Genomic DNA, 72089 nt, shown 5'->3' on the forward strand with positions numbered 1-72089 from the left:
ATGGGGTCTCACAGAGTCGGACACGACTGAAGCGACTTAGCAGCAGCAGCAGCTCTATGATGATCTTCATCAGGAGGAAAGATGAATAAATCAAAATGTAAATATGGGCACCTCAATAGGATACAACAATTCTAGCTGTAAGCCTATCATTTTTCCACAAAAATAATCAATAACATAGAAACATATTGCACTGTGCAAACATTGTGCAAAAGGTAATCTGTTGCCTACTTTAAAGCTGGAATTTTCTTCAGTGCTGGAAATGGTTGTTGTTGCTGAAACTCAAGGAATGAGAGGAAGCAGAGCCAAGCTGAGATGTGTTTCTGAAGGCATAAGAAAGGTAGACTGTTAAAAGATTCCAGAAACGTGGGATGAGGGGGTTGACTTTCTTTTTCCCCCCAAAATGGCAGTCTCTGATGTCAGGGGAACTATTTACTCACATGAAGGAACGAACTTTCAATTTTGAAGGGTACAATGAACTGGCCAATTAAATATATACCAAGTCATGATACCCTTCAAAATTGAAAGTTCATTCCTTCACTCAGCAAACAGCTGTACCTTACTTCCTCCACGCTAGCATCTGGGCTATGTTCTGAGGATGGTACACAGGTCTTTGGGTTTAAAGTGTACAAAGTTAGGGGCAGAGTTTTCTGAACATAGAGAAAATACTCCAAACTAGAAATCCTCTGAGCTGACTTGTGAAGAGCAATACAACTTACGCAGCCCAAGAGGCGTGCACAAAATCACCTTTGAGTAACTGTGTGCAAATGTGTGAGGATGAAAGGCTTCTGTGAAAGGGAGAACTAGAGAGGAATGAGGCTGGAGAGAGACGCAAGGGATATTAAAAGATCCTAATTCTTGCAGGTTTGTACTTTATCCTGAGGGCAAGTGTACCTGAGCAGGACCCTGTGGAGCCCTCCTGGGACAGACCTTTCCCGCTACCCATCCACCGATGTCCCCTACCTCCTCTTGTTTGTAGAAAACCTTTAGCTTCCTAGGCCTTCTCCAAGTTCCAAAGAATAAATTTAATCAGAGAAGTGAGATAATGTAGGAAAAAAAGGAGGTCAAACCAGACAAAATAATGATAGTTTAACCATTAAACAAAGTCAAGGACCTTTAGTTCTTTTTTTTAAATTAATTTAATTTAATATTGTGATGGTTTTTTGCCATACATTGACATGAATCAGCCACGGGTGCACATATGTTATCCCATCCTGAAACCCCCCTTCCACCTCTCTCCCTACCCCATCCATCTGGGTTGTCTCAGAGCACCAGCTTTGAGTGCCCTGCTTCATGCATTGAACTTGCGCTGGTCATCTATTTTATATATGATAATGTACATGTTTCAATGCTATTCTCTCAAATCATCCCACCCTCGCCTTCTCCCACGGAGTCCAAAAGTCTGTTCTTTACATCTGTGTCTCTTTTGGATCATACAGGATCATTGTTACCATCTTCCTAAATTCCATACATATGCATTAATACACAGTATTTGTGTTTCTCTTTCTGACTTACTTCACTTTGTATAATAGGCTCCATACACATCATTAGAACTGACACAAAGGACTATAGATAATATTCTGAGCCACAACTTTTGAGGTGTTTTGCAGATATTGAAACCCCCATCAGTGGAAGAAGTTACCTGTATGCTGCTCATAAGCACATAGACCCCAGACTGGCTGGAACCAGAAGACTGATGAAGCTGACTCCTGATTACCTCACCAGCCAATCAGAAGGATGTCCACAAGCTAATAATTCACACTACAGCCCTTTCCCTCACCCTGTCTTTAGAAACCTTTTCCTAAAAGTCGCTGGAGAGTTCAGGCCTTTTGAGCATTAGCCATTCACATTCCTTGTTTGGCATCCTATAGTAAATGCTGCACTTTCCTTCATTAAACCCAGTGTCACAGATGGGTTTTACTGCGCTCAGGTGAATGGACCCAAGTTAGCTTTAGTAACGCACTGTCAAGGTACAGAAAGGTTACAGTGCCAGAAACCAATGAGCTCCTACTTGTTCTTTAGAAAGAGCATTCTGATGAGACTGAAAAGAATAGTTTTGGCAAGATTGGAGAGGGAGAAGCGAGTTAGGAGGCTGATGCAGAAATGGGAAGATAGTGGGATAGAGTGGCTGATTTGGGTGGAGAGAAAAGTGATGGGTGCAAAACACATGAATAGGAGGGACTTAGGATAACTAGAATTTACAGATTGATGGCATATTAAGACAGAGGGAGAAGAGAAAAGTTGACTATTCTGAGTTTTCTACCTTGAGTAGCAAACAAATGGGGTCTCATTCACTGGGCATCTAAAAGAAGAGCATCTTGGAGAGAGAAAATGATTAGTCAGTTTGGTTTGGACCACGATAATACAGAGGTCCAAGTAAGCTATTGGATAGAAGGATAAGGATCTGAGCAGAAATACCTGATCAGCTTACTAGATTATTATTGACTAGAAACTCAGCATCTTATTGATAGTTACTGAAGCCATGGGCAGGAATGAACTCACCCAGAGAAAAGAGTTTCCATAGAGAAGTAAAGACGTTTAGTCAGTAAATGTGCTAAAGTGATGCTGAAAATGCAATTTCTGCAGAGTATAGTGAGAACAGAAAGGGTGTGGTCAACTCTACTTGGAAAGCTTAATCTGAGTGTGGTAAATCTAGCAATCTCTCACACATGGACAAGGAAAGAAAGATCACAGCAAGCAGAGGGCATAACTAAAGAATGGCATGGAAATGTGGAACAGCACAAGGTGTTTGGGAAACCATGGATAGTTTGGAACTGCTGGGGAGTAGAGCTTCCCTGGTGGCTCAGAGGTTAAAGCGTCTGCCTCCAATACGGGAGACCCGGGTTCGATCCCTGGGTCGGGAAGATCCCCTGGAGAAGGAAATGGCAACCCATTCCAGTATTCTTGCCTGGAGAATCCCATGGATGGAGGAGCCTGGTGGGCTACAGTCCATGGGGTCGCAAAGAGTCGGACACGACTGAGCGACTTCACCTTCACCTTAGGATGCACAGAGGGGTAAGGAAAAAAAATTGTCAAGAAAAGAAGCTAATAGAAGTGAAGCAGACTAAGTCTTAAAGGGTCTGTCCTACTGCTCAGGAGTCGGGGTATCATCACCTGTGGAACTCTTTGATGGCAAGTGGGTATAACTGTGTGCGTGTGAGAAGTATACGTGTAATGTGCATCAGGTCTCTGGCACAGTGCCTGGGACAGAGGCATGAAGTAAATGCTAGCTTTGCTTTGATAGAACTCTTACTCTGGCTGTATTCTGGAAGATAGAAGTCATGAGAATAGGGGTACAATACTGAAAACAGGCAGGAAAATTGAGAAGCCAGTGTAACACTGTAGGTAAGCAACAAGAGTCTAGCTCAAAGTGGGAGCAAAGTGAAGAAGGACGAGCTGAGAGATATCAGATGTAAAAGCAACCACCTGGGGGCTGGAGATGGGGGTATGGGATCAGAGAAGTCAAGAAGCACAGGTTCACCTCCCTGGGTGGCACTGTTTGTGAAACTGGGGACCATTTTGGGGAGAAACGGCAGTGAGTACAGTTCAGGATTCTGAGTTGGGGAAGCCTGTGGCGTACAGTTAGGCAGCTGGATATACAGGTATAGAGTTTAGGAGAAGGTTTAGAGTCTTTTCTAGAAGAGAAAGGGGTTGTTTTGGAGCATTTATAAAATGAGAGGAGCAGTGGGGCCAAAAGAAGTCCTAAATAGTGCCAGTATTTAAGGAATGATAGAGAAAGAGGAGCTGGATTTTAAAATACAATTGACTCTCACTATTCAAGGTAGTTAAACTCTTTCTCCCCCAAGTTTATTGAGATGTAATTGATATAAGATATGTAAGTTTAAGGTATACACATGATCATTTGATACATACATGTATATACTGAGAAATGATTACTAAAATAAGGTTAATTGACACTTTTATCACTTTACATAACGACTACTTTTTGTGTGTGGTGATAAGACTTAAGATCTACTCTCTTAACAACTTCCAACTATATAACCCAGTATTATTAACTATAGTCGCCATGCTGTAATTAGATCTTCAAAATTTATTCATCTTATAATTGGAAGCTTGTCCCCTTTGACCAAATTTACCACATGCCCCACTCACACCCCAGCCCCTAGCAACCACCATTCTCCTCTTGGTTTCTAGGAGTTCACCTTTTTTTTTAGATTAGATACAAATGGGACCCATATGATATTTCCTTTTCTCTTATTTCACTTAGCATAATGCCCCTCAGGTCCATTCATGTGGTCACAAAAGACAGGATTTCATGCTCTTTGTAGCTGAATAATATCCAATGGCGTATATTTCTATGCATGTGTAACACATGTGCTTTTGTGTTTATCTGTTGAGGATTACTTAGGTTGTTGCCATGTCTTGACTGTTGTGGATAATGCTGCGGTGAACACAGGGGTACAGATGTCTCTTCAAGAGAGTGATTTCATTTCCTTCAGATATACCCAGAAGTGAGATTGCTGGATGATGTGGTAGTTCCATTTTTAATCTTCTGAGGAACCTCCATGCTTTTTCCATAATGGTTGGTGGTTATGGTCCATAAAGTCTCCGTGAACACTGAATTGGCAAATGTGGAGCAATTGCTCTCAGGGAAAATACAGGGTTAGGTTCCTGCAAGTCTCTGGTCACAGCATTTTAATCAACATATCAATTATAGCCATTTTTTAAACCTGTGTTTCTGTTGAAAAACACCTTTTTTCATATATATATATAGTTGATTCATTAGCATTGAACTTGGAACCAATAACACTATAACTCATGCTTGAATGAAACTTATCTAACACACATATTTCACACCACATGTGTTTTCTCCATAAGGCACGTCACATCAACCTTCATCTGTAAGGTCTGTGAGGTGTCTTGCCCTTAGGATCCCTAGACAGGACTTTAGCACTAAGCTGGGGGAGTGAGGGGCGTGTGGCAGGCAGGCATTTTAAACTACAAAGTTGTTAGTGTAAAGCATAAAAAAATTTTTTTTAAGTGGTACTAAATAGGAAAAGGAAACAAGTATATACCACAAGAGCTTAAACAAGAAAGCAGAGCATCACCTTGTTCTACATTGGCTGAGAAGAAGCAAGTGGGGCAACTCATATTTTTCACTGTTCTGTGCATGTTTGCAAATGACTTCAAAAGCACCATGTATTTTGGTTTAGGCATTACAAATAAATTTTAGAGTAGGTGAATTCATAAGTATGGAATCTTCAAATTATGAGGATTGACTATATATTCAGAAGAAGTAGTCATTTTCAAAAGAAAGTGTGCTGTGGAAGACTGTTGATAAAAGAAGAAAATCATAAAGGTGTTACCTTCCACATAGAGCTCAGGTAAAATGAAGACCCAAGAAAAATCTGTTGGATGTTGCGAACATAAGGTAATTGCTGGCATTTGTTAGAATTCTTTCTTGGGAGTGGTTGAAGCAAGAACATGGTTGGCAAGAGTTGGAGAATAATTGGAGGGTGAAGAAATGGAGAGAGTGGAGAGAGAATTGTTTGAGGAAGCTTGGGTGTGCTCTTCAGAGGCAGGGGCGGGGGGCAACATTCAACACTGAAATGGAAGCTTTCTGAAGGTAGGGGTTTTCTTGTGTTCATGGCTGCTCCCTCAGCACCTGGGACAGAGTCTGGGGCATGGATAGGTGCTCACTGCATCTCTGCTCCCAAGAGGGCTGGTCTGATAGAGCTGAGATCATGTGCCCACCCCCCTAACTTTACAAAGAAGAAAACTGAGACCAAAGAGGCCTAATAATTTTTCAGTAGTCCCCCAGCAAGCTAGCGGAAGAACTGTGACTAGAAACCCAAGACTCCTCACTCTTCTTTTTTCCCACAGCATGCAGCCCCAGATAAGAGAAGGAGTGGGGTGAGTATTCTGTATCATCACCACAACAGAGATTTCAGCAAATGAAGAGGCTGGGAGGACTTCCTAAGTGAAGAAAGCAAACTGTGAAACAGTGTGCAAAACATGACCCTACTGTTTTAGATTAATAAAATAAAAACAATCTAGCCAGCATACCTTTGAAAAAAATTGGTTTCCTCTCTAAAGTGGCATTACAAAGGACTTCCACTTCTCACAGTATGTATTTCTGCAGTGTTTGGATATTTCTAAGAGTACATATTAGTTAAGAGAAAACTAAAACCAAAAAAAAAAAAAGTTTAATGCCTGTAGAGAAAAGTCCACCACCGTTCACAATGGTTAAATGTTGTCTAAGTAGATGAGTGGATCTTTAGTCAAAACACGGAGCAAGTTTGGGGAAGATACCAACCACAGCCTGGAACAACCATTGAAGTTTTCTTTAAACACCAGAGGGATCTAGGAGAATGAGAGATGACAAAATTATTACTGCAAAGCGGGAGAAAGAGAAGGTGTGGGGAGAAATAGGGAGGCATTCCCACTACGGGGTGTGGTGAAGTTACCCTGAAACAAACCACAGATAATCTAGGGATTGATAACATGGGCATCTACTGAGAAAATGACTCAGAAGTTGGCAGCATTCAGAGCAGAGGTTTCCTGCCCACTCCCACTCCCACCGCCTCAGGCAGCTCACATTCATCCACGCACGCACAACAACTCTGCCAGGCTCCTGCTTGAGCACAGTTCATAAGTTACTAAACCACTCAAAACTAACTTCATCTGAGCTATTGGAGGACCCGGTGCAGTGATACATGCAAAGAGAAAAGCACAGCCGCAGACCCATAATAAGCTATTTTCACAGTGGCTGAATGAGAAGCGACCCTCATATTGCATATACCTTGGGGAAACTCACAGGATTTGTGTTATGCTACAGGTATACTTTCTCTTAAGAAAATACTGTTCTACAGCATTGTATGGAAGTGGGAAGCACTGGGTGTACACAGGTCTTACATAAAGATGGTGCTGGAGACTCTCTCATATGGTGGTTCTGCTTTTTTTTTTTTTTTTAAGAACATAGTGGACAAGAAATGGTTTAGGAGTCATCTTAGCTGAAGTTCAAGGGGGCATTCCCTTTTCTTTTCCAGGCTCTGAAGTAACAGGATACTTTTGAAAGTCAATGAGCAAAAGATTTAGAACTCTGAGAGACATCCTTCAAGCTTAACACTTTCAACCTAGATTCTGTCTGGTAGTAATTAGATTTTTCCTGTCTTGGTTTCTCAGAACTCGTCCACTGAAGTTCCATAGTTGGAATTGTTTCAAACATCCGAATAGAACAAGAGACCACCACCCCTCTTACCCCTAACCCCCTCACACTTCTCATGTCCCTCTGCAAATTAGGAGCATCATCTTTATCCAGCTCATACATAACTGCCCACTGTTGCTTCCCTTGCTAGGAGGCTAGTGATGGAAGCACCTCTGGTGCTAAGGTATATTGACCTGTAAAAAGGTGGGACTTTCAGACTCAATATAATTAACAGGAGTGACTTTCTCATTTAAAGCACTAAGAGAAGGTCTTTCTCTCACCTCCAAAAGAAATATTATAAATTAATATTTACATTAATTAATGTAATAGAAATATTATAAATTAATAAAATGTTGTATATATGCATAGTGGAATACTGGTCAGCCATAAAAAAGAATAATGCCATTTGAAACAATGTGGATGGATCTAAAGATTATCATACTAAGTGAAAAAAGTCAGAAAGAAAAAGACAAATATCATGATACCACTTATCAGTGGACTCTAAAATATGATGCAAATGAATTTACTTATAAAACAGAAACAGATTCACAGACAGAGAAAAAACTTACTGTTATCAAAAGGGGATGGGGGAGATAAATTAGGATTTGGGATTAGCATATACACACTGATATATATAAAACAGGCAAACAACAAGGACCAACTATATAGCACAGGGAACTATACTCAATAATTTGTAATAATTTATGGTAATATTATACCAAGAGCAAAGCCAAAAGATAAGTGAAACAGGGAAAGATACTTGTAACTCATTTCAGGCAATGTAATCCCTCACTCCCTTTTCGAAGAAAAGGAATATAAATGTCTTTAAACATATGAAAAGATTCTCAATTTCAGTCATAAAAATATAACGGTAAATCAAAACTGTAGTAGGAAACCATTTCTTGCTTTTCAGATTGGCAAAAATCCAAGAGTGTGACAACGCATTCTATTGTCAGGGCAGAGGGGAGAGAGGCTCTTATCTAATGCTGGTGGGAGAATCCTTTGAAGGGTAATTTGACAATAACCATCAAAAGCATATTTACCCATCAACCTAGTAATCCTACTTCTGGAAATTTATCCTACAGACATAGATGTGTAAGAGAAAAGGTCATTCATGCAGGTTTATTCACTGCAAGGCTGTTTATAATTACAAGATTTCAAACAATCTGAATGTCCATTAAGTTTATCTTAATGCCCTACACGCAAATTAATGGGGACTAGTTATATAAACTATGGTATAGCCACACAGTATAACACTGTGCTGTGCTCTGCTTAGTTACTCAGTCATGTCCAACTCTTTGCGACCCTATGGGCTGTAGCCCACCAGGCTCCTCTGTCCATGGAATTCTCCAGGCAACAATACTGGAATGGGAGCCGTTCCCTCTTCCGGAGGATCTCTCCGATCAACCCAAGTCTCCCACACTGCAGGCGGATTCTTCACCATCTGAGCCACCAGGGAAGCTATACAGATGTAAATAGTAAAAAGTGAATGACTTCTACGTGTTAATATGGAAAGATCGCCAATTCTGATACTGTTACATAAAAAGAAATATGTTTGGTTCCTGCTTCCTGGTACAGAGCTCCTAAAACCCTTATAATTTCCTGGGTAGTAAGGGTGACAGGAAAATCTTTTGTTATATATACATATTTTCTGTCCCAGGTTCTTAATACAAGGGCTTTTAAGATCCTTGAGATCTCAGACTGACGAGTTATTTTTATAAGCTGATGAAGTACTTCTTGGCTTCCCTGGTAGCACAGTGGTAAAGAATCCACCGTTCTACCTCAGGTTCTACCTTGGGTTCAAACCTTTAAGATGGACTGGTTGGATCTCCTTGCAGTCTGAGGGACTCAAGAGTCTTCTCCAACACAGCAGTTCAAAATCATCAATTCTTTGGCGCTCAGCTTTCTTTATAGTACAACTCACACATCCATACATGACTACTGGAAAAACCGTAGCTTTGACTACATGGACCTTTGCTGGCAAAGTAAAGTCTCTGCTTTTTAATATGCTGTCTAGGTTGGCCATAACTTTCCTTCCGAGGAGTAAGTGTCTTTTAATTTCATGGCTGCAATCACCATCTGCTGTGATTTTGGAGCCCCCAAAATAAAGCCAGCCACTGTTTCCCCATCTATTTGGCATGAAGTGATAGGACCAGATGCCATGATCTTAGCTTTCTGAATGTTGAGCTTTAAGCCAACTTTTTCACTCTCCTCTTTAACTTTCATCAAAAGGCTCTTTAGTTCTTCTTTGCTTTCTGCTATAAGGGTGGTGTCATCTGCATATCTGAGGTTATTGATATTTCTCCCAGCAATCTCGATTCCAGCTTGTGCTTCCTCTAGCCCAGCGTTTTTCATGATGTACTCTGCATTTAAGTTAAATAAGCAGGGTGACAATATACAGCCTTGACGTACTCCTTTTCCTATTTGGAACCAGTCTGTTGTTCCATGTCCAGTTCTGACTGTTGCTTTCTGACCTGCATTCAGATTTCTCAAGAGGCAGGTCAGGTGGTCTGGTATTCCCATCTTTTTCAGAATTTTCTACAGTTTAACGTGATCCACACAATCAATGGCTTTGGCATAGTCAATAAAGCATAAATAGATGCTTTTCTGGAACTCTCTTGCTTTTTTGATGATCCAGCTGATGTTGGCAATTTGATCTCTGGTTCCTCTGCCCTTTCTAAAACCAGCTTGAACATCTGGAAGTTCACGGTTCACATATTGCTGAAGCCTGGCTTGGAGAATTTTGAGCTTTACTTTACTAGCGTGTGAGATGAATGTAATTGTGCAGGAGTTGGAGTATTCTCTGGCATTGCTTTTCTTTGGGATTGGAATGAAAACTGACCTTTTCCAGTCCTGTGGCCACTGCTGAGTTTTCCAAATTTGCTGGCACATTGAGTGCAGCACTTCCACAGCATCATCTTTTAGGACTTGAAAGAGCTCAACTGGAATTCCATCACCTCCACTAGCTTTGTTCGCAGTGATACTTCCCTAACCCTAACCTCCTTTCCCTCATGTAATTGCCTTTTTTGTGTGTGATGAGAACATTTAAGATCTATTCTCTTAACAGCTTTCAAATCTCCTTTCTCCATATTCCCCATGCCTCAGACCACCCTGCTGCTTTTACTCCTCATCTTATAAATACCCCTAGCTCCTCACCTCGAGAGTGTTGGGTGGAGAGCTTGTTCTCCTGTCTTCTCTCAACTCTCTCTTTGCTGCAGACCTCAGCTTCTTCTTCTTTTTTTTTTTACTCCACAAGTTGGCTTTTTATTTTTACTTTATTTTGCTTTACAATACTGTATTGGTTTTGCCATACATTGACATGAATCAGCCATGGGTGTACATGAGTTCCCAATCCTGAAACCCCCTCCCACTACCCACCCCATATCATCTCTCTGGATCATCCCGGTGCACCAGCCCCAAGCATCCTGTATCCTGCATCGGACATAGACTGGTGATTCGTTTCTTACATGATAGTATACATGTTTCAATGCCATTCTCCCAAATCATCCCACCCTCTCCCTCTCTTTCTTAGCATTACTTGCCATGCTTCAGGACAAGACAAACCTGATTTGGTATCTCGTGCTGTACGTTATATCGCCCAGATCTTATTCATCTTATAGCTAGAAGTGTGGCCCCTTCAATCAACATCTCCCCATTTCTCCTACTCCCTCCTGCCCTTGGTAACCACCACTCTACTTTCTATTTCTATAAATTCAGCTTTTTAAAAACCCACATACAATTCAGATCATATGGCATGTATTTTTCTGGTTTCACTTAACATGGATGGACCTTGAGGGCATTATGCTATCACAAAAAGCAAGATTTTGTTTTCATGGCTAAATAAGATTCAGTCAACAATGGAATCAAACTGGAATCAAGATTGCCAGGGGAAATATCAATAACCTCAGATATGCAGATGACACTACCCTCATGGCAGAAAGTGAAGAAAAACCAAAAAGCCTCTTGATGAAAGTGAAAGAGGAGAGTGAAAAACATGGCTTAAAACTCAGCATTCAGAAAACTAAGATCATGGCATCTGGTCCCATCACTTCATGCCAACTAGATGGGGAAACAATGGAAACAGTGACAGACTTTATTTCTGGGGACTCCAAAATCATTGCAGATGGTGACTGCAGCCATGAAATTAAAAAAACATTTGTTCCTTGGAAGAAAAGCTATGACCAACCTAGACAGCACATGAAAAAGCAGGGACTTCCCTTTGCCAACAAAGGTCCGTGTAGTCAAAGCTATGGTTTTTCCAGTAATCATGTATGGATGTGAGAGTATAACTATAAAGAAAGCCGAGCACCAAAGAACTGATGCTTTTGAACTGTGGTGTTAGAGTAGACTCTTGAGAGTCCCTCAGATTGCAAGGAGATCATACCAGTCAGTCCTAAAGGAAATCAGTCCTGAATATTCATTGGAAGGACCTATGCTGAAGCTAAAACTCCAATACTTTGGCCACCTAATGAGAAGAACTGACTCATTGGAAAAGTCCCTGATGCGGGGAAAGATTGAAGACAGGGAGAGAGGGGTTGACAGAGGATGAGATGGTTGGATGGTATCACCGATTCAATGGACATGAGTTTGAGTAAGCTCTGGGAGTTGGTGATGGACAGGGAAGCCTGGCGTGCCGCAGTCCATGAGGTCGCAAAGAGTCAGACACAACTGAAAGACTGAACTGAACCGAATATTCCATTGTGTGTATATACCACATTTTCTTTACGCATTATTCCTCCATGGACACTTAGCTTGCTTCCATGTCTTGGCTATTGTGAGTGATGTCACTACGAACATGGGAATGCAGCCACCTCTTCAAGACAGTGCTTTTGTTTCAATCAGATAAATACCCAGAAGTAGCATTACTAGGCTTTTTCCAGAATTTTGACAGCAATACCATAGACATGAATACTTCTTCTACAAGACTCTTAGGCAAGTAAAGCGTTTTATTAAAAGAGGTTGTACAGGAGGGAGAAGGAAGGAAAATGCCAGCTCCCTGAGTGGGAAGGGGTGAGTCACTTTTCTAACGAAAGGTGGAGTTTGTCTCAAGACCACTGATTTCCAGAAATCAAGCATCTTTGATCAGCAGCAGGTGGCTATCAGAAACAGGTAGTACTTTTGTGAAGAAAAAGGAATGCATGAAAATTCTATTCAGGAATGCACCAGAACAGATAAGGTTAAAATAATTGAGCTTGTTGTCTTGTGATAACTAGATACACTTGTTAGTGAAACCAAGTTAATCTTTTATTCCTGCAGGCTTTTTTGTTTCCCTCTCTGGGACTCAGGTCCCAAGGGCCTGTTTTGGCTTGTAAGACCTGTTTTGTCCAAGGCTGTTCCCCAGTCCTTTTCCAGGATGGCTGTACTCTTGTCTTCTGGTCTCAGTAAGACTGCTGGATCGTCCTATGTGTGTGTGCTTGGTTGTGTCTGATTCTGCAATTCTTTACTGCTGAGCCACCAGGAAGTCCTGCAGACCATATGGTAGTTCTATTTTTAACTTTTTGAGGCGCCTCCTTGCTTTTTTTCCATAACAACTGCACCAACTTGCATTCCCGCCAACAGAGCAGGAGGATTCCCTGTTCTCCACACTCTTGCCAACACTTGATAAGTGCTCTTTGACAGGTGTAAGCAGTTTGGCTCTAGCTGCTGTATAATCCTCTTGGTTGCATTCTCTCATTCCCTGTTCACAGTAACAGTAATATCTGTGCCCTAGAGGAGACACAGTAGATGCTATACTTGGTGACTAAGAACTGAGCCACTGCCCAGAGAAATCACTGCATTGGCACCTTGGGGCAGGGGCATTTATCTGTTACTCGCTGAGACATCGCAAGTTCTAAGAGGCTGGTGCTTATCTGGGAATCTCATTTAGGGAAATCCAGCCTACTTAATTCCAATGGTATTTTTATGACAATTTTGCAATTTTTCAAAGGGGAATCAAATTTAGTAAGACCTTTATTGGAATCAATGCACTTGACTGACGTACTTTCGAAAGCAGTTTGCCAATGGTGCATTTCCAAAAAAAAATCAGCATTTGCAATCAATGTGCTTACAAGGATGTTTATTGAGTCCTTAATGAGACTGAAGTATCAAAAGAGGGGGAGGCTGCTTTGATCTGGAGAGGCAGAATGGAAAAAGCAATGGAGCTGAAAGAGTAACTTCATGGTTTCACGCTGAAGCCCAGAACTGGATCAACCTCACTTTAAATTCCTCCTCTAACCCCGACTAGTTCTGAGGACCTCAGAAATCTACTGCAGTCGGTTAACTCTCAGTTGAAATGCCACTGATTTGAGGGAAGGCTGTAGGTACCCTTTTCCATTGCTCCGTGGCAGTGGAGAGGAACATACAGGGTTTAGAGTTAAGAGCTGGGTTCAGATTCCAACTTAACCTCCATTTTCTTAAAGGCAGATGAGAGCTAAAGTCATAAAATCATTCTGAATATTTAATTAAATAATATAAACAAAGAACAAGTCACATAAAGCCCATTGATTATGTTGCAAAGAAGCCAATTCTGACTCTATGTTAGAAATTGTTTCTTTGACTTTCTTTTCCTTGCTTTTGTTGCTATAATCATACATAATAACCTGCCTCAGAGGACCCAGACCCTCTGTTTTTGTTCAGCAGCTCAGTCATGTCCAACTCTTTGCGACCCCATGGACTGCAGCAGACCAGGCTTCCCTGTCCTTCACCATCGCCTGGACCTTACTCAAATTCATGTCCATTGAGTCAGTGATGTCATCCAACCATCTTATCCTGTGTCATCCCCTTCTCCTCCTGCCTTCAATCTTTCCCAACATCAGGGTCTTTTCTAATGATTCGTTTCTTCATATCAGGTGGCCAAAGTACTGGAGATTCAGCTTCAGCATCCTCTACCTGATTGTAAATGAAAGTGCTTTTGTTCCTCTTAGAGAGATAATCTGACCCTGCCTACCTGTGAATGACTACAACAAAAACAGATAAACACACCTCTTCCAAAGTCTGGCCATTCCCAGAGAGGTTTTGCAAGACTGAAGACCCTTTCACTTTCCTTCCCCACTGCCTCTCCCTCTCTATGCTGCCTTTAAACGTTAGATCCTCATTCCTCTCTGACTCTATAAAAGAATCTGGCATCCAGACCTCGCAAGATGGTTCCTCTGAGACATTAGTCTGCGTCTTCTCAGTCAACCAGCTTTCCAAATAACGTGATATTTCTTGCCTCAACACCTTGCCTCTAAGATTCACTGGCCTGTCATGTGTCAAGCAGAGCAAGCTTGAGTTGGTAACAAATTTGGCTTAGCCAGTCAGGAGCCTTGCTGCTTGTGACTAGCCGGCCCCAGGCAGAGAATATTGGAGCAAGGCCCTAGCAGCTGCTGGGACCATTTGTCCTGAGGATCTTTCCTTCAAGATTCCCAAAGCAGCACCGACTGTCCCCAGCACTTGGCAATTGAGACAAGGAACTGACAAACTTCGAGTCAATGGATTTTTTAAAATTAATTTATTTTTATTGAAGGATAATTACTTATCAGAATTTTGTTGTTTTCTGTCAAACTTCACTGTGAATCAGCCATAGGTATACATATATCCCCTCCCTTTTGAACCTGCCTCCCATCTCCCTCCTGAGTCAACAGATTTTATTTCACTTGTAGGATAAGTCCAGCCAGCTCAGCCAGTTCATTTGTTTGTGTTTTTGTGTCACCTTTTCTGTTGTGGGTTGATGGGCTCGATTTTGGATAGGAAGTTGCTCCAGTGTATACACCGGGAATATATTCCCCCTTAATTTGGGCTTTTCCTTTACAAGACAAGCCAATTTGGTTGGGGTACCCTGCTGGAGAGAGGAAGTGTTGTTGGACTCTACCTTGAGCTGGTTCATTGGGGAGTTGGTTACTGTGGGGCAAGCCTACCCTAGTTGGAATCAGTTTATTTGTTTTGTAGAGTAAACTTATTTACCTGATTTGGGAATCAGTTCATTTATGCATCCATGCTAGAATTTATGTCATTTATGTTTTGGTGTTATCAAACTTATAAAAATGGGAAATATTTCATCTATTGCAAAAGGAGAGCTCTTTGGGGCATATATTAGATATTAAGATAAGAAGAGCAATGGCCCCTGAATGGCTCACAATTAAATAAGCTGGCAGTTAGAATCACTTTGCAAAGGAGAGGAACACTCTGATAATGAAGAAGCCTGGTGACTCCCTTGAACTTGAGACATCTGATTCTAAATTTTCCTGCAAGAGCCCTGGGTAACTTTGATAGTGGGAAGCTTCAGCTCCGGTTTGGGAAGCTTCCCATAGAAGAAAAACTCCAACCTTTTGGAGAAAGGCCGCAGGTTTAATGGCACTGGGGAGTCACATCAATGTGACTTACAAGCTGGCTAGGTTTTGGTTTCTTCTGATTACTCTGGTAACAGGTGGACATCTGCTACTGTTTCCTCTAAGGCTTCCTCTATGTTTTCTTGCTTCTTTCTTCTCTGTGAACAGGCAAGAGGTTGTGGAAGCAACCGAGGAACTCTGACCAGGGTTGTTCTCTGGTAACTTCATGTCAACACCTTGTTTCTTGGATTCATTGGCCTGTCGTGTGGCGAGCACATGAGTTTGGACTTGGTGACAAATTCTGTCATTTCCCTTCTAGTAATGGCTAGCGTTTGCTGTCTGTTTGCTGTGTACACAGTGCTGTGTAGGAATCCTCTATGGATCTGAAACAGAGCAGGACCCTCTGTGGTCCTGATGCCCCTACTATGTTCTCAACCTGCCTTTTGTCTGCGGAAAACTTTAGTCAAACAGTAAGTTTAATCTGAAAAGTGGGAAAATGTAGAAACAAAGGAAAAGAATCAAAGGAGACAAAATAATAATAATGTAGTCATTAGGCATAGTCAAGGACCTTTAGTTCCTTCTCAAGGGCCATAGATAATATCCTGAGCCATACTCTGTGAGCCGTCTTACAGATATTGAAAACCCAGGTAAAGTTAACTACATGATAACCAGACTGTAGCCATGACATCAGCTGCCACAATTCTGAGAATTGGCCTCAAGAAATGAAAACAGACTGACTTTGGAACTGAAGATTAACTGTACCTAAATAATCAAGATATTGCTGGTCAGACCACCGATGACCGATTTTAAAGATAATGTCAGAGCTGACCGTGCTGTTTTTACATATAGCACTGTCCCTCTGTCTATAAAAGCTCTTACGCTCTGCTCATCAGCTGGGAAAGTTGGCCTTTGGACAGACTTCTGCCCTCTCCCTTGGTTGCCAACATCCGAAACAAAGCAACCTTTCCTTTCGGCCAACCTACTGTCATTTAAAGTCTTCTGAGCAGTGAGCAGCTAGACCCTGGTTTTGGTAACAGACCTACTCAATTAATCCTTTACTTTTAATGACTATATATTGAAATTAAGTCAAATAATCTTATATAAAAAATTGAAATTGTGTGTAACCAGTGGTTTCTTTTGTCAACAAATCCTTCAAATCTAAAACAAAAGTAAAACTTCTGGCAAAACAAGAGGAAAGAAGAACACAGCATTGCAGCAAACACTAGGCTCTCCTGTGTACCTGTCTCTCCATCTCTTTGCTGTACACCTGCTGCCTTCCAACTGCAGCATCTGCTCTCCTTGGCCTGAGGGCTTTCTTGTCCATGCAGGAGTCACAAGAATGTTGATGCTGCTGATGCTTATTCACTTTCTCTCCACCCTGCATCCTTCAGTCAGTGACTGATGGGAGCTCCCTCAACCCTCAGTGCTAAGATATGAGCTCTGAGTTTTCCCAGCTGTGCCAAGATCCAGTTATCTAGCCCAGTAACTGGTTTAGCAATACATTCATTTACTGGATGTTTCTCTGCATCTCCGGAGTGGGTGCATTGCTGTAGTGGCAGGCTTCAGTGTGAACAGCACCCTCTCTCTTCTCTTAAACTTCTCTTTCTAGTTCCATTTGAGTGAGTGGTAGAAAAAAGTCAGAGGAGAGACCATATTCAGGGTTCAGACAAAAAAGAGGCCCGTAAGTGGACTGTACCTCTTAGGATTGACCCTCATTGGTCCTTAGGCCACTGCTCTAACTTTCCGTCTCACTTGCTAATTAAAAATGTTTTAAATGCTAAATTGAAATAACTTTCATTCCACCCAACTTTCCTCATTTCCAGTAAAATTGAGCAATTTTATGAAATAAAACAGAAAATAGTTAAAAATTTTGAATTCTAACTATGTGGCAGCATTAGTGCGTCCCGTGCATGGAATTCTTTAATTCTCACAATAACCATTAAAAACAACTTATGCTTCTTATCCTACTTAATATACTCATTGACTGGAGCTCAGAAGATAGGTAACTTGCCAGGATCACACAACAAACAAGAAGCAGAACCAAAATTTAAACATCCTTTTATCTGGCCCAAGAGCATAGCTCTGCTTAAAATGAATATTCGGGGGTGTTTGTTTCTTTCCAGCTTCATTGTAGTCTTCATATTGTTAAAGAAAATCTATTGTAGGAAGACTTATGGAGATTGTACCATTCACCCAGAGAAAAATATGGTAATATACTCTAACACATCTGACCTTGAATCCTTGTCAAGTCTTGATTTGAGATGGCCTCAAAGGCCAAAGGAAATGCGAGTTCTAGAGAAACCGGCATCTTGGAGCCCAGGAAAACCAGAAGGCAGAGACAGGGCAAGTGTTTTTTAAAGCAGCTTGATTTGGTAGAGAAAAAGCATGCAAGATTTGTTTATATTTCTTACTTATTTAGTGCACATAGTAGTGCAACAGTAGTGCTCTAGTGTCATCAGTAACACACAGGCAAACATCCGTGCACACACACAACCATGCAAACCGGAACTTGTTATTAGTGACTAGGAAACAGAATTTAACAAAGGGAACCTGATGCAGAAAAAAGGACTAGCTGGCTGGCTACAATGCCCTGCAAAGAGAAGGCAATGGAAACCAGTTGTTACAGAAAATTTGAAAATCCATAAATCATGAGTGGAAAGTGATTTTTCTCCAAATATGGAACTAAGAAACAAACTAAATGAATAGCAAATTATTTTGTAATTTGCAACAGTGACTTATTTAATCCTAAAGAGACACCAGGATTAACATTGTGCATGGCAGAAAATATCTGTGGAATTTTTGCATGCTGTTTAATGAATAAATAAATGAACATAGACACTAAACTTATAAGGACTGTCAGATTTTTAGGAGCTTCTCTAATCAAAAGTGTTCTGCCTCTAAGTTTTTTTTTTTAGTGTTATTTAATAATTAAAGAACTGTACATGTTGCTATATTAGTCTTTACTAGTCTTTTAAATACTTAAACTATAAACACAAATCCAAATTTTAAAAATTACAAAATTTTTTCTTGGTCCCCACAGCTTCGTTCTGAATGATGAAAAAAACTGGTATGTTCTTAAAGCCTTGACCTGTGATGCTTTTAAAGTCTCGGCAGCTACAATTCACTATAATTAAGTGATCAAGCTGCAGTGTTTAATGCTGGGTTATACTCTCCAATTAGTACAGTACTTTGGATGTTTCATCTTTGCAAAGTTACAAGTTAAAATTATTACTGGTTCTTTACGGAACAAAAGTGTGAGCATTCTCATACAAACCTATTTTCAATTTTCTTTGTGTTTTTCCAGAACCTTAGATGTTTTGACCTGAATACAGTAATTTTTAACGGGAACCTTAACTGCTAAGGTACTCACTGTGGGCAAAATTTTCCTGGGTGATATGTTCATCCTCTGACTGCAACTGAATTTATGAGTGTGGTGCTTCTTTTCCCATAGTGTGTGGCATTTAGGTTAGTTTATATTTCTTTCTTAAAGTTAACAAAACTCTGAGTTTTTAGTTAACTCATCTCTTAAAAAAAAAAAAAAAGCCTGTAGCAAATGTAGAAAAACTTTATTGATGGTGCATTCATTCAGGGACCAAGTTCGCCTATCTTTCCTTTCATCAGTAATTATCGTGAGTCCTCTATCTCTGCATTGTCTGACTCATACCTGATAACATCTCCAATTCATAGTTCCTCTAATACAGTTTGCATGTATCAGGTAATTGATTCCACCTTCTAGAATCGCTGAGTCACAACACTGGAGTCCCAGTCTTCTTTGCTTTACCACATAACGGAAATAGACAAATCATTTCAGCACCCCTGCCCCAAACTGCCGCTGTGGGAGCTGAATGTAGGTCATGGCAGACAGTGCTGCAATAGGAGATGCCACGAAGTCAGGATACGTGGTCTCCGGCTTTTACATCTAAATGCAGCCTCTCCCTTCCCATTGCTTTATATCTATATATGTTATGCATATTAAGTATATATAGTATACATATATACACATACTGCTGCACAGGCTTTTCTCTAGCTGAGGCTAGCGGGGGTTACTCTCTAACTGTCATGGGCAGGCCTCTCACTGTGGTGGCCTCTCTTGCTGCTGAGTGCGGGCTCTGGAGTGTTTGGGCCTCAGCAGCGACCGCACATGGGCTGTCATTGTGCCTGCCAGGCGCTGTCGCACAGGCTCGGTAGTTGTGGAGCTTGGGCTTTAGTTGCTCTGAGACATGTGGGACCTTCCCCAATTAGGGATCAAACCCGCGTCTCCTGCATTGGCAAGTGGATTCCTCACCACTGAGCCACCAGAGAAGCCCCCGTTCTCCCATTGTTTTTAATAAAAATTTGCCTTCAAAATAACAGAAGTAACATTTTCAATTGAATTGTAACTGAACCCAGGTTTGGCTGCTCGGTGCTCATAAACCAATAATTCGAGAGACAAGTGTAGTAGAAAGGAAAGTCTCTTAAATCAGAAAAGCCGGCAGTCTGGGGAGAAGGTAGACTCATGTCCTGAGACCAGCTCCAAAGATTCTTTTCAGCCATGACAGTTTTTAAAGGAAAAAATGGTAGATGGGGGTTGGGGAGAGAATCTCAGGGAATCACTGAGGCAGGAGGTTGAGTTCTGCCTCCTTCTCTGTTGAGTACAGACTGATTGACTCTATCTTCAGATGTCTTGCCTGGATGATCTGCCTGCAGAATAGCTTAGGGGGCTGCTGTGGGTAGACTTTATTGTCCTAATCATTAACTGCTTGGTTCTGTACTTGGAGGGAGAGGGGCTTCTGCTTGGTTGCAGAATGACATTTGGGTAACATACATGAAATGTCCTTACAGACTTTAAGTCATTTAATTGTTAAGTCTTATAGGTGAGAAGCAGACTCAAAGGAGTTTAACCAGCTTGTTCAAGGTTGAGTTGGGACTCCACTGTAACCCCAAAACCAGTGGTTCCCAAACTACCTGAATATCAAAATCACCCAAGGAAGACATATATAGATTCCCAGGCCTCACCTCTGGGTAGTCTTATGGGTGGATCATGGATAGTGTCCCTTTACATTCTAGTATCTGCTATTTGTGGCTTATTTTTATTTTCTAGGTAGACTTCAGCCAAGAAAGGAAACTAAACCACTTTATTTTTATAAGCCAAGGAAGATGTGAATGGTTTAGTAAATCTTATAGCAGCTTATCTTGAGCTGCTCTTTTCTCCTTCCTAAAGTGGATTGTTTTCTCTATCAGGCAAATTACATGAAAAAAAAAACACACACAAAGATTTGTATAATGGCTGCTATGGTAAGTTTATAAACTGCCTTTGCGGGTAATGGGGAGGAAACCCTAGCCCATCATTTTCAAATGGTCAATTTCAAGCTACTGATGGTTTAACAACCTGCTCACAAAAGTTCTGAATATTTAGCAATTGACCCAAAAGTCAGCTTCACTATACTACTGGGTGTAAAATACATAGTGAGAAACTGAAAATTTTCCCAACATTATCGAAACTGTCCATTATGTGGCTCGAATTGGTTGTGTGGTTCGAATTCCCCAAACATCATTATGTCTGTTAGCTTCCTGCTCTGACTTCCAAAGGGACCTAGGTGGCCCCACGCAGCTCTCAGTTGCCAAGACCACACTCCGATATGGTCCTGGGGAGTAATGGGTAAGGAGCATTTAGCGGAAGAGAAGCAGATTCCATTTTTATATACAGTCATTTTAAAAAATAATTCTTATTTAGTTAATTTAGGACTGTGCTGGGTCTTCGTTGTTTGCGTGGGCTTTCCCTAGTTGCCATGAGAAGGGCCCTGTTTTGGTTGAGGTGCTCAGCTTCTCATTGCAATGGCTTCTCTTGTTCTGGAGCCCAGGCTCTGGGCACACAGGCTCAGCAGTTGCAGCTCTCGGGCTCTGAAGTGTGGGCTCAGTGGTTGTGGAGCTTAGGTGCTTCCCAGCATGTGGACCAAATCCACATCCCTGGACCAGGAATGGAAACTGTGACCCCTGCATTGACAGGCAGATTCTTACCTACTGCACCACCAGGGGACAGATGCCATGTTTAGGATGACTACTCTTTGTTCTTACCTGCGTTATAGCAGGTGTAGTATAGCAGGAGAGCCGTCCTCTGTTTGAGAGAGGCTGCTACCCTTAGAAGGACTTGTAGGGTCAGGTGGAAATGAAATATGAAACAGAGTTTAAGACAATTTGAATCTGAAAGGAACAAAAAAGGCTGGAGCTTTCTATGCCTTCATTCACCATAGGACAAAGATGCATAAGGTCAACTCAGATTGCAGGATCACCATTAGTGAAGATACCACTGGCTTGCTTTTAATTCGGTTGGCTAGACTGCAGGCTCTTTTCTCAGGCAGGGCACAACCCTAGCTCATCCAATGACAGGGACTGTTCTTTTGCCTGTGGTAGCCTTTGCACTGACTCATTTTGAAAGAGTGATGATGGCAGCTTGACAAAGACTGTGCCCTGAGCACGCCATCATGACTAATGCCACCACATGTAAAAGGTCCTAAAACATATTCCAAAACCAAATAAATGATTCTAGGATCATCCACCATTTTAGAGTATTTGTTCCCTTGGTAAACTTCTAGAAGTTGTGACAAATATTTTGGGGGTGTCTGTAACTGCAACAAGGTACATAATCCATCCTGAGCTCCCTGTGTAGCCAGCTGCAACACTGCTTATATGAGAACAAATTTGTTTTGAATGTTAACTCACTTTTATCCTGATTGACTCTACCAGTACAAGTTGTTTCCCATATACTTTTTTACCTGACTAGAAAGAAAAATGTTTATCTTCTAAGATGATGAAGTCAAAACAAAAATTAACTTCCAAATGAATCAACCAGGGAAAACGGAATCACAGTAGGACTCACAATTTTAGTATAAACACTCCAGAGTAGGTAGTGTGGATAGATCGAATAAGAAGACCTAGATCGAACCCACCAGCTATCAGGTCTTAGTCCAGTCATTTAAGAGAGTTTTCCCACCTGTAAAATGATAATATGTATATTTAAATCTCAAGGTAATATATTCCACCAGGTACTAAGCATGTTTTGCTGTTGTTGTTTATCCACTAAGTCATGTCCAACTTTTTGTGACCTCATGGACTGTAGCTCACCAGGCTCCTCTGTTCATGGGATTTCTCAGGCAAGAATACTGGAGTGGATTGCCATCTGCTCCTCCACGGGATCTTCCCAACCCAGGGACCAAACCCAGGTCTCCTGCTTGGCAGGCAGATTCTTTACCACTGAGCCACCTGGGAAGCCCCACTAAGCATGTTTATCATGTGTTTTACCCTTAATCCTCAAAAATAATCCTTGAAGAGTTCTTAACTTGGGAGTTCAGACTCCCAGGAGATTGAGATTAGATCCAACATGAATATCCATTCCCATACATGTATACAAAATTTCAATTATATGTATGTGCATTTTTATCTGAGTTCTCAACCAGGGACACATGAGCATCTCAGCATCTGGGGTGAAGATAGGGACAAAGAACAGAGGCAACTGGTGTGCTACTTCCATTGTGATCCTGATCTTTGTTCTCCTATCTAGCTTGAGATACCAATTTCAACAAAAAAACCAAATCACCAGTTTAAAATAGGGTGTACCATATACTTGAAGTTATATTAAAGATTAAAAAATTGAATTACCTAGGATTTTCCAGACAAATGAAAAATCTTGTCTTATAAAAGATTTGCACAATAGACTTTAATTATTCATTACAGTCCCAAGCTGCAAATAACCCAAAAGTCCACCATAAGTGAGTGGATTAAAAGGGAACATAGGTGCCCGACACATAGATGACTTTCAAAAACATGCTGAGTGAAAGCCAGATAAAAAAGATGGTTCACTGTATATAAAATTATTGTAAACTGACAGAAAGTAGATTAGTGATTTCCTTGAGGACTGGGGTGGGAGGGATGGATTGAACTGCAAAGTGAAACAGGGAAACTTTTGATGACAGTAATGTAGTGTATCTTGGTTGTGGTGTTGGTTTCACAGATGTATACATTCTTTCCAAACTCAATGAGCTGTAAAATTTTTATATACTTTTTGAAAAATTTTTTTATGTGGATCATTTTTAAAGTCTGTTTCGAATTTTTTACAGTATCATTTCTGTTGTATGTTTTTGGTGTTTTGGTCACAAGGCGTGTAGGATCTCAGCTCCCCAACCAAGGATCGAACCCGCACCTCCCGCATTGGTAGACAAAGTCTTAACCACTGGACCACCAGGGAAGTCCCTGAACTGTAAAATTTTTAATAACTGCAGTTTATTATACATAATTGTGCATGAGTCTTTTTGAATTCTGATTTTCTCAGGGTACATGCCCAGTAGTAAGATTGCTGGGGCTTAGTAACTTTTTAAATCAACAGTTTTAAAAGGTCTGTAGAATATAAGCAAACAGTTTGTATGCCTACAGTTCTTTAGAACCTCATGATAACATAAGATCTTTAAGGCCCTTATTGTGAACCAGTGATTTGCAAAAGCACTCTTGACCAAATTAAGCACTTTAGAACACAGACTATACACTTGTTTTCTAACCAGCAGGCATCAATATTCTGTGTATTATCTTCAGTAACTCCTGTCTATTGTAAATATTTATGTAAATATTTTATGTATTATATTTTATGAAATCCGTTTTTAGAAAATTAAGTTTATCATGATTTGCAAGATAAAGAATAAGACCACAGAACAAAAGTATAATCAAAAAGTTTGTGTCAAATTTTTAAAAAATGAGTCTGCCCTGGAAATTCTACATTTTTTCCTGTATTTGTGCAAAAATATTGTGGACTCAGTTTTGCTGCATTTGGATAAATGCAAAAGAAGTATGATGTGCTTAAGCTGTTGTGAGTAAAATGTTTTTAAAAGATAATCATTTTTTCCATGTAATAACTCTCTAGAGAAGCCAAACCCTTGAAATGCTTGAAACAAACAGAACTGAAACAGTTGATCGTTTTATTTCAAAATATCTACAAAGTTTTAATTTTCCATTATACAAATTTTTCAAAATTCAGACATTATTCAAATATAAGCCAAAGTCCTTATACAAACAGAATACACACAAAGATAAAAATATACATATTCTCTCAGCAAACTTTGTTACATAAATAAGAAAAGTATATACAAAAGCTAGTATTTTCAATATGAAGTACAATTATTTTAACACTGTAACCACAAACAGAAGGTACTAAAATAAACACCACAGCAAAATTAAAGGAACAACAAATTCATTTTATGACATCTACAATTGTAAAGATACATAAAGCCCATCTTCAGGTAATCTATACTTCATATTTAGATCTTAATTTTTACTTTATTCATATTTAAGAATATTCTCTGGATAGGGGAAATTCACAATTCTACCAGCTAGCCCTGATACTTTATATAAGTTAGAACATGTGAAGAACTATATAATCTATGTCTTTATACTTTGGGAACAGATGCAAAAAAAATCCTTCAAAAGTTAAAATTTCATGAACCTGTGTTAAAATTTTTCCAGTAGATTGAATTGAGTATTGCAAAAAAAGAAAAAAAAAAAAATTCTTTTAAGTGGGAAATGTTAGCAAAAAATCCAAATACTTGAAGTCTTAACATAGTAAAGTAATAATGAAAAAGTATGCCAATGGTTCCCCCCAGATAAAAGCAACTCAACTAGGTGTCTGCCTAGTTATGTTTTACCCCAGAAATTCTCCTTCCTTTTCTGAGCTCGTGCCAGAGTTTGAAAAGCCTGGAGACTAGAAGCTGCAGAGCGAGCAGAAATTTCAGATAATCTGTCCTCATCTGCAATGAAAGAATTATATTCAGTGCAAAAAATCTCTTATAAAAATACTATGTTTCAAAACATCAAGTGAAAATTAAAAGCATCAAGCTCTGTAATGTAAATATTGACTATCAGAAACACATAATCTATTAAAATATAAGATTAGTATTTTTAGGATGGTTCACAGTAATTTTCCAAGTTTATCATATTTAGAAATCAAACATTTCAATATTAAATGAGCATTCTGTTTTTTTCTGAAATCCCACTATGTCATTACACAAACACATGGACTGTGATTTTGGTATTACTTGGAAACAATTCATCATCATACTGTCTTGTCCTACTTTAAAAAGCACAGCTGTCTGAGCAAAAGAAACCTTCACATTTTAAAAACAAAATGTCATACCTTCACATGGTACCCATATCACATTTCTAAAGTAATTTCACTTAATATAGAAATGATGTCTGACTTCAATATGCTACCCTTCATTATTACTGAAATTCCTCATTCTGAGTAAGCAAATCAATTATCAAGTTATTTGTAAACACTGTTCTTCCATTAAAAAGAAAACAAGACAGGATTCAGTGTCCAGATATTGGCATTTCAAAACATAACTTGATTTCTAGCTCACTGAATTCTGAAAGGAGTCTCAAACTTGCTAAGAAGAAAGACCCTTCAATGTGTGTGAAGCCATAATACATAAAGTATTCAAATTTACTTTCAAATTCAAAATTTATAAACAGTAATTTTATACTTCTTAGGTTGCATTAAAATAGTAATTTCAATTGTTCAACATCAAGAATTCAAAATTCCTCCTGCCACCATTATCAGTAACCGAATTTTTCAGAATAAAAACTACACAAGAGAAAAACACTCATTTTCCCAATGATGTATTTTTTGAGAATATACAGACATTTGAAGAAAATGATGGATGTGATGCTAGGCCGAATTCCTGAGCCACCAGTCAGCCAGGGTGGAAAACAGAGTGCTGATAGTGGGTGTGATGCATCTCTTGCCATCCATTTGCTTTAAAACAGATTCTTCAAGGCTTAGTGCCTACTTTACTCATGTATAACATGGGGATAGTTTACCCCCTTCACAGAGTTTTAGGGATCTAATGAAAAGACATCTATGGAAGTACTCTGTAAACTATAAAGTGCTAACCAAATGTAAAATTATTATACTATTATAAACTACTATCTAATAAAATATACTTTTATCTTGTGTTATTTGACTGTTGAAATACCTTCATCATTAAAGGCTTCATGCTGAGGTAACTGGAAATTGTTCATCCTTGATTTTCCCACTTAAAAAAAAAAAAGCCATAAGAAATTATCCTTCAAAGCCACCCAACAATATATCTTACAATCAATTTGAAGAGAAGGTAGACTGTCAAAAAGTTTAATTTTATACCTTTAATAGAAATTCCTGCCAAAGGGCCATTCATTAATTTATAATATGCTTAGCAAATATGTAAACAAACAGGGGATAACCTCCTGGGATTCTTCTCAATGACAATACTAATCTAACTTGAAAGAAATACTATAAGCTTCTCTTTAAAGATGACAGTTGGACTATACACATGTACAAAAGCAATATAAACCCAGGACAAAGAAAATGGGAAACAAGAAAACAGAAACAAAAGTTTAAAAAGTGGAAAGCAAATGGAAGGCAGTGAGTGTGTGGTTATCACAGCCAATGGAGCTGAATCCTAAGGCAGCAGAGAAGGGAAACCAAGAAGCAATCGATTTGCTCCCCTGATGGCTGGGTGGTTGGGAGTACTGAGTACCACTGAAAGCTGAAGGGAAGGGAAAACTGAATCAGGAATCTAATTGTCTTTCTACAAAATAGTCTACCAGATCCATCTTTAATTTTGCACAGCAGGGTAACTGCTCATCTCCCAAAAGAGGAATTGAGGTCTTATTGCTAAAGAAGGTTTATCACAGCCACTTTGACTGAAAGACACCAGATTCAACTGGGGGAAAGGAGAAACCATATCCCAAATAGGGGCATTATATATATGTATCATTTATCTTCTCAACCAGGTAAAACATGCTATCCATGAAATAATAACAGAATGCTTATATAAAAGGAGTATGCAATGTTTTAAAAAAAACTTAGGAATTAAAAATGTAGCAACATATTTTAAAACTCAAGTAGAAGATAAAAATTAGTAACCCTTTCAAATTAAAACAAAAAGACAGAGATGGAAAATATGACAGTTAAGATAAGAAATAGCATCTTCGACATGTCCAACATCTGAAAAATAACAGTGCCAGAAGGGAGCAAAAGAGACTGGAGGGGAAGAAATTACTGACTAAATAATTTAAGAAAATTTCCCAGAACTGAGGAACATGACTTTTCAGATTGAAGAGCTCTACTGAGTACTAGCAAAATGAATGAAAAGGGACCCACCATAAAATTTCAGAGCACTAAGAATAAACAAGATGCTAAGAGCTGTCAGGAGGAAAAAAAGTCACACACAAAAGATCAAAAATAAAAAGTGCATCAGATTTCTCAACAATAATAATGGACATAAAAAAAAAAAAGAGCAGAGCAATAGCTAATAAAACTGAAGGAAAATATTTATGACTTGAATTCTATATCCAGGTAACTTTGGTAATGTCTGAAGACATCTTTGGTTGCCATACCTGGGGAAGAGGTGCTATGGCATCTAATGGGTTGCCTATACATTTTTGGAAAAGACACATCTCACACTTAGACCAAAGTGAACTTGGGGACAGCACAACTAAGTGTGTCAAAGATGAGATTTTTTTTCTGTTTAAAGAAATCTACTATGTTAACTAAAACTAAATAACACAGTATACTTATAGCCTCTGTATCTGTCAATATAGCACTTTCATTTTAATAGACAAAAAATTAAAACCTAAATAATTACCATTATGCTGGAATTCTGGATCTCTCAGGGAGCCCTGAATTCGACGAGAAGGATGCCAGTAGGATGTGGCGCAGGGTGGAGAAGCAGATTTCCCAGCTGTGTTAGGTGGGTATTCTGGCATTTTTGAAACTGGAAGAGCTGTCTCAACAAATTTGGGGATATTGGGTTCAGAATCTTCCCTCAAAGGCAAGGGATCAACTGTTTTAATACCAGCAGCTGGAGAAGTCAGGAGGGATAGAGCACGACTTTCTTTCTAGATGACAAAAAAAAAAAAAAGCATATATGTGGGTACACATATATAAATAAAACAGACATTTAACAAATAACCATAAATGAAATAGGGAAAAATATGGGGAAAATTTATGAAACCTTCATGTGGGGAAGATTTTATAGGACTAACAACCAATATAATGATACTTACCTAAATAACAACAATATGTAAATACTTTAAAAAAAAAAAGAAAAATGACAAACTTGGGGAAAATACACAACTTATTGGACTGACAATGAATCACCATTGATACATAAATATTTCTTTAAAAGTAGCAAGATCAATCTAATTTAAAGGTAAAATAAGGACATATATCAACAATTCCTAAACAAACTACAAATAGCAAACACATTCTACACCTCACTCATCAAATAATTTCAAAATACAAGTATTAATATAAGTACTAATTTTTTGCTTAACAAATTATAAAAATAAAGTTTAAGAAGCAAACTCTAACACCCTGAGCTGACAAAGATGTAGTGAAACTGGCACTCTCATCAATGTTACTGGCAGCACAACCTTACAGAGGAGCTGGTAAATCACAGCAAAAGCCTTAATACTGTGGGTCTCTGACCACAAAGTTAATACTTAAGGAATCTTTACATAAAAAGAGGTAACAACAATAAGAACAAAAATGTAGGTAAAGGATGGATGATTTCTTTACAGCATTTTTCAAAACAGGAAAACTAGGATATAACAATAGGCATCTAGTTTTAAGAAATGTTTCAACAATAAGCATCTAGCCTTTAAAAAAAACTATAACTACAGATATCATATTCACAATTAAAAATCAAATTATAAATTAATTACATGGAAGTACATTTACAACACATTGCTAGGTGAGGAAAAATATATTATGAAAACTTATCTACAGTATAATAAACAAATACACTTTATATCTAAGTAACTCAAACTCAACAACGGCTGTTTCTACAGTTGGTATGACTTTAACTTTTTTGGTTTGGTCAGTATTTTCTGTTTTTCCCCAATGATTATGTATCACGAGGGTCAAAATCCCTGTATAACTGTCACTTTTAGGATAATGTAAACCAGTAAAATCAAATATAGCTCCAAATTTTCCTGATTACTCCTTGTAATTGTTGCCTTTAGTTATTAACTTCAAGTTTATCAGTGCAATGTTCAAAACACTACTTTCTGATCTTAATCATCATTTTCTGCAATTAGAAGGCTTGGCTTATTGCTTCAAAGGGGAGATAGCCTGAGGTCTCACCCTAAAAAACAAATTTTAAAAAATCAAGATCTATTAATAAGATAAAAAACACAAATCTTCCACTTGCTTCCCTTTCTTTTTTTTTAATTAAATTTTTATTTTTACTTTATTTTGTAATACTGTATTGGTTTTGCCATACATTGACATGAATCCACCATGGGTGTACATGCGTTCCCAAATATGAACCCCCCTCCCACCTCCCTCCTCATAACATCTCTCTGGGTCATCCCTGTGCACCAGCCCCAAGCATCCTGTATCCTGCATCAGACATAGACTGGTGATTCGTTTCTTACATGATAGTATACATGTTTCAATGCCATTCTCCCAAATCATCCCACCCTCTCCCTCTCCCTCAGAGTCCAACGAAGATGTCTTATGAAAATTTATTTTTTTTCTTTTTGTACATAAGGGAATTTGGAATTTCTGTCAAGTTGGTTTTATTATTGTTAAAACCTGAATTAAATCTGTAAAATACTTGTAGTGCATGGGGTTCCCAGGTTTAATTTAACTGACTTCATGATCTGTTCTTGAACCTAAAAACCTCCTTACTGGCCTCACTGCTTCTACTCTCCCCCAGCATAACGTGCTCTCCACTGAGTAGCCAGTAATTTTATTTATCAAGTGTATCAGAGATTTATATTTGTTTAATAGCATGAAATCCTCCAAGGGCTTCCCACTCATATTAGAATAACATCCCCACTCCCTACCCAGCCTCCCTTCCCACCTTCATTCCCCACCTCTCCTCTGCCTCCTTCCTCCAGGCTCCACAGGCCTTTTCACTCTATCAAACTGTCACTGTTGTACACGTACCCTTGCTGTTCTTTCTATCTGGAAAACAATCTCTGGCCCACGTCTCTGCACTGGGCACCTCCCTCAATAGCCAGGTCTTGTTAAAATGTCACCTCCTCAGAGGTGCCTGTTCTGATGACTTAAAAACTGTCTCACCCACTCTTTGGAGGTTGTCTGCAGTTTTACTTAATTCACAGCACTCACTACTATCTGAAATTCTTTTTAAAAAATCATTTGTCTATTCTGCCAATGAAAATGTAAGTTTCATGATGGCAGAGATTTTATCTTGATTACCAATGAATCCCCAGATCCTAACAGTGCTTGGCACATTGTAAGAGCACAGTAAATTGTGGACTGAATGAATGAAAATGAAACTCCTGATATTCCCCTCCAAAGATGGCTGTGGTGCAGAGTTCTCTTACTCAGAGCATGGCACTCTCCATCAGTCCTGCTGGGTAAGTCAGAAACCTAGGAGCCACTATCCTACCCAGAACCAGGCCTTGATGTTGTTTCCCCTCACACAATTCTTTAATTTCACACATGTCTGTGCCCACCTTCCTAGTCCAAGCTATCATAGCTCCTACCTGGACTATTGCAATGGGCCTTCAGACATATCCATAGTCTATTCTTGCCTTCCATGGCCGCCAGAAAGATCTTGCAAAACATGGATCAATCACAACACTCCCATATTTAAAATATTTCAATGGCTTTCTATTTTAATTGAGATGAAAGAAATTCTTGGTATTGCTCTCTTTTCCAACCTCATCTTGTATCTGCTTCCTGCCACACACAGGACTGGCTTTTGTTTCTTAAAACCCTATGTCCTTTCTCTCCACAGATCCTGGCATATGCTATGCTTCTCCCCACTCTTTTTACCTAGTTAGCTCTTCTTCCTCTGTATCTCAACTCAATTATGACTTCTTCAAAGAAGCATCCTTGACTTTCAAGAAGCTTCCTAATCTCCATTACTGGGTCAATTTCTTCCAGAATAGCCGTATATACTTCTCTGAAACAATTACTAGTTTTAATTTTACTTTCTGGGGGCAGTGATTCTCACAGGACTGTAGGTTCAGTAAAATCATGGACCATGTCTGAAAGTGAAAGTCACTCAGTTGTATCGACTCTTTGCAACCCCATGAACTATACAGTCCATAAAATTCTCCAGGCCAGAACACTGGAGTGGGTAGCCTTTTCCTTCTCCAGGGGATCTTCCCACCCCAGGGATTGAACCCAGGTCTCCTGCATTGTGGGCAGATTCTTTACCAGCTGAGCCACCAGGGAAGCCCAAGAATACTGGAGTGGGTAGCCTATCCCTTCTCCAGCAGATCTTCCCAATCCAGGAATCGAACCAGGGTCTCCTGTAATGCAGGTGGATTCTTTACCAGCTGAGCTACATGGGAAGTCCAGTGTACCATGTCTACTTTCGCTTATTATCACAAGCACAGAATCTAGCATGAAGGTAAATGGATAAGAAACATCTGCTGGATAAAGTGAGCTAACAAACACTTGGGTTTTTAATATCATTTACAAAATGTACAGATGGTACTTGACAAACCAATACCATGAAAATTCTACTCTCAAGTCTTATGAGACAGTGCTGTTTAAGAGTTAAAAACGTGGGCTCTGAGAAGAGACTGCCTGGGGACAAATTCTGCTTCACTGTTTGGCAGCTGTATCACCTCAGTTTCACCTAAATGAGAATATTAACAATATTTACCTCACAGAGTCATTATGAAGACTGAACAAATTAATACATGTAAAGTACTTAGCACAGAGCCTAGAACATAGTAAGTGTTCAGTAAATGCTAGCTATTATCATCATCTCCACATAAGTTTCCCAAATTGCTGCTGCCCCATAATACTCTCACAATTCAAGGTATGTCATTAAAAGTTACCAGCAAAAAATATTTCTGGATATTATGATAGTAACTCTGTTAACTCCTATGGTAGAAAAGATAGAACGATATTAAACAATGGCAACTGAATGACAGGGATAATTTATTGCTTATGAATACATTGCTAATTCAATTGCTAAATGAATTATTGATATCAATTTATTGATAATTCAATGACTTATGGATTTAATGTTATGACAGTAGCTTTTTTAAGGAAAAAAGGGGGGAAATCATTGTGTATAACAGGTTTAATGACTCCTCGGCCTACCAGCAACCAAAGCGTAAACAATGGGGAAAAAAAACAAATCTAGTTCCTGGTACGGCTACCATTACGATCCAAATGATTGTCACCTCTTTCCCGGATACTGTAATTGACTAACTAGTTTCAATTACTTGCTCTTGCACCTCTGTTGTCCATTCCCAATACAGTAGCCAGAGTGATCTTGGAAAAACCGAAGTCAAATCATATCATTCCTCTGCTCCTCCAAAGACTTTGCATTTTATTCAGAATAAATAAATAGCTATGACCGCTAAGGCCCTACACAATTTAATCCCTCATTATGCCTCTGACCTCACTGCCCATTCTACTCTCTCTTGCTCTCATCTCCAGCCATGCTGACTCCCTGCCTGTTCCTCAAGGAATCAGGTACCGTCTCAGCTGGAGGACTTTGCACCTGCTGCTGCATGGGGTTGCTGAGGGTCAGACATGATTGAGCGACTTCACTTTCGCTTTTCACTTTCGTGCATTGGAGAAGGAAATGGCAACCCACTCCAGTGTTCTTGCCTGGAGAATCCCAGGGATGGGGGAGCCTGGTGGGCTGCCGTCTATGGGGTCGCACAGAGTCGGACATGACTGAAGTGACTTAGCAGCAGCAGCAGCTCTTTTTGTAAAATGCCCTCCTAGATATGCATATAGGTCAGTCAGTCCCTTACCTGCTTCAGATTCTGCTCAAATGCCACCCTCTCAGTGAGAACTTCCCTGGCCAATTCCCACTCACTTCCCCTGCGTTATTCTTCTCCTTAGCCCCTATCACTATCTAAAATACCATGTGTTTTACCTAACTATCCTGTTTACTGTCTCCCTCCTCCTCTAGAATGTGAATTCAGTGAGGGCCAGAATTTTTACCTGCATCTTTCGCTGCTACATCTCCAGTTAAATCAGGGCCTGGACAAAACTGTCTGAGTAGATGCATAATCAACAGTATTGTTTTTCTTCTCTCTCTCTCTGTTGTCACTACTGACAATATTTGAAAGTAAGCAGTCAAAATACAATGGCACTGCCCTCAAAAACAATTCAATGCCTTTGCCTTCTGAAAGTAAGTTAATAACATCATCTCCACATATGACAGACAGAATTTTCTAAAATCTGAACCTCTCATGTATTTATTGCATGTAACTAAAATAATCACTTCCTAAAGAGATGCTTTTCTCCAAAGTGTAAATATTTACCTTCCTAAAGTCATTCTTCAAAGTCTCTAAGCCATCCTGAGAGGATACTCTTTTCCTCTGTTCTATGACTGGAGGCTTCACTTTAGATGGAGACACTAAAACAGCACCACCTGGAAAAATACAGAAGATGCCACTGTTTCAATTTAAACTAAATTATCACGTAGAGGAAGCAGGTGAAAAAAGAACTGTACGGTGTCCACCTATTACCAACAGCTGGAGTGGTAAGATCATGATGAGTCCTCTGGATTCCACCCAGTTCTCTCAGCTTTGGAGTAGGAAGCCTGCCTCCTTTCCCTGAAGACACAGAAGACGACTCCGACCTACAAATAAGACAATTATGAAGCACGTCCTCTAGAAAATATGACCAAAAAAAAAATACTTTGCCATCATTATGCAATTAAAGCATAAACCTTTAAGAAAAGGCCATTTTGCTTCTGAAAAAATAAGAAACAAATCCACATGCAGTTAAGAGAAACTAACTACTGGAAAAGAGGGGAGATCACTGCAAGTCAGCAACACACTGGAGAATTCTTCCCCTGAATCAGAGCCTAGGTTCCATTAGCTGCAAAAATCGTGAGTGAATAATAAGGGGGTTGGACTATGAACAAAAAACACTATAACCAATGGTAGAGAACCATTCCCCAAAACAATTTGTATATAAATCAACAGAAATTAGCTATTTGCAGAAATCACTTATTTTAACATCACAAAACTTCTTTTTCGCTATAACCATCTGATAGTAAAGAATATTAGTTATTTTTCCTTAAGTCATAAGGGAAGTCATTCTTTCAGAGATATCTAGCTAATCATATCTTAAAAATCATAATTAGCAGGATATAAATAAAAAGAATACTAACTACTTCCTCCCCAAGTAATTCAGTGTTCAAGTGTTCAATTCCCAATTAGTGCAGTGGGACTAATGATTTGAGTGACTCAAATCCCTGAGTGAATCATATTATATAAACCATAAAGAAATGCCTAATTCATGACATTAAAGTAAAATCTGCTTTTTATTAGTCATGAAACCAAAACTGTAAACCACTATCATTAGGGACAAAATGAAATACTTATCTGTGTACAACAATGCGTCTACGTACTGATTAATTTTACGCACTTACTCTTCTTTGATCTTGTCTGCTTTACACGTTTCCTGCACCTCCAGCTTCTCCGGCTCTTCCATGTTGACCTGCCTGTCCCCCTCCTGCTCCTCCCGCTCCTCCTCCGTTGGTTGTTTCTGTATGTCTTCAGTGGTGTCCTCAGCATCCCACGCCAGACGCCTTCTAACAGGGATGGGAGCATTTGACACACCCAGTTTCTCTGTGGTAGTTTTCTGGGGCTGTTCTTCCAAGATAGTCTTTTTTTCTTCTAGCTGTGTAGAAGGACATTTCTGCAAAGTCTTATGGCTTGTAGGATCTCTGCGTAACAAAACAAGTTTTATTTTAAAATTTAGTAGTTTGAGGTTTCTAGTTGATACTTATTAAGTCCGGCATTTCCTTCCATGGTTCACAACTATGTTTCCCACTGATATTGCTTTGCCCAGATATTGAAGGAAAAAATCAAACTAAGACTTCATTTTATAGAAGTTAAAGTTATAATCTACTAAAATATTCCAAAATAAATTTATGTCCTTTTACTCCTACCATGACACATATATGCCTGTACTACTGCTGACAAAACTCCCATGTATCTTTCAATTGATAAATGCATACATAAACTAGGACCCCCTAAATGGTTTAACTTGTTCAGTTACTCAATTAGGGCTTGTGCACAAACTCGTGTGTACTTATACACCAAATTAAGCTAATTCAAATTTTGTATTTTAGATTAGGTGAATTTTTTTGAGTCACTGTTAAAGAACAAATTTTGTGGACTTTTAAAATCAGATGTCACCTAGTTATAATTTACAGTTCAATTTGGTATGTATGATCATACTAATACTCTATGAAAACAGAAAACTATTTTATTTGATGCAAATCAATGTGCTATTCCTCTGAATAGTTTGTGTTCACTTTAAAACCTAAAATAGAAGAGAATTGTTCCACAGAATCAGGGCCAAAGTTCCATATCAATCACAAAAATCCACTGATGAATGATAATGGATATGTACTAATAGCTAATATTCTCTAAGTTTTTATTATTGTTGTCTTTTTGTTTTGTGTTTTACTTTTAAAGTTTTATGTCTACTGCTTGTCATCCCCATTTTACTCTTAATTGCTGACAAGGAATATGATAAAATCCAAACTTCCAGATTTAAATTATGCATTATTTCTACACAGGTGTGTAAAGCAAGTATGTATAGCTTTACTTTTCACAAAAAATAAACTAAAAGTAGTTAGTGGCTGATATATTTCCATTTGACTATACAAATTTTGAGTCTTCATATCATGTTCCTACGTAATTCTATGATCCACATTACTCTATAACATACTTTTCCACCATCCACTAAGAACATCTCACCCAGCAAGATCTAGCGCTCTGATGTTGCTGCTAATGGTTCCTTCTGAGCTTGTGGTTGAGGAGACATCCCAACAGCGGTTGTTTTCAGACAGAATCTGATTCAGATGATCTCGAGAAAAATGGGTTCCCTGAACTCGTTTCCTATAAAACTCAGCCTTCTCTCGGAGTTCTTTAACCTATGCAGGAGAATTGAGATACCATGTATTATTTTAAACACTCCTTGGAAATACCACCAAGTAGCATATCCAAGACACTGCACAAATACAGCCAGAGACCAAGGAGAAAGAAAGGCAAAAATAGCCACATATATTCATAAGGCTATGTGCATTTTTAAGCAGAAATTAAAAGTCAAGCTTAAGCACAATGCAATTATTTTATTTCAGGCCAGCAGGCAGGGAGAAATTTGCAGCAGCTAAGAAAAACAGTGACACCTACTTCTTTCTTCAACTGAAATTATACAAGTACTCTATGCATTATTACAATTTTTAAAAACATGAAAGCGACCAACCTCCGCATACCACATGGCATTTAGAGAAGCCTAGGGGAGGAATACAGAAACATACTTAATGACAGGTTAATGCCATAAGTGAATATTAATGGGAATCAGTGAAATATCTTATTATTCTTCCTTCTAAATATATACCAAAACTTGTCAATCAATATTTTTTGTAGTACTTTTAACAACATTTAATTTGGTAACCAAGATACCTTAACATTGCCTTGAAAACCAACGACATTCTTGCATGAGTGGAATGCTGTCCACCACAAGGCAACCTAATGACTATTTTCCCACCTCTGGAAGAGTGCCGACATGCCAGAAAGCCCTAGCCTCAGTCTTTACTTCTTGGCTTATGTACAGCTGCTACTACCACAGAAGCACCACTGAGACAGTCTCATGACTTCCCCCTCCAAATTCCTCAACATTCCCTTGTAATCACCCAAACCAGTATTAAATACATAATTTAAAAGACTATCACAATAATAGATGTAATAAACTTGACAAAGTTAACAGGAAACCCCCCAAAAATATTCTGCTGAACTATATATGAGGTGACTCACATATTAATTCCCTCATATGCAAATAATATATTTTCACATGACAAGGAGTCTCTTATACTCACTGAAACTCTTTCATTTTATACATTATACTGCCACCTTCTGACTTTCTTAAATACAATCCCACAATGTAAAAAAACTAAGATGCAGCTTAAAATTGTTTTCAATAATCTATTTATTCTCAAAAAAGCTGTGTCACTTTTTCCTATCATAAAGACAGAGTATTAGCCTGAAAAGGCTATCTAGATGCTGTTTGCTAAAGAAGCTCTTCTCTCACTTGAAGACAAAAAAGCATATAATGAAATTAGACTGTGAAAGCAACTGGAGAAACATATCCTCAGCTCCTTAAGGATACTGATGCAGAGGGAGGCAAGCACTACATCTAATGAATCAGCCAAAGCAAAGGACAGCACCTGCCAGGGCAAAAAAAATCCCACAAAATCCCAATAGAATCCTATTGCTCTAATGAACCAAACCGGAAACATTCCCAAAGGATAATTCAAAACATTGTTTTCTTCAAATGTTTTCTTCACTGTCAAAAAAAATTGAGCCATATTCATTTACCATTTTTTTTAACTTACAGAAAATTACTAGTTAACGTTTATTTCATTTAACAGGTAGAATTGAGACACATGGATTGAGTCTGAACTCATAATCAGGGTATTCTGAATGCACAGGAACCTTGTAATAAAGTGCCTTGATAGAATCCAGATCTTATTTCTAATACGTCCCTGCATGCTTCAAATGTATCATGGTCACCTCATCACCCACATGATAAAATCTTCATGTCTTAGGATCACTTCCTACTCTGAGCTCTCAAAGCTCTTTGTGTATACCCTCATTAGTACTTATTTCATTTTTCTGGAATTACTGCTTTTGTCATTCTCCCCTACTAACCTACAAATCCCTTGAGGTAAGGGATAATGTAGCCTTTCAACACTGATTCCACAAGCTGTTCCTGAGTGTGGACTAAGTGCTAGGCCTGAGCTACACGGCTGGTAGCAAAGCTAAGCAAGAAAGGGCCTGCACTCAGTGAACTCACAATCTGGTAGAGGAGGCCGACTTCCTCCTATATGATGAATCATTATCATAACACTGTATGATCTACGCCATAATAAACAAATGAGATATAAACTGAAGGAAGGTTTCAAAAGGGGGTCCTACCAGTCCTGCGCTGAGGGAGGGTCGAGCAAGAAGGGGCCACGAAGAAGGCTGCATTCTATCCATGGGGGAGGACATCACTGATTGATGAATGAGAGGATGGACAAACATCCCCTCCATGTACACAGTGACCCAGTGTTATTTGACACTGATTCCTTTTAAAGAACGGAGTGGAGATACAGAAATTCTGTAAAAACTTTATTCAGCTTTGTCTGTTACTGACATTTAAAACAGTGCTTTAAATTGACTTTATCAGCAATCTTTGTTAATAATCTTCATGCTAATGTTGCGATATTTTGCAAATACTTAATTTTAAACTTCTGCAATCCTAAACTAATATGAAAAAATAGGAGGCTGATATTTTCGAAGTAAGGTGTTTGTTCTGCTAGAAAGCGTAAAAAAATCAGTGGCTTGAACTCAGTGTTAAAAACAATCCTCACTGCCAAAAACCAGAGTCACTAAAAAAGATATGAATAAGCCACGCCAAACAATTAAAGCAATACACACACCCCTTCCCAGGTCAAGTAATACAATCAGATTACATGACATAAATGCTAAAAATGTCTTCCTTTCTGAATTTCTCTTTCTATTAAGAACATAACTAAATTTGTTTAAAATTTAAATGTAAAAATTCAAACTCAGAAAATTGGGGAATAAAATACTTCTTGTTTCCAAAATTCACCCCCTGAAAATAAACAGTCATCTTATACCTAAAAGAGCTTAAAAGTCTGTCAAATTATAGAACGTCTCTCAAAAGTGGCACTTCATCTTGAAACAAAGTCCAATTTCTGGAAGCACATTAGAAAAAAATGATCTCAACCAATGTAGTTGGGATGATAAGAAGACTACCTAAAAATCAAGGGAAAAAGGCATTAACACACAGATCCAGCAGTTAATCTGAGGATGGGACTTAACAATTGCAATTGTTGGTTATTATTAAAAAACAACCCTTGAAGTGAGCATTTTAAAGAGGAATAGTCCCACTGGTTATAGTTTGGAGGTAACAAACAATTACTGGACCAAAAAGTCAACTACCTTAATGTTATGTGAATATGAACTTGGGACTTGGTTTAAAATACCTAGTGACTAGATTATTTATAGATTCAAAAAGTACAATATCTCAAAGAAAAAAGAAGGAAATGAAGATGACACATGGACTAGAAAACTGTAACATGACTTCAAGTGAGTTAATACTCAAATAATAAAGTTACCGATGTCCAAGTGCATTTGAAGAGTGAGAATAATATTCCATGAAATGTTAGGAGTAGGATAATGTGGGTATCCTTAATTGTTGGTACATCAAAAGCAGCCACATAAAGTATCTTCCAGGGAAAAAAATGTATATAAGATTTAAGTAAAATATTAAATGTCTATGACCTGGTCAACTAAAACTGTTATCACCATCAGCGATCACTAATCTCGTAATTAAAAATTCTTATTCTTTTCTAACTCCAATTTGCTTTTTGAATGACTTTGACCACGAAGTTAAGGCAAGCTATTCCACTAATTTAAACACTAAACCACCAGTAGTAATTAATAAAACACCCCAGAAAAGTCACATTACTATAGGAATCTTAAAGAGAGAAATCTTAAATAGGAAATCTTAAAGAAAGATCTTAAATTAACAACAAAAACAAAAACGTCCTCTTCCATGAGGGCAGGAAATAAGGACTGTTACCTTATCATGACTTCAGATGTAACAATCCTCAGAGTCCATTAAATGTTTAGATCTAAATCTTAACTACACTAAAGCCTTTGACTGTGCGGATCACAAACTGTGGAAAATTCTTAAAGAGATGGGAATACCAGACCACCTTACCTGCCTCCTGAGAAATCTGTATGCAAGTCAAGAAGCAACAGTTAGAACCGGACATGGAACAATAGACTGGTTCCAAATTGGGAAAGCAGTACATCAAGGCTGTATATTGTCACCCTGCTTGTTAACTTACATGCAGAGTACATCATGAGAAATGCTGGACTGGATGAAGCACAAGCTGGAATCAAGACTGCCAGGAGAAATATTAATAACCTCTGATATGCAGATGACACCACCCTTATGGCAGAAAGTGAAGAACTACAGAGCCTCTTGATGAAAGTGAAAGAGGAGAGTGAAAAAGTTGGCTTAAAGCTCAACATTCAGAAAACTAAGATCATGGCATCTGGTCCAGTCACTTCATGGCAAATAGATGGGGCAACAGTGGAAACAGTGACAGGCTCCAAAATCACTGCAGATGGTGAATGCAGCCATGAAATTAAAAGATGCTTGCTCCTTGGAAGAAAAGTTATGACCAACCTAGAGAGCATATTAATAAGCAGAGACATTACTTTGCCAACAAAGGCCCATCTAGTCAAAGCTGTGGTTTTTCCAGTAGTCATGTATGGATGTGAGAGTTGGACCATAAAGAAATCTGAGCACTAAAGAATTGATGCTTTTGAACTGTGGTGTTGGAGAAGACTCTTGAGAGTCCCTCAGACCACAGGGGGATCCAACCAGTCAATCCTAAAGGAAATCAGTCCTGAATATTCACTGGAAGGACCAAATGTGAAGCGGAAACTGCAATACTTTGGCCACCTGATGCGAAGAACTGACTTATTGGAAAAGACCCTGATGCTGAGAAGATTGAAGGTAGGAGGTGAAGCAAACGACAGAGGATGAAATGGTTGGATGGTATCACCGATTCAATGGACATGAGTCTGAGTAAGCTCTGGGAGCTGGTGATGGACAGGGAAGCCTGGCGTGCTGTAGTCCATAGGGTTGCAAAGAGTCAGACACGACTGAGCTACGGACACTACTGAACTGACTGAAACCCTAACTACCAACTCATCTTAATTTTAAAAAGTCTCAGGCCAAGAGATAATCTTTCCAAAACAAGGAGCTGACAGTGGTGCAGTCAGACAAACTAATCTTGAAAAATCAATCAGTCTTCACTTCGAGAGTGGAGGTCTGCAGGTTATAAAATAATCAAGTCTATAATGCTACAATTCTATAAACTGACTTCATTAACAAAAATAGTTGATTTTTAAAACATTTTTAACTTTAAAGACCTTATAATTAATCTCTAAGGAGCTAGTTGGTATTTTTTTTAAAAAAGTAAATACACTGATAAATAATATCCAACTGATACTTCTGGTGCTATCACTGCATCATATATCTTCAAAATGTAGTCTCTACTACTAAGTAAAACTATTGAAATTAAACTGAAGTAGTATCAGAGAAAATGTGGGTTTACTGAGTTTATATACTCACCTGATTTGGTATGTTTTCCTTCACACGTGTCCAAGCCCCAGATTTATATAAATACTGGGCCGGGCTCAGAAATTTTGCTCTATATTCTGAATTCACCTTCCTAACAGAAATGAAATGAGAGTAAATATTTCACCATGCTGATCAGCTAAATACTATGACATTTTTCTTACAAAATACATACCCAAGCCTTTGATGTCTCCAAGGAGTAAGTTTCTTTTTAGGCTGGTTTGAGTCTTTTGATTCCATCTCTCCTTCTGATTTTAAAGGATCATCTGTTTTATTACACTAAAATGAAAATAATTTGAACTTTTCATGCTTCATTTATGTTATACATTAAAGTGAAAATACAGATGTCATAAAGTATACTTGGATACTGAATTATAATTGCTTTTAAAACTAAGATTTTACTACTAAGATAATGCAAAAATCACAAGTCAACAGCAAGTTTTGAAACTAGTCTATCTGGTTAGTTTCTTGAAGTATATAGCTCAGGATATGGTTTCATTTTCTAACAGTAAAAATTTTACATATTTGGCTAGGAAAAATGTTTTAATTATGTCAAGGTTACTTATTTAGATGTTCAACTACCTTTTGAACATTGGTCTTATATTTTCCTTTGATATTCTAAATCTACACTTAATTGTTACAATAATTAAATGGAAGGTCCCAAAAAGTAAGTTAGCACATTGCTTTACTGAATAACTTAACAATTCTTTTTCTCTTTAAGAATATCGTAAGTCCAAATAAAAAAGTATCATAATTATTATACACATATATTATATATAATATATATGTATGATTTTTATAATACATATATAACTGTAATATCTTTATTATATATATATATAATTTTACTTTTAGTCATATAGTTTTCACTCTTAGAATCCATAAAATAGGTATGACATTCCAGGAGATTTAAAAACAGGACCTATCCCTGATTTACCTATAATTTACAATAGTTTTAACCTGATGATGCAACTCAAACAGCTATAAACTTTTTACAGAAGTAGGTGTTTGTATGTATTGAGGTAAGTCGTGTGAATTATACTGGCTATAACTTGGTATACTAAAGCTCTAGTTTAAAATAACATGTGTGTATGTGTATTTCTGTCTTAATTTCCCTTGAAGTATGTGTTTCTATCACCACTGTAACCCCTGAAGTTCACATTACTGTAAGGCCAATCATTTGATATTAGGCATAGCAGACTTACCTGCTGTATTATTAAGCATTCGTTGCACTGTATTATACTTAATTATTTACATCTCTGTCTACCCCATGCAACAAAAGCTCGTGGCCCAAGAGCTGCTTAAGGCTTAGTGTGGTTATAATTGTATTCTCAGTACCTACCAGTGCCTGGCTTCTACCAACAGCTCAATGAACATCTGACATTAAGTGAACAAACAAATAAATGAACTAGCTAAAAACAAAAATCTCAAATGGTGATAAGTAAAAGGAAACTTATAAAGTTGCAAATGGTGGTAAGTAAAAGAAAATGTGATATTATAAAGTAATTAGCCTCCAACTAAAATAAATAAATTAAAAAAAAAGAATTGACAAATACCTTCTTTTCAGGAGATATTGTTTCAAAATTTCCGTTTTCCTTCAAATGGCTTCTTAATTTTGGTTCTTTCACTGGGGATAAGCCCTTAAAATTTCTTTTGTATTCAGTTTCATGGATGACCGAGTTACCTTTGAATTGTGGAACAAATTTGCTTTTATTGTGGAAAACCTTAAAACAAAAATTACTTTAGTTTAGTTTTTTTTGTTAAATATATAGAACTTAGAACTTCAATTGCTTAAAGCATTCCACATATAAAGTTTAATCATCAGGATACAAAAAAGGGAAAATTATATACGACTATAATTTCATTTCACATGGCTAATAAATAGCCATTGCAACAAAAGCAAAAATAGGCAAATGGGACTGTGTCAAACTTAAAAAAAACTTCTCTACAGAAAACAATCAACAGAGTGAAGAGACAAACTATTGAGTACAAGAAAATATCTGCATACATCTTGTAAGGGGTCAATTTCTAAAATATTTAAAGAAATTAAGGAACTCAATAGCAGGAAACAACCTGATTAAAAAATGGGTAAAGAGGCATAAAAACAGACACATAGATCAATGGAACAGAATGAGTCCAGAAACAAGCCCACGCATATATGATCAATTAATTCATGACAAAGGAGTCAAGAATGTAAAAGGGGAAAGGGTTTCTTCAATAAATGCTGCTAAGAAAACTGGATAGCCACATGTAAAAGAATGAATCTAGGCCATTATTTTATGCCATATATAGAAATTAAATCAAAATGGATTACAGATTTTAATGTAAGCCCTGAAACCATAAAACTCCTAAAAGAAAACATAGGCTAAGCTCCTTGACATGGATCTTAATGATTTTTTGGATTTGACACCAAAAACAAAGGCAACAAAAGCAATCATAAACAAGTGGGACTACATCAAACTAAAACATTTCATACAAGAAGGGAAAACATCAACAAAATTAAAACATAACCTATGGAATGGATGGCTTCACCAACTCAATGGACAGAGTTTGGGTGAACTCTGGGAGTTGGTGATGGACAGGGAGGCCTGGCGTGCTGCAATTCACGGGGTCGCAAAGAGTCGTACACGACTGAGCGACTGAACTGAACTGAACTGATGGAATGGGAAATTTTGCAAATCATATGTGATAAAGAGTTAATATTCAGAATAATAAAGAACTCATAAAACTGAATAGAAAAAAAACAAGCTGATTAAAAATAGGCAAAAGAACTTTTTTCCAAAGAAGACATAAATGGTCAACAGGTACATGAATGTATCACTTATCATCAAGGAGTAAATCAACATCAATGAGACTTTACCTCACATACGACAGACTGGGCATTAACAAAATATAAAAGATAACAAATATTGGTGAGGATGCAGAGAAAAGGGAACCCTGGTCCACTATTTGTGGGAATGTAAATTCATATGGAAAGCAGTAATGAGGGGTCCTCAAAAAATTTAAAATATAATTATCATATGATCCAGCAACCCTATTCCAGGTATATATCCAAGGGATATGAAATCAGTATCTCTAGATAATCTACACTGCCATGCTCATTATAGTATTCACAATAGCCAAGATACGGAATCAATCTAAGTGTCCATGGACAGATGAATGGATAGAAAATGGAATATTACTTGGCATTTAAAAAGCAAATCCTTTCATTTGCTACAACATGGATGAACCTGGAGAACATATGATAAGTGAAATAAGCCAGGCACAGAAAGACAAAAATACTACATGGTTTGATCCCACTTATAGGTGGAATCTAAAAGAATTCATAGAATAGTGGTTGCCAGGGACTAGGAGAGGGGGTAAATGGAGATATGTTGGTCAAAGGGTACAAAGTTTCATCTATGCAGGATAAATAAGTTATGGAGAGCTAAAGTATAGCATGACTACAGTTAAAATACTGTGAAAAAAGTGAAAGTGTTAGTCGCTCAATTGTGTCCTACTCTTTGCAACCCCATAGACTATAAACCACCAGACTCCTCTGTCCATGGAATTCTTCAGGCAAGAGTACTGGAGTGGGTAGCCATTCCCTTCTCCAGTGGATCTTCCCAACCCAGGGATCAAATCTAGGTCTCCAGCATTGCAGGCAGACTCAACCATCTGAGCCACCAGGGAAGAACTCAGTACTGTACTATATACTTAAAATTTGCTAAGAGGGTAGATGTCAAGTATTTTTAAGTGTTGTACATTCACACACACAAAAAAAAATGGTAGCTATGTGAGGCAACAGATGTGTTAATTTGCTTGACTGTAGTAATCATTTCAGAATGAATGCATATATCAAAACTTTATGTTTTACATCAAAATTACATAATTTTTCTCAATTATACCTCAGTAAAACTGGAAGGAAAATCCAAAGGTCAACTTTCGATGCTCATTACTATGTTCTGAGTAATAGTTATTATAATCAAAATAATACTTAAGTCAAAAGAAATAATGAATCATATCTTTTCTCCCCAAAGTTCCCTACCACTCCGTTTGGCAATAGGATAAGTAAAATAGGCAGATTTTAATCACATGAAAATACACATTAGCTTTACAAAGCAACTTTGTCAGCTCTACAGGTTTTTTCCTCCTTGACATCAACTTTTTTCTTCCTGCAACAATAAAATACTCTTAATATTTTCAATATCTGACATGCATTTGTTCATTTTTTTTCCTTTGCTTACTTAATTTTAGCCTGAAGCAAGGGGAAAAAATCAGGTAATTATCATGTTTCTATTTATAAATGTTTCCTTTTATCCCTATTATTCCATGATATGGTTTCCATTTTATGGTATATTGCCACTGATTACAAAGAAAGTAATGGAAAAGATATGGAGTTCAAATAAGGTGTTTAATTGCTTCATAATGCTGAATAATACACCTACACTTCAAAACCAAACAGTATATGTTTTTAAGTACAGTATAATCTCAAGAACTTTTCTGCCATAAATTATTCTTACTCCTTTATATATAAGACATCCTTTCAGAAAACAAGTGTCTGATAAAACAGAAATGAATAGCTCCTTTAGGAATTTCCCCATCAACAAGCATGGAAAAAATTTCTGTCACACAACTCTCCAATCCACAGACCTGAAATTGCTGATACACTTTAACTAACAGAACATTTCTTTACAAAAAATTCTCTGAAAATTTGCTAAGAGGGTAGATGTCAAGTCTTCACTGAATGACAGCAATAAAGCTAATAGTAAAGGTATTTGCTAGTGACTTATACTTCTGATACTATAAAAAGAACATTTCTACACAATGCTTTTCACTGAAATATGTAAAAGTTGTCCATAGGGCTTTGATTTGAATTACCTCTAGCTTATAGTCCATAAAAACTAAACAGTCACAATTTTCAGGCTGTATTTTCTGGTACATTTTCTAAGAACACTTGTGAGCCAGCAAAAGAAGTATTGATTCTATTCACTAGGTTTATAAAGGGAATGTATTGCTTTAGGTTATTTTTTGTGTTCCTAAAATGTTATATATATTTCAGGTTTTTAAAAACTGAATAACAAGTAAGCCTAAATCTGCTATAATTTATAACAGTGGAAATATTATCTTAGTATAAGATGACATGTTATTGTCTTTCTGAATCTAATTATCCTCTCAGTCTTTGGGGATGTATAAAGTACACAGGTGAGTGAGAAAGAAAAGACTAAGCTGCCATGAACCTTCGGGGATATTCTAAATGGAAGTATTTCCTACTTACACCTAGGAATATGGTTAAGAACATAAATCAGAGTTAAGAGCTAAGAACTTTCTAGAGAATTATAGTAGTAAAAAATATATATATTTTAGTAATGGTAGCCCAATACTAAAACTGTGTGAGAATACAATGAAACTTAATATCACTTCTAGTTACCATTTTAGCTTTTGAATTTTATAAACACAAACTGACAATTCTATTACTGCTCATTTGATATAAAGACAAAATTATATATCTTGCATCACCTCAACCTGTATTTTACTTATTAAAGTAAATATCCAAAGCAGTTATGCCTTTCTTAGGCAGAAAACTTGCAATATATTAGTCAATGAAACACAACACTTAAACACTTAAAATATAATTATCATATGATCCAGCAACCCTATTCCAGGTATATATCCAAGGGATATGAAATCAGTATCTCTAGATAATCTACACTGCCATGCTCATTATAGTATTCACAAAAGCCAAGATACAGAATCAATCTAAGTGTCCATGGACAGATGAATGGATAAAGAAAATGGAATATTATTTGGCATTTAAAAAGCAAATCCTTTCATTTGCTACAACATGGATGAACCTGGAGAACATATGGAAATAAATATGTAGAATAAAACCAACATGTAGAATAAAACCAACTTAATAATTTTTTAATAAGTAAAAAAATTCACAGCATGCAAAAACTTACCAGTCCTCAAGTTTTCATTACCCTGTCTCATATTTAGTATATGTGATGGATCTGGCAACAATGATCATCAGTAGCCTAGGACAGTATAATATTACTGCTATAAATCAGAAGTAACAGGATGATTTAACAAAACTCTCATTTTCACTTTTCTAGAACCTACCTCCAGATCTACTATCTAATTTCTTTCTATGTAAACTGCAACACTAGATTAGATAATGGCACTCAAAAATGTATTGCATCCATTAAACTACCTGATTGGCTGCAAAAGCTGGAGCAGGTTGTTTAGGGGTCTTCCAAACAAACTGCCTTTGATATTCAGAATTCCTCAAGACATTATGTGAAGGAACAACTGTCAATCCAGCTTTCTTCCGCAGAAGTCTATCTAACTGTTGGGGGAGGGAAAAAAAACAGAACATTCAAAGTTATTAAAAATTTCTATTCAAACTTATTTTTTAACTGTAATTTAAAATAAACATACATATATACAATTCAATATAAAAATATAATATAAACATACAGTATAAAAATCTGCACTCCTAACAAAATAAGTGTATAGTATAGTACTGTTAACCATATGCACATTGTTATAGAGCAAACTTCCAATCAGTAATGTTCCTTTTAAATTGTGACTCTTTAAAATTCCTTTCTTAATACTGTCAAGGAATTATGCATCCCAGAAAAAGGAAACATTTCTCAGTTTATTCCTACCAATTATTCATAAATGGATCTACTAGTAAGAAATAACAGCTCATCACCTCATCCACACCTTGCTTTTGGGACACCTCTTCCCCTGCCCATCAGACTTACATGTTACCTCCCTTGATTCCCTTGTGTCCCCTGGTTTTCCAACACTTCTAAATGCGTCTCTGCAGTTCCAGTCAGTGGTAGACATGAAATGGGGAGGAAGCAGTAGAGTGGAGAAAACCGTGGAAGGCAGTGAGGTGTCTGCACAGGGCCCCACAGCCTCTGCTTATGTGCTTGCAGGGGCCTTCCACAGGCCAGCTGTGACATAAGAGAGCAAACTGCAAGATCTTTTGAGATCCAGCCAGACCCCTCCTTTCTTTTGCATTTTGCCACCTGAGGCTGTTTTTTTATCTCTGGTATACAATAAGAAATTGAACAGGGCCTAGGTATAAGTCAGCTCACCATCCCTGCCAGAAGTAATAACCTACTCCCCTTCTCTGTCTCAACTTGATCTCTCCCTTAGGACTCAGATGCTGATATATGATAAATGAAATCCAGAGGCAGACTGTCTTCCCAATGAAGGGATATCTGAAAATAATCAGTACAAAATGGCAACTGTCAAGAATAGAACTAATTCATAATAACTAAAGTCAACTATCACCTTATAGTCTATTCTACAGACTTTGAACAAGAAAACAGCAGAAAAAAATTAAGCAACAAAATGTAATATTACTGAAATGATAAAATTTATAGAAAATTCTATGCTTCTGAAAAGAAATACAGTGAATACACATACCCTATCATCTACATTTTCTGAAAGAGGCTTGGTAGGATGTTTCAGCTCCACATTTTCATTAGCTGGTACGTGGTTTGCTTTTACATCTTCCTTATTTTCTACAATATCTGAATTCCCCTCAGTTCTAGAGTCTGCAGAGTGAGATCTGGTTCTCTTGGGACCCCTGGAGGCTTCTACTGGAAGAAGTCTTTCTTGGTTAGCATCTTCTGTTTGTTCTGCCTCCTGTGATTCTGGTGTTCTGGGAGCCCCAGTTTCTGGTGATAGGACCACATCATTCTCTGAGGTAGCTCCATTCCACTCAAGAGATTTTGAAATCTGTGGGTCATGATGAGGGACTCTTCTTTTCGAAATAAAACTTGGCTCTCTTGTGATTCCTACAAAATATAATATGCAAAATTAGCAGAAACCAAAGCATAAAGCCACAAAGACAACTTTGAATCACATGTATGAGAGAAGAAATGGAATTTAAAATTCACTTGAGATACACAATATCCTTCCAGTTACAGAATTTAAAAAAAGTACAGTTTTTCAATGTAAAATCTCTAATTTTGCTTTAAAGAAATAGTAAAAGTTTGACCATTAATTTAAATTGGGGTCATGATGTTCAAGTTATCCTAACACAAGTCACTAGAATTGCAACGTGATGGAACTGGCAAGCCAGGCGGAATGTATTGCCTCCGTTTCTAATTACTTTCCTGTGCTACTTAGCAGAACAATGGGCCCTGGTACTGTCAAAATTTGGAACTTTTCACAAAGCTTCTCTTATGCAGTGCAGACTAAGATGAGAAGGGATGAGATGTCATTATGCTAGATCTTGGCTCTATATCTGCCTTGAGTTCTTCCTGAGAGGTTAAAGAGAATGAACCCTTTGAACCAGAGCTAAGATACTATTTCTCTATATTTCTCTCTGGAAAGCAAATGCCCAAAAAACTTAACCTTCTTCCCAGGTAAGAGGAGCTCTGCAGAATGACAGCCACTGAGATACTGCCCTAGTTTGGAGCTATTCTTTAAATAGAAAGAAGACAGTGTAGGATGGAGAAGAAAGATTAAGACTAGAAGAGAAGGGAAGGTGGACAGACAATCTGGCATTAGCTAAAATCAGAGCTCTTTAGCATCTACCATGGATATTTTGGCCATTGGACACAAAGTCTCCACTTGTGCGTGTCTCCCCTAGACCACAGTCTTCACACTGGATGCATATATGTCTGGAGGCATATAAAGACATCCAGATGAGGGGTGAAGAAACGGCAGCTTAAAGGAATCATTTTCCAGATCCTCACTTCCATATGTGCCACTTCCTGACAGTGATCTGCCTAAGGGCTTCATCTGCCATCTGTAGTTTCCCTTCTCACCGCTTCTTTCATAATCACCCTTTGCCCACTTTACAAAAGAAACACAAGCCTCTCAACCACCCTATGGAATCAAAAAAAAAAAAAAATCTGTCATAGGTGGGGAGGACAAACAAAGGAACAATTCAAGAAAGCACAACTCCTGATGCGGAATATTTAACAGCAAAGCAAATAAGGCAGAAATAACAAAAGGAACAGTACCTTATTTTATCTAGCTCCAAGCCTTTTCCATCTACCTATCTTAAACTAAAATTCAAGTGTAAGATTCATTATGTGAAATGCATATATGCATATTAATGCACTTATATGAACCAAAAAATAAAGTTAAGACTTTCTTCTCATGGAAAATAATTCTAATTTTATTTGATTAATTTTCCAATGAGGACTGACTTTACCAATTAAATGATGAACACTTACTGTAAACTGAGCTAAACTAGCAGCTCCAAAGTTAACATAATACATATAAAACATGTATGATATTTGTGTATGCACAATAAGCCAGAAATATATCCTTTGATTGTACTGTTCATTACACTTTTATTAAAAAAATTAAATATCAACTTTAAAATGTGAAGAGAGATAGATTTTCTAAATTCTTTTAGCAGTTATGAAACCAAAAATACTTAAAGACCACTGCCCTAGGCGTCCCTCTTTAACAGAGCAGGGCTAGTGGAAGAAGAGCAAAATGAAAAGGGAAGCTTCTCAAGTGGTCCACCCTTGTCTCTCAGCACACACTAGGAGGAAAAAGACACAGAGAATGTCTAGCCAGTTTCAGGTAACACTGCTGCTGTTCCTTTCTAGCTTTCCACCTTCTTTTTGAACAACCTGGAGTTCCCACTCTGCCCCTCCCCCTAGACATTCCTTTCTCATTAAGGTATCATACTTCAAAGGGGCTCTGTTCCCATAGTCTCATTTCATCATCACCCTTTCAAATGTAGCTGATCTAAGCTAAAGTGTTATATGGTTAACCAATTCGCCAGTGTCATAATATCCCTTAAGGCCCTCAATGGGCTTAGCTTAGCTACATTTGAGAGATTTATGTTGGGATACTTAATCTAATAGAGCCTCAAATTTGTGGAATTCTGGTCATCTGGAGAGGATTATGAGCACCACCCTGCCTAAGATGCAGGGACACTCGGGCTTTGAGGCCAGGCTCTGGGCAAAGGAGCCTGACAATTCAGAGGAATATTAGAAGAACCACCCACTCTAGTCCACTCTTCCCTTTGTTCTCCAAACCTAATCCTGGAAATATGCTCTTCTTACTAGTTTCCAGACTTGGCACCCCACTCTTTAAGTCTTTTCCTGGCTTCAAACATCTAAGATTGGAGGAAATTATATCCTACACATCTGTACTCTCACAGGGGTCACAGGAGGAGCACCTAGCACTATCTGTGTATAAGCACCTCGCCCTTAACAGGAACATCTCATTCATCACTCCCAACAATCCTGTGCAAGGGGCTTCCCAAGTCCCGCTTGGTGAAACAGGCCCAATTTGTCCAAAGTCACACAGCAAATGTGGATTCAAACCCAGGTTTATGCATTCATTTAAAAAAAGAGAGAGTTTTAATAAGCTTTAGAATGTGCCAAGGCCCTACGTTAGGTACTGGGCAAGAACACAGTGGTGAAGACAGAGCTCTGTTCTCAGAGATCTTATATTCTAGTAAGGGAGAATTAAGTAAGCAGGTTGAATCAAGTCAGTCTGTCTCTCTCTGCTTCTATCACACTCTGGGAAACCACAGATTTTTAATCATTTTGCCCAAGGTTTATTCAAGTTATAATGACAACTAATTGTTCAACTCACCTAATTGATCTGATCTAAGTCCAGCCCATGGGTGTCTTCTCCCCACTGAGGAATTACAGGACTCTGACAAATACGACTTTTTCCACAGAAAATTTCTCTGGTATTCACTCAACCCCTGTAATGCAAAGTACAATTTAAGTACAATGTAATTAATGAAAGTTGTTTTAAAGTATATATAAGTAAAAATCATGTCTGAACCTCTAAAAAGAGTGGAAATACTTAAGACTAATTAAACACAGAAGAGCTCCTTAATAATAGCTCCTAATATCTACCCAACCCTGCGCTAAGCAGTTCAGTGTTATAACCTTAATCCTCACAACCACTTGAGGCAGATGCTACTAGGAATGGCTACCCTTTTGCGGGATGTTGGAATCAAAAGCTTGAGCTTTGGTCTGAAAATGGGTGGCAATTTAAATCCTCATCACTATAATTATCCTAACTAATGAAGTTCTCACCGAGTACACAATATTATATTGCAATAGTATGCGTAGTTCCTTGTGAAGTTTTGTAAAGTCAACCAAGAAAAGACAAATTCCCTCCCATTCTGAATACAAACCCTCAAGATAAAAGAAGACTGCGGGCCTTGTGGAGCACTGTGGTCAACTGTTACGCTGCATACTTGATCATGGCAGCTACCAATCAGAAACTATCCACAAACCTTAAAGAAATGCATGATTATGAATAATGTGTTTCTTATACTCTGTCTTTAATCTTGTCAGGGTCCCATTTCTCAAGCCTTTAAAAGACATAAAACGCTCTGAAGCTTTAAAGGGAACGGGTGTTAGTTAAATGCTAAGCTATGATGTGGTCCACAGGTGCCCCAATCTGAAGCCCCCACAGTTCTCATTATAAAGTGCCCTCTATGTACACGCCTCTGAGCACCTCCCCCGTTCCCGCCCCAAATAAATCCATCTCAAACCATCTAACTCTTCCACTCGATAACTCAGAACTGAGTGTGAGCGGAGAGGGGCTAGGTAAGAGGAGATGAGCATCCTCCGGGATAGTGACAGGCAGCCTCGGGAGCTGACAGGTTCTATGGGGCCGAGGGGCGCGGCCCAGAAAGCCAGTGAGGCTCCGGCACGCCGCACCCGCGCCGCCCTAATTCCCCCCATCAGGCTTCGGGCCCGGGGACCCCGTCCTCACCTTGAAGCGCACCGGCATGTCGGCCTGAGCTGGAGCCCCCGCCACCCCGACAGTTAACCGGACAAAAAGCTTCGAGGGGGCGGGGCGACAACAGTAGGTTCCCAGGCAAAAGCTTCGGCCCAGCGTCCTCGACTACGCGCCGGCGCATTCCGCGATTCCCTCCTTGAGCCCTGTCGCTCTGCCTTTCCCCGCCCATTCTGAAGACTAAGAACCAATTGAGACTCCAAAAACCCCATGCCGTCATTAAGATTCGACCAATTAGTGTCGGAAAGGAAAACGCCCGCCTCCCGAGCCAAATCCCGCGGGCTGGTAGAAGTGGCGGGCGGAAGGCCGGCCAATGAGGCTCCCGGACCCGGAGTGGGCGGGGCCCCGCGGGAGCTTCGTCCTGAGGAGATCTTGATGGCGTCTAGTTTGTGGGCCACTCTGCAACAATGGTCTAACTGCTGGGATTCGTTGAGTCACCGACCTCGCTGGGCCCCGATTCTTGACGTCATAAACAGCACAGTGTGTTTTTAATTCCAACGTGTATGACAGAACCGAATGTTTCTTTTTATGAGGTGAAAATATTCAGGTCTGTTCTTTGGAATATCAATTCCTGCCATGGACAGCCATGCTACGCTGTTTACTATCACATCAAAACGAAGAGGCCAGAAAATAAATATAGTTTAGGCAGGCCAAAGCCCATTTTTTTAATTGCATCTTGAAAGGCAAACTGCTGACTTTCGGTGATGTTCTTGCCTCTCACAACCCCTTCCCCTAGAAGATGTACATATAGCTCCTAGATTAGCACACGTTCATTAATGATGGTTGGGAGTCTCCACTCTCAGAGCCTCGGCTTTGTTTCTCCTCTCATCCTTTTAAAAAAATTTCGTTTGATTTTTATCATCATCAATAAATATTTCTTGAGATTCTACCTTTGAGAGAATGCCACGCTGACCCTAACAACAGAAAAGAACTAAATTGTCCTGATAGTTCTCTAATATGCTTGGGGAGAGTGAACATATATTTAGTCAGTAATAGTACGATGTATCATGTGCTGAATTGCCAAATAAGTGGTATTAACAACATAGAAATTGGAGGAAGGAGTCATCACTGAAAATGATGGATAGAAAAAAGTTCAGGAATAAAGATTCAGACTCAGCCTTGAAATTAGAAGAACTAAAATAAGTAAAGAAAATGGAACAGTTAAGGGGTAGATGTCTGAATGGAATGCTGCCAGGCTTCTTCCAGGAACAACAAATGCAGTTTCATTTTACTTTGCTTTCTTGTTAACTGAAGAAAAGGATACCCTCTTGTAAACTTTCAAATATTAATATTAATCCTTGATGCCCTCCTTTAAGCATTTTCTGTAGAGGCTTGTCTTCTGAATCCTAATTGATGTCTCTATTCTTCATCATCTGAGATGCCTAAAAATTCATTTGAAGGAGCCACCTGATATCTGAAACAAAGGGAATATTAAATTAGTCCCTGTACAGCCATGCATCCAAGGGGCCCTTGATAAATGTTAATTGGTGATGACAGCATCTCTGTCGTGTAAATTAAAAATGGCACAAACAAGATGCAATGAAACATAAAATCCTCTGCAGGAAGGCAGACCGGATCTTATAGGATAGGAAAGATACAGCTCTGATTGTACATAAAGCTTTGTTACTACTTAATGCTAAGGTGAAATCAGTATGTATGTAGAATGTAGCCTATCTGCCAAACAAAGACAATGATAACTAATCTGGCTCTGCTGAGCAGAAAACAACAAGAAAACCAAACAGCAGATGGTAAAAAAAAAATTACTTCCTCACAACCTGAGTTTGCTGAAATGTGTTATTAAGGACCCAGGGAAGAAGAATGTTTTACTTTGTTATTTTTAAGAAAATCCTGCTTCAGTTTGAGGTTTCCCTGGTTGTTCAGCTGGTAAAGAATCCACATGCAATGCAGGAGACTCTGGTTTGATTCCTGGGTCAGAAAGATCCCCTGGAGAAGGGAAGAGTCGCTAAGGGACTAAGCACAGCACACACAGCACAGCTGCTTCAGTTTATGAGCCAAAGATACAGACATGAAAAAAAAGGACAACCTTAGTAAATGAGAGTTTTGTAGCCAGTTTTATCAGCTTTTAACACATCACTGCTGCAGGCAGCAGACCCAGTACCCTACAAAGTTCCACCCATATATTCTGGGGAGTCCCTAGGAAGTGTCCCACATGTGCTTACAGCTACCACATGTAATTTGCCCAGCAGCACTGTCACTTCTTACAATGATCACACATCTCTAGGTGTCACTCTACCTGTTGACTCTAACATTTACTGGGGACCGAGTCACTACTGGGCACAGACAGCACGGAGTCTCCTTGGCCTGCTTAGCCCTGCTGGCAATCTGTGGCAACACTTTTTGTGTGACCCCTCTTATTGAAGGAATACCAAAGTGTCTTACAGAGTTCTTCCACTTATGTTTTAGCCTTCCTCCTCTCCAAAGGGCTCAAAATGAAGTCCATAATTCAAATCTAGGCCAGAAAGAAATTATTTTAACTAATGGGTAGCATTCTGTAAGAAAAGGGTGTCACAACTGGCTCCCTCTTCCTTTCTTGATTTCTCTGTTTCTCATGCAGATAGATTCTCTTTTTGCCTATGAGCAACTAAACCAATACAACCTCTAAAAAGGCAACTTGGTGATGCTTTTCACCCAGCAATTCCACTTTTATAAATTATCTTACAGATATACTTACCCATCAACCCACTCGAGTACTCTTGCCTGGATAATCCCAGGGACAGGGGAGCCTGATGGCCTGCCATCTCTGGGGTCGCACAGAGTCGGACACGACTGAGGCGACTTAGCAGCAGTAGCAGCATACTTACCCACATGTGAAAAACCAATTCATTTAATGTTGTTTACTGCATTGTTTATAGTAACAAAAGTTGGAAGCAACTTATATGTCCATCTGCAGGGTACTAGTTACATACATTATGGGTCCTCCAGGGCCAGGGCAGGAACAGGTTATGCAACAAGTCTGCACAGCAGTGCAGGCTGCTCTGTTCCTTCTGGCTTTCTGACTCAGCAGATGTCAAGTACATATTATGTATATCTGTCAGGGTCTGGTAGGGAAAACAGAAACTACCAGGAGCATTTCAACAGAGAAAACAATATAAGCTATGGGTTTTTGGAAAACTTAAAAAAGCTAAAAAGAGAATGAGAGCATGGTAATTCCAGGAAGTGCCTCACATCCTGAAGCTGGAAGAACAGAGGGAAAATGTTGAGGTTACTGGAGCACAGGCTTCCCTGGTGGCTCAGACAGTAAAGAATCTGCCTGGAATGTGGGAGACATGGGTTGGATCCCTGGGTCAGGAAGATCCCCCTGGAGAAGGGAATGGTAACCCACTACAGAATTCTTGCCTGGAGAATCCCATAGACAGAGGAGTCTGATGAGCTACAGTCCATGGGGTCGTAGAGATTCAGACACAACTGAACGACTTACACACACACACACACACACACATTGGGGCACAGCTCCAGGTTGGCTGGAGAAATTTCATGAGAGTTGGTCAGACTGCTGAAAAAGAGTCATTGCCTAGCTGGTGCTGGTGCCTCTGAGGGGACAAAATGGGGCTGCCAGTAAAAAAGAAGGAAGGAAACATGGAGACTGTACCAACTGCCACCACAGAGGTAAAGGTCATTGTTAAGGAGCCGCAGAGAGGAAAAGCTAGCAAAAGAGAATTTTCCTATCTCTCTAGTGTCCTCTCTTAGCAGACCTAACAAGGAACTAGCAGAATCCAAAGGGTCTATAGGTTCCAAAGGGTGAGACTAGAATTGAGACAACAGTTATTGACTTACACACCCCCATATAACTCTTAAAAAGAAATAAGCATTGTTTTGAGCTGACTTGGAATGATCCTCCCTCATCCCCTCACCAAAACAGGCAAGTTGTAGAAGAGCGTGTGTGGTATACCTGTTAACTGGGATAAAAGAAGGACAAAAAAAGAAAGAAAGATGGTATCATTCATAAACACTTTTCTTCACAAATCTAACTCCATAGTAGCAGCTATGAAGATGAATGTTTTATTCATAGTTTTCAATATGCGGAAATTTTATGGTATTGATAGCTATCATTAGGGCTACCCTTCTACTTAAAATGACTCCTTCCATTGAGCCTTTCTAGAGTCACTTTGATTTATATCTATCCCAATAGGGCTTTTGATTCTTTTGGAGACAAAAATATATCAAAATCGCTTAAAGCAATTATTTGTACTTGAAGTGTAAATATGCTACTTATTCTACTAAGAACAGGAAGTCAATCATCTTCACAAAGCTAGCAATCTCCCATCATTTTCTTGGTAACAATTGAAACATTAGAGAATTTGTATTTGCCTCTAACTATATTTTCATTTAACTGACAAATGTATTATCTATAAGCAAAACAAAAGACAAAACAAAAAACAGAAGTTGAAGAAAAAAGATGCAAAGATGAGTAAGACACAGTAGGACAGACATATATACAAAGAACACAGGAAATGATAGAGAAGGAAGCTAGGAAGGGGCTAATGTGAGCACCCTGGTATTCTGAAGATGCTTTATAAATCTAGAGCCAGAAACTTTGATCTAAGACTGGGAACTAAAGAGCAGACAGGCTAAGGAAGCTGCTTTTATAATTGGTGCTGGGAAAACTGGTCAACCACTTGTAAAAGAATGAAACTAGAACACTTTCTAACACCACACACAAAAATAAACTCAACATGGATTAAAGATCTAAATGTAAGACCCAAAACTATAAAACTCCTAGAGGAAAACCTAGGCAAAACACTCTGCGACATAAATCACAGCAGGATCCTCTATGACCCTCCTCCCAGAGTAATGGAAATAAAAGCAAAAATAAACAAATGGGACCTAATTAAACTTAAAAGCTTTTGCACAATGAAGGAAACTATAAGCAAGGTGAAAAGACAGCCTTCAGAATGGGAGAAAATAATAGCAAACGAAGCAACAGACAAAGAATTAATCTCAAAAAGATACAAGCAACTCCTGCAGCTCAATTCCAGAAAAATAAATGACCCAATCAAAAAATGGGCAAAAGAACTAAACATACATTTCTCCAAAGAAGGCATACAGATGGCTAACAAACACATGAAAAAATGCTCAACATCAGTCATTATTAGAGAAATGCAAATCAAAACCACAACGAGGTACCATCTCATGCCTGTCAGAATGGCTGCTATCCAAAAACCTACAAACAGAAATGCTGGAGAGGGTGTGGAGAAAAGGGAACCCTCTTACACTGTTGGTGGGAATGCAAACTAGTACAGCCACTATGGAGAACAGTGTGGAGAGTCCTTAAAAAACTGAAATAGAACTGCCATATGACCCAGCAATCCCACTGCTGGGCACACACACCAAAGAAACCAGAATTGAAAGAGACACATGTACCCCAATGTTCATCACAGCACTGTTTATAATAGCCAGGACATGGAAGCAACCTAGATGTCCATCAGCAGACGAATGGATAAGAAAGCTGTGGTACATATACACAATGGACTATTACTTGGCCATTAAAAAGAGTACATTTGAATCAGTTCTAATGAGGTGAATGAAACTAGAGCCTATTATACAGAGTGAAGTAAGTCAGAAAGAAAAACACCAATACAGTATACTAAAACATATATATGGAATTTAGAAAGATGGTAACGATAACCCTGTATGCAAGACAGCAAAAGAGACACAGATGTATAGAACAGTCTATTGGACTCTGTGGGAGAAGGCGAGGGTGGGATGATCTGAGAGAATAACATTGATATATGTATATTATCATATGTGAAACAGATCGCCAGTCAAGGTTCGAGGCATGGGACAGGGTGCTCAGGGCCGGTGCACTGGGATGACCCAGAGGGATGAGATGGGGAGGGAGGTGGGAGGGGGGTTCAGGATGGGGAATACATGTATACCCATGGCTGATTCATGTCAATGTATGGCAAAAACCACTACAATATTGTAAAGTAGCCTCCAATTAAATAATTTTTTTTAAAAAGAAACCCCCCCAAAAAATTCCCTGCAGGAGTTACAGCTGAAATATATTAAAACAATGTTTTTCTCAAGTGACCAGAATTTTAAAAATTTATAAATCCTTGTGTTATAAAATATCTGGAATTATAACTTAAGCCACCATAGAATGTTTGCTCTTAAAACAAGTAGGTCTTGCTCACAAGAATAAGGATTTTATTAAACAATGAATAAATCTGTGAACTTAATACTCATAAATAAATAAATAAATTCCATCATGGGCAACACCTGAGCTAAAGGACGTTTAGCTTTCTCTTTTGTTATGCCCTCGGGGAGCTGAATCCAGGCCAGAGATCAGGAAGATTTTAGCTAACTTTCGCTCAAGATTCTTTCCCCAAAAGGTAAATTATTTGCTGGCTGTTGTCTCTCTTTTACTCTCTTACTGCTTCAGAAATGAGAGTAAAGCTGGTTTAGAAATCACCATTTTAGCAACATGTTGAGACATCATCCTTACATATGTATATGTATAATTTTCTCTGAAATACCTTACAAGGTAGCTGAAATTACAGTTTCCAGGCTCAGCAATGCTCTGGCACTTATAACTTTCCCTCAGGTCACACTTAAATGGGCTTCCCTTGGTAAATCTTGAGCTCAGTTCAGTTCAGTTCAGTTCAGTCGCTCAGTCTTGTCCGACTCTTTGAGACCCCATGAATTGCAGCACGCCAGGCCTCCCTATCCATCACCAACTCCTGGAGTTCACCCAAACTCATGTGCATCGAGTCGGTGATGCCATCCAGCCATCTCACCCTCTGTCGTCCCCTTCTCCTCCTCCCCCCAATCCCTCCCAGCATCACGGTCTTTTCCAATGAGTCAACTCTTTCGCATGAGGTGGCCAAAGAATTAGAGTTTCAGCCTCAGCATCAGCTCAGCCTTTGCCAAAAAGCAATCAGTCTGACCACTGCTTTCTTTGGCATTTTTCCACAGGTATTAACTGCCTTTTCCTCATATGAATGAATTTCTGATTGCACAACTGAAAAAAAGTAAAAAATATTAAGTCAATGGATTCTGCCTTAGAAGCAAAGTTGCTGATACTTCATGATTTTTGTCAGCAAGAACCAAATATACAGTCTGTGATTAAGGCTTACGACTGAGCCAAATGCAATTTGCCCTTCAGACTTTTAGCCCTGTATGCCTTTGTTGACAAAGATGTGTCTAGCTTTTGAATCAGTGGGGCACCTTTTGGAAGGACTCCAGTTTCTTCTGACAACATGGACTTATTGTGTGTGAAAGCCTGAGGGACTCCCTGCCATACAAGGCTGTGGCTGAGTACAGTAATTCTCAGTAAGGCATAAACCACTGCAAGCCTTACATAGCATAATAACATTGTGCCTCCACTGAACAAGTGCAGTGAGCAAAGGTGACTCTGCACTGAACAAAGTGCAGAGAACAAAATTGTGAGGGATGAAATTCCTTTCATTTTAAAGCCTTCACAGTTTAAGATCCTGTTATCTAAGAATTACCTTCTCTCGGCACCCCACTCCAGTACTCTTGCCTGGAAAATCCCATGGGCGGAGGAGCCTGGTAGGCTGCAATCCATGGGGTCGCTGGGAGTCAGACATGACTGAATGACTTCACTTTCACTTTTTCTTTCATGCGCTGGAGAAGGAAATGGCAACCCCCTCCAGTCTTCTTGCCTGGAGAATCCCAGGGACAGAGGAGCCTGGTGGGCTGCCATCTACAGGGTCGCACAGGGTCGGACATGACTGAAGTGACTTAGCAGCAGCAGCAGCAGCAGCTTCACTGATTACTCATCATCTTAAGTCACCATCCCTACAGATTTTTCTAGAGTTGCTAATTCAGCAGATTTGGAAGCTTTAATTTTCTGACCACTTAAACCAGATGTCGTGTCTTAAAGATCAGATTGAAGGATGCTACCCACTTGCCTTCCTTAGAATCTTGTAAATTTCTAGTCTATGCCCAAATAAATTTTGAAATGGTCTTTTACCACATAGTTGTGTATATACCTTGATAATTACAGATCAAGACCAAATATTGTTTCTGAAATCACTGTTCTTTCTATTAGCATCCAGTGGAGAAAGGAATGGCAAACCACTTTGGTATTCTTGCCTTGAGAACCCCATAAACAGTATGAAAAGGAACAATGATAGGATACTGAAAGAGGAACTCCCCAGGTCAGTAGGTGCCCAATATGCTACTGGAGATCAGTGGAGAAATAACTCCAGAAAGAATGATGGGATGGAGCCAAAGCAAAAACAATACCCAGCTGTGGATGTGACTGGTGATAGAAGCAAGGTCCGATGCTGTAAAGAGCAATATTGCATAGGAACCTTGAATGTTAGGTCCATGAATCAAGCTAAATTGGAGGTGGTCAAACAGGAGATGATAAGATGACACTGACATTTAGTAATCAGTGAACTAAGATGGACTGAAATGGGTGAATTTATTTTGGATGACCATTATATCTACTACTGTGGGCAAGAATCCCTTAGAAGAAATGGAGTAGCCTTCACAGTCAACAAAAGAGTCTGAAATGCAGTACTTAGATGCAATCTCAAAAACGACAGAATGATCTCTATTTGTTTCCAAAGCAAACCATTCAATATCACAGTAATCCAAGTCTATGCCCCAACCAGTAACGCTGAAGAAGCTGAAGTTGAATGGTTCTATGAAGACCTACAAGACCTTTTAGAACTAACATCCAAAAAAAAAGATGTCCTTTTCATTATAAGGGACTGGAATGCAAAAGCAGGAAGTCAAGAAACACCTGGAGTAACAGGCAAATTTGGCCTTGGAATACAGAATGAAGCAGGGAAAAGGCTAATAGAGTTTTGCCAAGAGAATGCACTGGTCATAGCAAACACCCTCTTCCAACAACACAAGAGAAAACTAAACATGGATATCACCAGATGGTCAACAGTGAAATCAGATTGATTATATTCTTTGCAGCCAAAGATGGAGAAGCCCTATACAGTCAGCAAAAACAAGACCGGGAGCTGACTATGGCTCAGATCATGAGCTTCTTATTGCCAAATTCAGACTTAAATCGAAGAAAGTAGGGAAAACCACTAGACCATTCAGGTATGACCTAAATCAAATCCCTTATGATTATACAGTGGAAGTGATAAATAGATTTAAGGGACTAGATCTGATAGCTAGAGTCCCTGATGAACTGTGGAATGAGGTTCGTGACATTGTACAGGAGACAGGGATCAAGACCATCCCCATGGAAAAGAAATGCAAAAAAAGCAAAATGGCTGTCTGGGGAGGCCTTACAAATAGCTGTGAAAAGAAGGGAAGTAAAAAGCAAAGGAGAAAAGGAAAGATATAAGCATCTGAATGCAGAGTCCCAAAGAACAGTAAGGAGAGATAAGAAAGCCTTCCTCAGTGATCAATGCAAAGAAATGGAGGAAAATAAGAGAATGGGAAAGACTAGAGATCTCTTCAAGAAAATTAGAGATACCAAGGGAACATTTCATGCAAAGATGGGCTCGATAAAGGACAGAAATGGTATGGACCTAACAGAAGCAGAAGATATTAAGAAGAACTGGCAAGAATACACAGAAGAACTGTGCAAAAAAGATCTTCACGACCAAGATAATCACGATGGTGTGATAACTTACCTAGAGCCAGATATCCTGGAATGTGAAGTCAAGAGGGCCTTAGAAAGCATCACAAACAAAGCTATGAACAAAGCTAGTGGAGGTGATGGAATTCCAGTAGAGCTATTTCAAATCCTGAAAGATGATGCTGTGAAAGTGCTGCACTCAATAGGCCAGGAAATCTGGAAAATTCAGCAGTGGCCACAGGACTGGAAGAGGTCAGTTTTCTTTTCAACCCCAAAAAAAAGCAATGCCAAAGAATGCTCAAACTACTTCACAATTGCACTCATCTCACATGCTAGTAAAGTAATGCTCAAAATTCTCAAGCCAAGCTTCAGCAATACGTGAACCGTGAACTTCCAGATGTTCAAGCTGGTTTTAGAAAAGGCAGAGGAACCAGAGATCAAATTGCCAACATCTGCTGGATCATGGAAAAAGCAAGAGAGTTCCAGAAAAAGATCTATTTCTGCTTTTTTGACTATGCCCAAGCCTTTGACTGTGTGGATCACAAGAAACTGTGGAAAATTCTGAAAGAGATGGGAATACCAGATCACCTGACCAGCCTCTTGAGAAACGTGTATGCAGGTTAGGAAGCAACAGTTAGAACTGGACATGGAACAACAGACTGGTTCCAAATAGGAAAAGGAGTACATCAGGGCTGTATATTGTCACCCTGCTTATTTAACGTCTATGCAGAGTACATCATGAGAAATGCTGGACTGGAAGACGCACAAGCTGGAATCAAGATTGCTGGGAGAAATATCAATAACCTCAGATATACAGATGACACCACCCTTATGGCAGAAAGTGAAGAGGAACTAAAAAGCCTCTTGATGAAAGTGAAAGTGGAGAGTGAAAAAGTTGGCTTAAAGCTCAACATTCAGAAAACGAAGATCATGGCATCTGGTCCCATCCCTTCATGGGAAATAGATGGGGAAACAGTGGAAACAGTGTCTGACTTGATTTTGGGGGGCTCCAAAATCACTGCAGATGGTGACTGCAGCCATGAAATTAAAAGATGCTTACTCCTTGGAAGGAAAGTTATGACCAACCTAGACAGTATATTCAAAAGCAGAGACATTACTTTGCCGACTAAGGTCCATCTAGTCAAGGCTATGGTTTTTCCTGTGGTCATGTATGGATGTGAGAGTTGGACTGTGAAGAAGGCTGAGGGCCGAAGAATTGATGCTTTTGAACTGTGGTGTTGGAGAAGACTCTTGAGAGTCCCTTGGACTGCAAGGAGATCCAACCAGTCCATCCTAAAGGAGATCAGTCCTGGGTGTTCTTTGGAAGGAATGATGCTAAAGCTGAAAATCCAATACTTTGGCCACCTCATGCAAAGAGTTGACTCATTGGAAAAGACTCTGATGCTGGGAGGGATTGGGGGCAGGAGAAGGGGACAACAGAGGATGACATAGCTGGATGGCATCACCGACTCGACAGACAAGAGTCTGAGTGAACTCCGGGAGTTGGTGATGGACAAGGAGGCCTGTCATGCTGCAATTCATGGGGTCGCAAAGAGTTGGACATGACTGAGCGACTGAACTGAATTGAAGTGATATCAAGTATCTATAAGGGATCAAGAATTTCTCAGCACCTAAATCAGTTTTCCTCTCCTTAGTGACTGATAGTTTTTCTTTCCCTTAAGAAATTTGTGTTTGAATTTTGCTGAAGCAATGAGTTCACAAATTCTTGGTAATGTGTTGTTCATCCTTTACTCTTAACTTCTGTTAATTGAATTAATGGTGATTGACAGTGTAGTGAATGATATGCCCAGTTGTGAAATACACTGAATTTAAAGAAGTTGTTTTAGTATTATTGAGAACTACATGAATTTAAAGAAATTGTTTCAGTATTATTGAACTACCTGTGAAATAATTTGTATAATGCTCACTTTAGTTAATCATAGCTGTGGCAGACACTGAGGAGGACTTACTCCAAATCCATTCCAGCCTCCCTCTCATATCCTGCAGAAACTAGAAAGCTGAAACTCCCTTTGACTTTAGATGGCTTGTCTGAAATTCAGGGAACCCGATTCAATCCCTGAGTTGAGCAGATCCCCTGGAGAAGGGAATGTCTACCCACTCCAGCATTCTTGCCTGGAAAATCCCTTGGGAAGAGGAGCCTGGTGGGCTTCAGTCCGTGGAGTAACAAAGAGTCAGACATGACTGAATAATTAGAGGGCTTTGCAGCTGAAGTCCAGTTAAAACTTACATTCTGCTCATAAGAAGCACTTAATGAATTAGATGGAAGAAAATGAATTAAGCAGAAGAAAGGGAAAACATAGGTATCTGCTATCACGGCATAAATCATGGCAGTAACAGCAGCAGCATGATTCTGAGTCAACAGCTTCCTGATTACAGGAGAGGTGACAGGGCTCTGGAAACAGGGCTTGTAGCAGTGGCTTGTTAATTTAGCACGGAGTGTCCTGCTTCTACAACTTCATGACTTTAGTGAATTTGTCATATGGCATGGATCCAGAGTCTACTTCTTCAGATGTCCCAGTGAATCTTTAAGCCACTTGTATGTTACCATAATAATGTTGTATAGCAATTATTTCTAAATGCAGCAACTTAAAACAATAACCATTATTACTGCATGAAACTATCAGTCAGCTAGCCACTTCTACTGGTTCAGGTTGAGCTTGGCTGATCTTACTGAGCTTGCTCACGTGTTTGTGGTCAGCTGATGGGCTAGCCAGAGGCTGACTGGTCTCAGATGGCCTCAGCTGGGACAACTCATCACTGCCCCATGTGGGCCCTCATCTTCTAGCAGTGTAGACTGGATTGTTCTCATGGAGTTCCAAGAGGAAGAACAAGGTGTACAAAGCTCTTGAGGATTTGTCTTAGAAACAGCACACCATTTCTACCACATCCCATAGGCCAAAGCAAGGTTCAGTGAAAAGGAAACAAACTCAATCCTTTGATGTGAGGAGTTACAAAATCACATTATAAAGGAGAAATGAAAAAATTGGGGCCATCATTGCAATAAATCTGCCTCAACACTGAATGCACTAAAAATACTTTTTCTGTTTTGAATTGCTAGAATAAATTATGTTCTCTGCAATTTAACTCCGACTTGCACAGCGGTGGATTCGACATTTTCATTTATCTCCTGCTGCTGCTGCTAAGTCGCTTCAGTCGTGTCCGATTCTGTGAGACCCCATAGACGGCAGCCCACCAGGCTCCCCCATCCCTGGGATTCTCCAGGCAAGAACACTGGAGTGGATTGCCATTTCCTTCTCCAATGCATGAAATTGAAAAGTGAAAGTAAAGCCACTCAGTCGTGTCCGACTCGCAGCAACCCCAGGGACTGCAGCCTACCAGGCTCCCTTATCCATGGGAGTTTCCAGGCAAGAGTACTGGAGTGAGTTGCCATTGCCTTCTCCTCATTTATATCCAGTCCCTCTTAAAACTCTAAAAAATGACAGTAAATGAGGAAAACGGGTATAAACTGAAAAGGTCAAAGAGAAAGGCAGAGGCAACAATGGAGAAATAGAAATATCAACAATACTGGTGATATGAAGAGCAGTCTGGGCAGACTGGGTTCTCTGGGAAGCAGACTCTGAGATGTAGCTATGTGTGCCAAATGTTTATTAATGAAGGCCCTGGGGTTCCACACCTATAGAGGGAGAGCAAGGGAGCAGGAGTGAGCAGAAGTTCAGCTGCAAGGCCAGCCTCACCACAGCCTCAGCCAACTCCATAGGGAGTCCAAAACTAGCATGGCCCATCAGAGTTGTCCTGCACTGGACCCTGTTGGCCTCCCTAGGAAGTATATGGCCTTGGACACGGTGGCTGTCTGCAGTGAAGGTAATCCCTAAAGGGGCTTAAAGCAGGATATAGCCTGCTGAGCTGTATTATTGTATTATTTTATTATTATATTATTAAACTTTATAATTTAAATATAATTTTATAAATTATATATTTAAATACAATTTTACTTTAATTTAAAATATAATTATTTTACTTTACACTTCATTATATTATTTATATTTGTTGAGCCAAGCTCAACACAGCCAATAGCAGCAGGATATGGACAGTGCATCACTGTAAGCATCTTTCCACTACAGAGTCAGTGTTCTAACAAGTAGCATATATTTGAAGCCATAGGCCAAAAAATGTCTGTTCCCACTGACAGCTAGTCTCAATGCAGTTATTAGAGTCTTAGACCCCAAACCTTCAGGAATGAAGAAGGGTACCCAACAGCACTTGGCTCCCTTCATTCAGGCACTAAGCCTGGATTTTGTGTGTGCTTTTCAGTCCCTATGCTGATCTCCCCTGCCTTACCATGTGGCATGGTATTATACTTGGCCTCCACAGAATATCATCCATAGCCTTGTATTTCCAGAGATTCAAGCAGAGTTGGTGCAATGCAATTAGGGAAGCCAGATCCAGGGGCCAGCAGGACATTCTGATGAGGGTAATTGGACAAAAGGCAGAAGGATGGGAATTAGACAGGAGAAGAGCACAGGAACCCCTACTCTAGAAGGGAGCAAGGAAAACAGAAATAATCTGAGGATCTGGGCCCAGAACTCATCTTTCTACCTATAGGTGTATAAAACATAGCATTAAGGAAAATTATCAATATTAGTGAGCCCGAAAGAGAAAAAATATTGGCTCCCTAAAATTAATTACAATTAGAGTCACTTATAAACTTGTACTACCATTTATGCCTAATTCCCCAGTGGCTCAGTGGAAAAGAATCCACCAGCAATGTAGGAGCCACAGGAGATGTGAGTTCGATCCCTGGGTCAGGAAGATCCCCTGGAGGAGGACGTGACAACCCACACCAGTGTTCTTGCCTGGAGAATCCCATGGACAGAAGGGCCTGGAGGGCTACAGTCCATAGCATTGCAAAGAGTTGAACATGACTGCAGGAACTTAGTACCATGAAGCACAATAGCACATATACATGTCATAAAGTGTGTATTCAATATATTAATTGGAAAGCTGGACTCTGCAACTCTGTGGACAGTTGTTAGTGTTTGTTACTACTTCCTTGTGATCCAAGGCTCACACCTTAGCACTAGAGAACCCATGAGCCAGAGGGCAGCTTCCTTCTCTTCTGATGAGAGAGAACTCTGTGGAACAAATCCATGTTTCAAATAAGTGTTCTTTTTCCAATATAAATCACTCTGTTATTGTAGTTGTACTATTCTCTTGATCATGGGCTTTTCCTGTTAAGAAAGTAAGTGTTTCAAATATATGCTTTTTCTTAGACAAATGCAGTAAGGTATGTGCAAACACGTCGTGAATTGAAAAGTGTTATAGAAATGAGCAGTTTTTGTTATTAGGTATTAAGAATGGTCTCTTTTTATACAACTTCTCATGTTTGCTGTTCCTAAACAGTAGAACTCACATGGTTTAACAATTTTTCTTTTTTTTTAGTGATGTGTAATTGCCATATAACATTACATTAGTTTTAGATGAACAGCATGAAGATGTGATAAGTGTATATACTGCAAGACAATGACCACAATAAGTTAACATCCATTCCCATACATAATTGCAAAATTTTTTATCTTATGATGAGATCTTTTAAGAACTTCTCTTTCATCAGCTTTGAAATTGCAATAGAGTGTTATTAATTATAGTTGCCATATGGTACATCACATCCCCATGGCTTATTTTATAACTGGAAGATTGTAACTTTTGACCCCCTTCACCCATTTCTTCCCTGGTGGCTCAGATGGTAAAGCGTCTGCCTGCAATACGGGAGACCCAGGATTGATCCCTTGGTTGGGAAGATCTCCCGGAGAAGGAAATGGCAACCCACCCCAGTATTCCTGCCTGGAGAATCCCAGGGACGGAGGAGCCTGGTAGGCTACAGTCCACGGGGTTGCAAAGAGTCGGACACGACTGAGCGACTTCACGTCACTTCTTCACCCATTTCTAACATCATTAATCTGTTCATCTCAAATTTATTGTAAACAATACCTTTTATGATTAGTGTTACTATTATTGTCTAATATTTAGAGTGCTTGATACATGTCTTAGGACTATATATACTGTATCAGAATGGTTCTGTCAGGAAAACAGAGCCACTATAAGTGGTATAGGAATAAGGAACTTCATATAGAAATGACAGCTTTCATAAATAGAGAGGAGCTGGGGAAGTAAAGGTCTAGAAGGTGGCAGCTGTAGGAATGAAGAGTCACTGGTGACTTCAGCCTGAAGCCCTGGAGTGTGCACAGAGAATTTTAGCTCATGGGAGAGCTCTGAGAATGCTGCCAAACCACAGAGTGAGAGCTCATGAAGAGGGCTCTGAGCCCCTGTGTCTGGTGAAGCCCTGATGATCCTCGGCAACTATTATCCCCGAAACAATGGACTCCCTTCATATACCTTCCAAGTCTTGCACAAGTCACAAATTCAAAGTCTCACAAACTCTAACCTGGAACCACTAGGAAGGGGGATTCTGGGAAAGGTAGTTCCCAGCCTTAGATAGCAATGATGTCCGTGGTGCCAACTCACCAACAGGCAATGCAGCACACAGACAACTCTGTTATCTACAAAGGACACGTTGCTGCTAACACCTAGGGGCAGTTAAAACTGGGGTCACGAAGAATTGAACACAACTTAGCAACTGAACAACAGCAGCAAAATATTATGAGATGCTCAGTAATTTGCTTGAGGTCACATACTAATAGGTGGCAGAGCTAAACCTCAAATGGAAGTTTGTTTGATGCCCATGATAATACTTCTGATAACTATTCTCTAATGGCCCCTCAAAAAATCAATAGAAATACTGATTATCTGTCATAATATTTCTTTTTGGATTATTTCCTGTTTGTATGAGTACCGGAGGCATATGTTATGCCTGGTCGAGAACGTTGTGGGTAAGAGATACAGATCTCAGAACTAAAGTGACGTGTCAGGGCTGCCTGTCTCCTTGCGGCTAATGGGACATTTCTGCTGCCCGCAGTATCGAGTGAACCGCTAGGCAGCTTCCAGAGCTACATTGTCAGAAATTTTCTTTTCTTCTTCTGATTGGAGAAAAAATAATATCTATGCTACTCAATTCTCCAGTTTCCTCCACATGCTATGCTCTAAACAATGTACCTTGGACCTCCTTTTGGAGAGAGGTAATGCTTTCCATTACCTCAAGATGAGTGAGAAGAGCTTCAAGGGAACATTTGGAGAGCCTGATGTGGAGAGCCTCTTTGGACTCTATGACACAGAAAGGTTATTATCTCATTCCTGCCTGGGACATACAAAATAGTGAAAGATTACAGCTAAGTTTTCTGGTTTAATGGCAGAATGATGAGAGGAGGCTGCGTTAGGAACAGACTACATTTCTGCCCACAGTAGGGCAAGACTGTTTGAGTTTCCTAGTGAGCCAAGTTGAACAGATGAGAGGGAGCCAACTGACAGTCATCATGTTCACTCCTGCCTAAGATTGGAGGGGAAATGTGACCCAACAGTGGATGGCCAGAAGTCCAGGCGCTGAGGGTGGTATTGCAGTGACTACTGCTGTACAGCCCCACCTGCACCAAGAGAGCTGTGGTCAGAGGTAGGCACACCTCCAGTACATCCCTGGACAGAGCCAGCAATTGGCACCTGCCCCGTCAGAGGAAATCATCAGGTTACAAACTGCACAAGCTACAAAAGGTCTTTTTTTCATTTAATCCTCTCTCCTTTTGAGCCTGGTCCTGAAAAGGTCAGAAACAGCATCTAGAACATAAGGAAGAGAAAAAAGGTACAACATTGAAGGAGAGAAATCAGTTATGCATCTCTCCCCAGTCAGGCACATGTCTGGGTGGAGAGAGGCAGGAGGAAGGGAAAAGGGAAGTGAATCAGAGTTTTGTACTTCGTGAGAACTTTAAAATCACTAATTGGAGGCTGTTTTGTGACTACAAGCAAACAAGGGATTTTTTTTCTGAGTGACTAAAAGAGTTTGGGACCTAGATGAGATTCTGTGCAGAAAGAGGATTTAACAGGAAGAAATGGGAAAGAATAAACCTGATTTATGCTTTATCCTATTCCAGCTTGTAAGTAAAATGATTATACCAATACAATGGGAGAACACAAAGGAACTCGTAGAAACTCAAGACATTATAGCAGAACCGTAAAATGCCATATAAAGAGCTAGAAAATAAAACTGAGGACACCTCCTGGAAGTTGGATCAAAAAGAAAAATAAATCCATGAAAAGACATAAAAGACATAAAAATCTACAGTCATCAAAGAGGTCCAAAATCTGACATAATATAGGAGTTGAAACCAAGAAAAAAAGGAGAAGAAATGTAGAGGGAAAAAATGCTAGAAATATTTTCAGAATTGAAAATATGGGTTTATAAATTAATAGTGCATATGTATTAATTATTTAGCAAATATTTGAAAATATCTTATGAGCTTAGTCATATTCTAGAACTACAGCAAAGACTAAAACAAGCAAAGTTCTTTCCAAGGGGCTTGCATCCTACTGGGAGGAGATAGGTAATAAACAATGAAATAATAACATGATATATCAAAAGGGTACAGGTGTTATTAAGTAAAATGAGGACAGAGGAATATGGAACAATGGGCTGGTGGGAAGGGACTGCTGTTTTAGATCAGGTGGTCAGCAAAGCTGTGCCAAAGGAGTGATAAGTGCAGACATGTTGGAAATGTGAGCAGAGCAAGGGCAAGATTCTTTTTCCATTTGTTTATGATAAGTCCCAGTTACCTTGAATAGAATAATAGGAACCCAAACAATTGAATGAATGAATCAAGGCATAGGAGCGGCATATGCATAGGCCCTGAGATGAGAACATCCTTGGTTTTTTTCGGGAATGCCCGAGTAGCTGGAATAGAGGAAGCCTGTGGGGAAATGATAGGTGTGATCTTGTAGACATGGCAAGGACTTTGCATTTATTCTGAGACAGACAAGAATCCATTGTAGGGTTCTCGACATCAGAGTATCATTATGCAGTTGACATTGTTAAAGCACTACCCTTGTTACTGTGAGGAAAACAGACTGTACAAGATCTAGGGTTGGTGGAAGCCAGGAAACCATGTCTAGGCAAACATTGTTGGTAGCTTAGAGTAGGATAGTATCAGTGGAGATAGTGAGACATGAGCCGATTATTGATAAATCTTAAATATATATTGGACAAGACTCACTGATGAATTGGAGGCCATA

The 72089-nt window shown here is 39.1% G+C and overlaps 1 protein-coding gene across 2 annotated transcripts; it reads right to left on the reverse strand.

The window, feature by feature from the left end:
- Positions 1-24377: 24377 nt before the first annotated feature.
- On the reverse strand, positions 24378-53521 carry MDM1 (Mdm1 nuclear protein). 2 transcript variants are annotated; one of them, XM_040233404.1, is made up of 15 exons: positions 53375-53521; positions 52232-52346; positions 49082-49455; positions 47853-47987; positions 43216-43383; positions 41835-41938; positions 41654-41753; positions 36698-36727; positions 36190-36365; positions 34851-35147; positions 33940-34052; positions 33733-33842; positions 28098-28350; positions 26445-26504; positions 24378-25217 (listed from the first exon to the last, which is right to left on the reverse strand). In XM_040233404.1, the coding sequence occupies exons 1-15, from the start codon at positions 53390-53392 to the stop codon at positions 25105-25107; spliced, it is 2166 nt and encodes a 721-aa protein (XP_040089338.1). In that variant the 5' UTR covers positions 53393-53521; the 3' UTR covers positions 24378-25104. The 2 variants fall into 2 exon arrangements, with proteins under 2 accessions (XP_040089338.1, XP_040089339.1); XM_040233405.1 differs by lacking the exon at positions 36698-36727.
- Positions 53522-72089: the final 18568 nt, after the last annotated feature.

Source organism: Oryx dammah, unplaced genomic scaffold (genome assembly GCF_014754425.2).
Source record: "Oryx dammah isolate SB20612 unplaced genomic scaffold, SCBI_Odam_1.1 HiC_scaffold_29, whole genome shotgun sequence".
In the NCBI taxonomy this organism is placed as follows: domain Eukaryota; kingdom Metazoa; phylum Chordata; class Mammalia; order Artiodactyla; family Bovidae; genus Oryx; species Oryx dammah.

Coding starts and splice junctions, on each gene's coding strand:
- MDM1 (XM_040233404.1), bottom strand. Junction 41,939..43,215: donor CAATATCTCCTGAAAAGAAG/GTATTTGTCAAT, acceptor TTTTCATTTTAG/TGTAATAAAACAGATGATCC. Junction 33,843..33,939: donor TCTTACCACTCCAGCTGTTG/GTAATAGGTGGA, acceptor GTATTTTTCCAG/GTGGTGCTGTTTTAGTGTCT.